This window comes from Microcaecilia unicolor, chromosome 1, assembly GCF_901765095.1.
Source record: "Microcaecilia unicolor chromosome 1, aMicUni1.1, whole genome shotgun sequence".
NCBI lineage: Eukaryota > Metazoa > Chordata > Amphibia > Gymnophiona > Siphonopidae > Microcaecilia > Microcaecilia unicolor.
In genome coordinates this window covers 641,326,620-641,398,708 of record NC_044031.1, presented here as the reverse complement: position 1 = coordinate 641,398,708, position 72,089 = coordinate 641,326,620, and the positions used below count along the sequence as shown (strand labels likewise).

Sequence of the window (72,089 nt, the reverse complement as noted above, 5' to 3'; positions counted from 1 at the left end):
GTTGCAAAAACCACATGATTTTTAAAACAGATTTGTGCTATATTACTAAATCTGTCCATCTCTGCCTCCCCTTGAATGCCATGCTTGGTTTGCATAAAATTGTGTGTATTTGTAACTGTATGTAGGTATACCCTGCAGCAATTTTTAAAATGCAGATTTCTGCCTATATCGTGAAGCACTTGTATGCTAGTAGGTACTGCTTTTAATACTAATTGATAAATGTTTTATTTTGTTTTTTAAATCTAATACACAATTAAGATGTGGAATTTGTTGCTGGAAGATATTGTTAAAAAAAAAAAGCAAATATAGAGTTTTAAAAGGGTTTAGATGAGTTCCTGGAGCTTAAGTCAATAATGTATTACTCATCAGGTAGATTAGTAATGCCACTGCTTATCCCAGGGTGGTGGAGTAACAAGGAAAATATTCATTCTTTGGGATCCCGTTCAAACATGATCCAACAGAAATCATAATGAAATCAAACCTAGCCTCCAAATCATGAATTCATGGGCGGATGCATTTCAATTAAATCTCAATGCAGAAAAAACACAATGTCTCATCCTCTCATCACAATACAACATGAACAAACCCACCACTATAAACACCCCAGGCTACACCCTTCCTGTTCCAGATAGCCTGAAAATTCTCGGCGTTACAATCGACCGAAATCTCACACTAGAAAGCCAAGCGAAAAATACAAAAGAAAATGCTCCATTCAATGTAGAAACTCAAAAGAGTAAAACCTTTCTTCCCAAGGGAACATTCAGCAGCCTGGTACAATCATGGTGCTAAGCCACCCAGATTACTGCAATGCAATCTATGCCGGATACAAAGAACAAATCATTAAGAAACTCCAAACTGCCCAAAACACCGCAGCCAGACTCATATTTAGAAAAACAAAAAACGAAAGCGCCAAACCCCTAAGAGAAAAACTACACTGGCTCCCACTTAAAGAACGTATTGCGTTCAAAATTTGCACCCTGGTTCATAAATTATTCACGGCGAGGCTCTGGTCTACATGACAGACCTCATAGACTTACCAACCAGGAACACAAAAAGATCAGCATGCACATTCCTGAATCTCCACTACCCTAGCTGCAAAGGACTAAAATATAATCAACATATGCATCCAGCTTCTCCTACATAAGCACGCAACTATGGAATGCACTACCAAACGTCATAAAAACCATGCACGACCTAACAAACTTCCGAAAATCACTAAAAACCAACCTGTTAAAAAGACATACCACAATGATCTATCCTAAATACCAGATAACAAACTTATACCAGAACTGGACAAAACCGAACCCTCTATACTTGATTGCTTAACTTACTCTGTCACTAATGAACTTTAATGCAATACCACTCTGTATTCTTATTCCGGTAATGGTGATCGCCATTATTGCATAATGTAAGCCACATTGAGCCTGCAAATAGGTGGGAAAATGTGAGATACAAGTGCAACAAATAAATAAACTGTTGGAAACAGGATGCTGGGCTTGACAGACTCTAGGCTTGATCCGGACGGGAATGTCTAATATCTGTCTCTCTATATTTGTATAGTTCAGACACAGGGAAGTTAATATTAGATTCAAAAATTTCTGGAATTTAAAACTTTTTTTTGGAGGAACTTTGTAAATGTAATCATCATTTAGATTTATTATATTTATGAAATATCAACCTATCAAAAGGAGTTTACTTGTAAATCATATACAGAGATGGTATGCAGGTGTCCCTCTGGATTGATAAATACTGTTAACAAAATGAACCTCAAACCTCCTAGCAGGGAATCATACAAAGTTATTGCTAAACCCCTGCTTAAAATAGGAGTAGAGTACTATCATGGGTTCTATTTAAGAGAGTCAAGAGAGAAAAAATCCCAGCGTAAAAACTCATAAAACATGAGAAAACCACTGTTTTGCTCTATTATACAACAAATAGTACCTTAGCATATCTCAGGGTGTATCCTTGTTTTGAGGGTTCTCTTTAGACAGTCCTTTACTGGCTTTTGTCAGTTTTTCAGGATGGTTAGATGATAGGTGTCCATTTGTAAGATTGATATAGAATTTTTGAGAGAGGGATTGTGTTTTTATCCCATCGGTTTTCTCATGTTTTATGAGTTTTACGCTGGGATTTTTTCTCTTGACTCTCTTAAATAGAACCCATGATAGTACTCTACTCCTTTTTAAGCAGGGGTTTAGCAATAACTTTGTATGATTCCCTGCTAGGAGGTTTGAGGTTCATTTTGTTAACAGTATTTATCAATCCAGAGGGACACCTGCATACCATCTCTGTATATGATTTTACAAGTAAACTCCTTTTGATAGGTTGATATTTCATTTTCGAGTTTATTTTCTCCTATATAATTTAGAAGTATTATATTTATGAACCACCATTCCTAATAAAATGTTCAATGCAATGCACAACAGTTAAAGACATTATGGTGTTTATTTTCAACGCACGTGGATGCCAAAAAAGGGCCTAGGCATTTCTCTGCCAAATTTGTCCAAATCGCCATAACCAAACACATGCAGAAAAAACATCCAACTATACAGGAAAAAGCCTTTTGAAAAGAGGCGTGTCATGGGTGGTATTACCGGATAGACGTTTTTTAGTGATGACAGATAGCAGGGCAACATCCTGTGGTGGAAACGAAAATGACCCAATTAAGACCTGCTATAAATGTGAATAAGTGAAGCCACAACCTGACTTTGGACCAATTCGTGCTTGTGCTGAGATGGAGAGTGGAGAGGTGGATTTGGTGAAAATGTGAAGGAGAGAAAGAGTTGAAGAGTGTTTGTTTGCTGTCGCTGTCTGCGCCAGTCTTAAACCTTTCTCCCCCACATTTCCTGCCACGCTTCTTCTCTATCTCATCTCCTGAACTCCTTCACCATATTGCTAGCCCCCACCTCCACCCATCCTTTCCTATCACTTAGGCTCATTTCTCAAACTTGCCCACCTCCTTTTGTATCCCTTTACCTGCTTCTACTGTTTCTCCTTGTGCCTCTGTGCTGTGCCTCTGTATTTATCCAATCCCAGTTTGTCAGAGCGCTGTGTGCTACTGTTGGATGACTGAGTGCTGTGTACTGTTGCTGGGTGAGTGAATGCTGTGTACTGTTGCTGGTAGTGGGTCAGTGTCTCAGTAGGTGGTTCTGAGCTCTGTGGTAGATGGAGGTGTGCACAATGGTGTTAGTGGGGTTGAACCTGTAGAGGTGGGACACCTGCACAAGAAGTATGGATCTGCTGAATGCTCTTGCACTTGAGACTTTGCTGGATGTACCTGAGAGCTGGAGGGGAGGGCTAGGAGGAAGTACCCCCAGATAGAGAGTGTTTAGGCCCAGGACCCAGTTTCAGGACCTCAATGACCAGGAGTGCCTTATCAGGTACTGCTTTGATAAGGGATGCCATATAGAACCTCTGTCAGCAGTTAGGGCCCCACCTCCAGGCTAAGACACAGAGGAAAAATCCAGTGCCGGTGCCTTTCTTTCCACTGGTAGCTTTCAGTCAGTGCTGGCAGTCACTTCAGGCCTCAACTAGCCCACCATCTCTGTCTGGCCCAGTTCCTTAATGCCTTCCTCACCCACACCTCACAGTACATCTCCTTCCCCATCACTGTCCAGGCCCACCAGAATGACATGACCCACTTTTACTCCATAGATGACTTACCCTTGGTCATAGGGATCATCAACTGCACACACGTGGCCCACAGACCCCCCCCCCTTCCCCCAGGGCACAGGAGAACACGTATAGGAATAAGAAATCCTATTACTCTATGAATATGTGAGGTGATGTGTGATACCCAGGAGGAGACAGTGGACTTATGTGCTTGGTACCTGAGTCCAACCACAATGCATACATACTACAGCACTCAGGAATTTATCAGCACTTTAACCAAGGGGAAATCACTGGAGTCTGGCTCCTAGATAAGCAGCATTAAGATTCCATTCCTAGGTGCCCCCTTCTCCCTCCACCCTCCAAAGGTGACCAGATCTTGCTGTGATCTTTGCTCCCCCCACCTCCAGGTGACAGAGGCTACCCTCATCAAACCTGGCTCACGACCCTCAGTGTACACCCCCAAAATGAGGCAGAGGAGTGCAACAATAGAGCCCATAAGATCACCCATTCCATCATAGATAGGACCTTTGGCCATCTAATGAATCGTTTTTAGTGGAGGATTAGCCTAGTGGTTAGTGCAGTGCCCTGAGAACCTGGGGAACTGGGTTCAATTCCCACTGCAGCTCCTTGTGACTCTGAGCAAGTCACTTAACCCTCCATTGCCCCGGGTACAAAAACATAGATTGTGAGCCCTCTAGGGACAGAGAAAGTACCTGCATATAAAGTGTACAGTGCTGCATACATCTAGTAGCACTATAATGATTATTATTAGTAGTAGTAGTTGATGCCTCAACTGTTTGAGGGGAGGGAAGGTTCTCTACACCTCAGAGAAGGTTGCCAAAATCTTCATGGCATGCTGCAAATTGTACAACTTTGCTTAGAATAGAGGACAGTTCCTGCCATAGCTAACACAGCAGCAGCCACAGCCACAGCAGGCAGAACTGGACCAAGAAGAGCAGTAGCATATCAAGGGCGGGGTGGTGAGGGCGGTCCGCTCCTTGTTTAGGCTGCAAGGGGGTGCGCGGAGCAGGTGCATGAAGCAGGTGCGTGGCTGTCGGCTCTGCCAGTCATGCCCCCTCTGATTTTATTTCAGGTTCTGGGGTTGGGGACCAGCAGAGTTGAAAGCTGTGCACCTGCTCCACACACCCCCTTGCTAGAAGACAAGCTGTTGGGATGATGCACTTCAGAGAGGGTGATGCGCTTTAGAGGGTGTGGTGCACCTCAGGGATGTGACTTGGGGGGGGGGGGGGGGGCTGGCAGCAGCGACCCACCCTGGGTGGCAAACAAGCTAGGTATGCCACTGAAGAGGAAGATGACCTCATCCCTGTCGCCTCTTGCTGGCAGAGCGGACCTGGCATCACACCAGCAAGGGGAGCATGTCCAACCAAGGCTGTTACAGTCACATTTTCAATGACAGTGAATGCTACATTTATTTCCCAGATTGTGATGAACTCACCTGCACCCCCCCTCACCCCTCCCTGGGCCAACCCCACCCCACCACCCCAACACACCTACCCACCCAAACCAAGCCACATCCAACCTACCCTAGCACCCACCCTTTCCACCATCACCACCACAGTGATGTGCCTAACAGCACACTCTCTGGCCCTGATGCCCTCAGCCACCCCTCTCCCACCTATCTCTGTGGCCCCAATGGAAGATCCAGCTCTCTCTGATAGTGATCCATTCTCCAACTCCTGCCCTAAGGAGCCCTCACTAGTGTCAGAGATGTCGAGGCAACCAGCAGCGTCTGCCACAGCAGCAATATTTGGCCAACTGATAGGGCCCCTGCCTCTTCTGCCAGTCATCACACACAGGATTGGACTGTGTGTACCCTGTGTGGGCCCAGCCTTGCTCTGGGACACATTTAGCCTGTCACCTGTGCGGCCAAGGTGGCAACATTTTGGCTGAAGGTCCCATGCTAGTTCTGTTGCAGGATTTTGGAGGCCATATTGAACATCTGCCCTCTGTGGTGAGATGCTCCCCTCCATGACCACTGTGGCTCCTCATGCTCCTCAGCCTCACCAATGCCATCTCAAGCTGTGGGGGGAGGGATAGGTTCCAGGCTAACTCCTGCTACTCTATCTCCACTGCAGAAGTCTTCTGGCCATTCAGCTCCTGTGCCTCTGTGAGTATGGTGGTACCCTCTGCTGCCACAGCCTGCTCCATCACTTGCAAATTAGGATGGCTCTGCTCCTGGGTGCTGGAATCTGCATATGCCTCAGAGTCTGAATCTGGACCTGCAAAGTAAGTAAGAATACATGTCTTTGTTGCTAGAGTCAAAAGATAGGCTGCTACCCCTCATAGGAAACATCCTTCCATGTGCATTCTGCTCTCACAGGTGACGAGGACTGCCGCTGCCTATCAGCACCATATCTATGCCCTCACATCCCACAGTGAAGGAGAATAGGGTATCATGCACTGTCCACCTCAGAACCAGGGAAGAACCACAACCACACAGCCAGGTGGGTAAAGGATACAGGACAGTGGGAGTGATCAGCAATGTCAGGGGTGAGTGCAGGCCTGAAATGCCAAAGAGAGACAAGTGTTCATTTCAAGGATGCCCTTGTTCCTTATATGCCATTCAGAGAGGTGGAGGGGAGGGGCAGAAGAGCTCCACATCAAACGGCAGATAGAGCAGAATTTGAACAGGTGACCTCAGGGCTCCCAGATCTATGCACTAACCATTATGCTACATTGCAGTGTTAAAGCAGGGCCCCTTCAAACCTAGTGCTATGCCTGTAGCATGCTGCATGCCTTCCTCTCTCAGGTAACTGCTAGGGCAGAAAGTTTCCTACCATCCCACCTCCATTGTCCCCCAGCTAGATAGGGAAAGGGAGAGATACAAAAAGCAGCATGCACCATGATCCCTACGTGTGTCCCCAGACTCTTGAAGACATGTTCTGCCATCTCACCCCATGGATGGACTCTGCTGGAATTTTGGTCACCACCACCCTCTCCACTGTTGCTCAGCTGCGTGGTCAGCCTCTCTACACTCCTTTCCAACCTATGCCTTGACATCCTGCTTCAGCTTCCACCACATCTCTATTGGCACAGAAGATTGCATTCAGTTTGTGGACTATTACTAGCCACTCTTTCTGCTTGGTATAGGCTCCAAGTCACTGGCCTTTAGGAGCACCTCCTTCACAAAGAGTTCTACTTCTCCTGGACTAAAGGTTCCCCTCCTAGTGAGGCCATCCTTGCTGCTATCCTGGTTGCCTGCCATAATGACAGTGGGATGCAGAACTTTGAATATACCAAATTAGATGTCTTTATAGGGCAGTTTGTGCGTGTCAAGTGTAGCTGCTTAGACATTTTGAATATGGACATTTTTCATTTGAAATTTATAAGTACATAAGTAATGCCATACTGGGAAAAGACCAAGGGTCCATCGAGCCCAGCATCCTGTCCACGACAGCGGCCAATCCAGGCCAAGGGCACCTGGCAGCTTCCCAAACGTACAAACATTCTATACATGTTATTCCTGGAATTTTGGAGTTTTCCAAGTCCGTTTAGTAGCGGTTTATGGACTTGTCCTTTAGGAAACCGTCCAACCCCTTTTTAAACTCTGCTAAGCTAACTGCCTTCACCACTTTCTCCGGCAACGAATTCCAGAGTTTAATTACCCGTTGGGTGAAGGAAAAATTTTCTCTGATTTGTTTTAAATTTACTACACTGTAGTTTCATCGCATGCCCCCTAGTCCTAGTATTTTTGGAAAGTGTGAACAGACGCTCACATCCACCTGTTCCACTCCACTCATTATTTTATATACCTCTATCATGTCTCCCTCAGCCGTCTCTTCTCCAAGCTGTATAGCCCTAGCCTCCTTAGTCTTTCTTCATAGGGAAGTCGTCCCATCCCCGCTATCATTTTAGTCGCCTTCGCTGCACCCTTTTCCAATTCTACTATATCTTTCTTGAGATGCGGCGACCAGAATTGAACACAATACTCAAGGTGCGGTCGCACCATGGAGCGATACAACGGCATTATAACATCCTCACACCTGTTTTCCATACCTTTCCTGATAATACCCAACATTCTATTCGCTTTCTTAGCCGCAGCAGCCCCACTGAGCAGAAGGTTTCAGTGTGTTATCGACGACGACACCCAGATCCCTTTCTTGGTCCGTAACTCCTAACGTGGAACCTTGCATGACGTAGCTATAATTCGGGTTCTTTTTTTCCCACATGCATCACCTTGCACTTGCTCACATTAAACATCATCTGCCATTTAGCCGCCCAGTCTCCCAGTCTCGTAAGGTCCTCTTGTAATTTTTCACAATCCTGTCGCGATTTTAACACTTTGAATAACTTTGTGTCATCAGCAAATTTAATTACCTCGCTAGTTACTCCCATCTCCTAAATCATTTATAAATATATTAAAAAGCAGCGGTCCTAGCACGGACCCCTGAGGAACCCCACTAACTACCCTTCTCCATTGTGAATACTGCCCATTTAACCCCACTCTCTGTTTCCTATCCTTCAACCAGTTTTTAATCACAATAGGACATTTCCTCCCTATCCATGACCCTCCAATTTCCTCTGTAGCCTTTCATGAGGTACCTTGTCAAACGCCTTTTGAAAATCCAGATACACAATATCAACCGACTCCCTTGTCCACATGTTTGTTCACTCCTTCAAAGAATGAAGTAAATGGGTCAGGCAAGATTTCCCCACACAAAAGCCATGCCGACTTGGTCTCAGTAATCCATGTCCTCGGATGTGCTCTGTACTTTTGTTTTTGATAATAGCCTCTACCATTTTCCCCGGCACCGACGTCAGACTCACCGGTCTATAATTTCCCGGATCTCCCCTGGAGCCTTTTTTAAAAATGGGCGTTACATTTGCCACCCTCCAATCTTCCGGTACCATGCTCGATTTTAAGGATAAGTTGCATATCACTAGCAGTAGCCTCCGCAAGCTCGTTTTTCAATTCTATCAGTACTCTAGGATGAATACCATCCGGTCCAGGAGATTTGCTACTCTTCAGTTTGCCGAACTGCCCCATACGTCCTCCAGGTTTACCGAGAAGTCAGTAGTTTCTCTGACCTCGTCCGCTCTGAATGAATCCATTCCGACACCGGTATCACACCCAAATCTTCCTCGGTGAAGACCGAAGCAAAGAATTCATTCAGTCTCTCCGCTACGTCTTTGTCTTCCTTGATCGCCCCTTTTTACCCCTCGGTCATCCAGCGGCCCAACCGATTCTTTTGCGGCTTCCTGCTTTTAATATACCGAAAAAAATTTTTACTATGTTTTTTTGCCTCTAATGCTATCTTTTTTTCATACTCCCTCTTGGCCTTCTTAATCTGCGCCTGCATTTGCTTTTGACACTCCTTATGCTGTTTCTTGTTATTTTCAGACGGTTCCTTCTTCCATTTTCTGAAGGCGTTTCTTTTAGCCCTAATAGCTTCCTTCACCTCACTTTTCAACCACGGATGTAGGCATTTGGGGTAGAATGACATCTATATTCAGCAATCTGGATGCCATTCTCAAACCTCAATGTTGCCTTAATGTTGCATATTATGATTTTGGAGCTATCAAAACGTGTGAACAACTCATTTGATCTCTATCCTTTCTTCTCAGCACTAGCTAGCAGAATCCAGGAAGCCATGACACAGCTGGATGCCTCCTTTGCAAGTGTCTCCAAGTAAGCTGAGAGTGAGGCCTGACAATAGAGTTTGGAGGAAAGGCCTCACTCCCAGCTGCCCTCCAGCTGTGAGCTGGGAAGGGAACTGGGAGAGGAGACTACAGTGATGTATACCCACCCACATTGTAAAAGCTTGATAGCAGCTCCCATATACCTCACAGTTTTATCAGGTACATCTATGGTGATATGGAGGGGTATAATCGAAAGGGACGGCCAAGTTTTGATGAGGACATTCTCGCAAAACATCCCCATCCAGGGGCGGGGAAGAAAAACTGTATTTTCGAAACAAGATGGACGTCCATCTTTCGTTTCGATAATACGGTCAGGGACGCCTAAATCCTGAAATTGGTCGTCCTTAGAGATGGTCGTCCCTAGACTTGGTCATTTCTGATTTTCGGCAATAATCAAAACCAAGGATGTCTATCACGGATGAGAGTGGTGGTGGATACTTGGAATGCCCTCCCGCGGGAGGTGGTGGAGATGAAAACGGTAACAGAATTCAACATGCGTGGGATAAACATAAAGGAATCCTGTTCAGAAGGAATGTATCCTTGGGAGCTTAGCCAAGTTTAGGTGGCACAGCCGGGTGGTGAGAGGCGGGGCTAGTGGTTGGGAGGCGGGGCTAGTGCTGGGCAGACTTATACGGTCTGTGCCAGAGCCGGTGGGGGAGGCGAGGCTGGTGGTTGGGAAGCGGAGATAGTGCTGGGCAGACTATACGGTCTGTGCCAGAGCTGGTGGAGGGAGGCGGGGCTGGTAGTTGGGAGGCGGGGATAGTGCTGGGCAGACTTATATGGTCTGTGCCAGAGCTGGTGGTGGGAGACGGGGCTGATGGTTGGGAGGCGGGGATAGTGCTGGCCACTACTACTACTATTACTACTATTTAGCATTTCTATAGCACTACAAAGCGTACGCAGCGCTGCACAAACATAGAAGAAAGACAGTCCCTGCCTCAAAGACCTTACAATCTAGTAGACAAAAATAAAGCAAATAAATAAATTAATGTGTAGAGGAAAGAGGAGAGGAGGGTAGGTGGAGGCGAGTGGATACAAGTGGTTACGAGTCAAAAGCAATGTTAAAGAGGTGGCCAGACTTATACGGTCTGTGCCCTGAAGAGGACAGATACAATAAAAAGTAGCACATATGAATTTATCTGTTGGGCAGACTGGGTGGATCGTGCAGGTCTTTTTCTGCAGTCATCTACTAAGTTACTATGTTACCACATGTATCTCAGAAACGACCAAATGAAGCCATTTGGTCGTGGGAGGAGCCAGCATTTGTAGTGCACTGGTCCTCTCACATGCAAGGACAACAACCGGGCACCCTAGGGGCCACTGCAGTGGACTTCAGAAATTGATCCCAGGTACATAGCTCCCTTACCTTGTATGCTGAGCCCCCCAAAATCCACTCCCCACAACTGTACACCACTACCATAGCCCTTATGGGTGAAGGGTTGGCACCTAGATGTGGGTACAGTGGGTTTCGGGTGGGTTTTGAAGGGCTCCCATTTACTACCACAAGTGTAACAGGTGGGGGGGGGGGGGCATGGGCCTGGGTCCGCCTGCCTAAAGTGCACTGCAGTACCCTCTAAAAACTGCTCCAGGGACCTGCATACTGCTGTGATGGAGCTGGGAATGACATTTGAGGCTGGCATAAAGGCTGGCAAAAAAATGTTTTTAATTTTTTTTTTGGGTGGGAGGGGGTTGGTGACCACTGGGGGAGTAAGGGGAGGTGATCCCCGATTCCCTCGGTGGTCATCTGGTGAGTTCGGGCACCTTTTCAAGGCTGGTCGTGAACAAAAAGGACCAAGTAAAGTCGGCCAAATGCTCGTCAGAGCCCGCCTTCTTTTTTCCATTATCGGCCGAGGCCGGCCATCTCTTAATCACGCCCCCTTCCCGCCTTCGGTACACTGCCGACACGCCCCCTTAAACTTTGGCCGGCCCTGCGATGGAAAGCAGTTGAAGCCGGCCAAAATCAGCTTTCGGTTATACCAATTTGACCAGCCTTAGGAGAAGGCCGGCCATCTCCCAATTTGTGTTGGAAGATGGCCGCCCTTCTCCTTCAAAAATAAGCAGGATTGTGACCCATTATTTGTTTTTCTGTCAGGACTCACTATTGGAAGTCATTGTACAAGGAGCCTTTTAGCTATAGGCAGCAACAAGAGATGTAAATGGTGGTATTCTAGTCATTTATGTATATAAGTGCCCTCTTAATCTGAGTAAATGAATCCTTACTGAATTTTAAAGAGAGAAAACTATGTACTATAGGGGGAAATCAGAAAATGGTACCCAAAATTAGACAGTGGGATGATCTATGCTAAGGTAGTATTCTATAAAGCGTGCTCTCTGTCGGCCACCCTTTGCAGAATACTAACTTAGTGTGCATTTTGGGCCAGATTCTATATATGGAGCTTTAAAATTTTGTGCGCTAAAACATTTCCACCTAAGCGTATTCTATAAGATTTAGGCGTGGTATATAGAATACACTTAGTTGATATCCCAGCACCTAAAACTAAGCATCTCTGTTTACACCAGTGAAAACGTGGCGTAAATCCCTGCATGTAGATTTACACAGACTAGGCCATATTCTGTAACAATGCATGTACATTTTGGAAAGCCCACAAAATGCCCGTTTCTCCACCCCTGACCATGACATTTTTCAAATGCGCGCGTTAGAATTTAGGCACAGTTCATTACAGAATACACTTAGTGAGTTGTGCACGTAAATTCTAATTATTGCCAATTAGTGCTCATTATTGATTGTTAGATTCTGTTAACAACGCTGATTAGTTTGTTAAGCCAATTATGCACATTGTTATGGAATACACTTAGATTTCTGCATGGAACACTAGGGTGGCAGCATTTTCGCCTGCCAATACCTAGTGCAAATGCTGGTGCCCAATTTATTCAATAAGTAGGAGAAAAATTCAACATACAGGGATTAATAATTCATAATAACAAAAAAATACCAGCAAACTAATAAGTTTGTCTTGTCACCACTAACAGAACATTTTACATTTAATGTTTTTGTTTTTAAAAATGGATCTTCAGGATAAATTTGATGAAGATGGTTCAGTTTCCCCGCTGGTTATATGTCCTTCAGAGCTTTTTGGTGTGCATGTTAAAAAGAGACCTACACATAGTAAATGGAATGTGGAGTAGATTCGGTTGGGCAGGGAAAATGCCCAAAATTCATTGGGTGGATATGTTGGGACCCTGGAAGCAGGGGGGGGGGGGGGGGGGGTTACCAGATTTAAAAACCTACAATCAAGCATGCTTGTTGAGACACTTGAGTGGTGGAACTGGAAAAATCATTTTATCAGCCATATAATTTTTTCTATTTGTTGCACGGTACGAAGAGGCACTTACGCACCCATTTGAAGGGGAGTGTTGTGCTGGGCCCTCTGAAGGAAGCGTGGAAGGGGTTAGTGACTAAATTGGGTGGAAATGCATTGGTTTCAGACCAACTATCAATCAGGGGAAATGGGGACTTTGAACCAGGCCTGGATAACCCTGTGTTCAGGATTTGGGAACAGAAGGGAATAGTTTTGTTGGAAGATTTGTTAACAGACTAAGGAAAGCTGCTGCCATTTGAAGAGTTATATGAGAAAGTAGGTCACACATGGGGTAATCGGTTTGCATATACACAAACATAGTAAACCTAGTAGATGACGGCAGAAAAAGACCTGCACGGTCCATCCAGTCTGCCCAAGAAGATAAATTCATATGTGCTACTTTTTTATTTGTACTGTCCTCTTCAGTGCACAGACCGTATAAGTCTGGCCAGCCCTATCCCCGCCTCCCAACCACCAGCTCTGGCTCAGACCCTATAAGTCTGCCCAGCACTATCCCCGCCTCCCAACTACCAGTCCCGCCTCCCACCACCAGATCTGGCACAGACCGTATAAGTCTGCCCAGCACTATCCCTGCCTCCCACCACCGGCTCTGGCACAGACCGTATAAGTCTGCCCAGTACTATCCCCTCCGCCCAACCACCAGCCCCGGCATAGACCGTATAAGTCTGCCCAGCACTAGCCCCGCCTCCCAACCACCAGCTCTGCCACCCATTCTAGGCTAAGCTCCTGAGGATCCCTTCCTTCTGCACAGGATTCCTTTATGTTTATACCACGCATGTTTGAATTCAGTTACCGTATCAGGCTAATCTGGATGGTGCAGCATTGGGGCTGAGGTTGGGAACCAGGATACGAGAGATTTTTCAACAGATGTGGGATATGGGGGTCTCGGTGTCAGGGCTTAATAAGACTCTTAACAGTAAGGCCCCGATTAGAGAATTTGCAGAGATTAAAAGAAGGTGGGAGGAAGATCTGGGGAGGCCATTGGGAGATTGGGATGTGGTAGCTTCTATTAAGAATATTGCCCTATTGACGAAAGATGAAAGACTACGGGAGTGCGGAGTAAAGGTGATGCTTAGAGCATATATGACCAAAGTACAATTTGCTCATGTGAAGCCGCAAGAAGGGGTATATTGTAATAAATGCAAACATAGACACACATTTTACCACGTGATATGGGATTGCCCCCGGATTCAGCAGTTCTGGGATCAGGTCCAGAGGTTTCTGACTGGAATATTAAAAGGGGGGATAAGGGGCTCAGTGGAACAATTTGTGTTGGATAAATCTAGAGCATATTACCCGTTGAATAAGGGGGCAATTCTTCTGAGTCGAAAGTTGACATTAGTAGCACGGAAAACTATATTACAATATTGGGTGGAGGAGGAACCCCTGGCATATTGGTACTGGAGGAACCAAGTGCACTTGTTGGCGACTTGGGAAGCAGGAGATGCGAGGGGATCCCCCAGGCGGAGGAGGGATTATTTAGCAATATGGAACCCATACTTGTCCATTCTCAGCCCCAGGGGTAGAAGCCTTATTGTCAACACCTTGTGATTTATGCAAGAGATACCTAATAGGGAAGGGGGAGTTAGAGGGGTAGGTGGTAGGCGAGGGGGAAGGGGGGTAGGGGAACTAAGGGTAGAGAGGGGGGAGGGGAGGGGAAGAGATCAATGTGGAACCACAAGGTGGATAATCGTTGGAAGGGAGAGGGGGATAAGAGGGGGAAAATAAAGTTTGATAATGGACTGTATTTGTTTGATATAAGGGAGGACTATTACATATTTGAATTGCAGTAATTTATATAATTTTGTAGGAAGAGCTCCTCTGAATTGTCATCAATAGAAATGTTGCAATATAAAGTATTCAGTGAAATGTACTGTTCTGGAGTAACATGCTGAAATATCAATAAAATTTTTTCAACATAAATGGATCTTCAAATACCTTGGCAAATGTACTGCATTCAACATGTCTTATGTAGTACTGCCCATTCTTCATTGATCCATTTTTAAGCATTAAAAAAAAATAATCTGCTTTGTAAAAGTGAAAACGTAATTCAGCTACTTAGCTTTTCAAAAACAGAGCCTCTGCCAACATGGCCAGGTTTCAACAACTTCCTCAGGGTTAAGGTCCGCTAAAAAGTCACAAAAATGCAGCAGCATAATATTACCTTGAGCAATACCAACACTCACACTCATTCCATTGCAAATTCACTCTTAATGGCAGTAAAGATGGCAAACAGCATTTTTTTTTCCTCCTCCTCTATTTACAACTCACAGCTGATTGACAACACACACTCTGATTGGTTCAGTCAGAGCCTCAAAAAAAAACCAATCAAATCGAAGACCATCATTCCAGCTCCACATTCAATCCATCAGGTTGCAGCGTTTTCAATTGAAAAATCCAGCATTGTTCTCTCTAATTTAATAGTTGTACAATAATTGTTCTCTGTAATTGGGCACGCAGTTGATAATATTCCATAATATTGAACTTAACTTCTGGGAATGCCACTTGATCCATCCATGCGCCTCCCATAGCCATGCCTCATTGGAGATGCACACTATGAAATTTAGGCATACATGTTTTTGCTTATGGTGCAGGACAGATCTGTGCCTAAATCCTAGGTGATGCCAATCAATGGCAATAATTGATTTTTATCACCTGATTAATTAGTTTAGTCATTGAGCTAGCATCCATGTCCAAAACTGTGTGCCTAGATCTGGGTGACCTATATAGAATTTGGGGGGGGTTGTCTTGCTGGTGTCATCAGCTTCTTTTAGATCAAATTATAGCTGCCTAGAGGAAATCATCAATTTATCATTGTTCTATTGGCAGGTGTTTCCTGGCAGCTGTGTTTGATTATGGCAAGCTTTGGGGTGGTACTTGAGAGCCAGTTAACCATGGGACCATTTGTAAATAAGGAGGTGAGTTCTTGCTTTTATCAGTTGTTTTGTCCTTGTAAAGTATTGCTTGTACTAGACTTGACAGTCAGCTTAAACCCAAATAAGTATATAACTACTACTACTACTTATCATTTCTAAAGCGCTACTAGACGTACGCGTGTTGTACACTTGAACATGAAGAGACAGTCCCTGCTCAATAGAGCTTACAATCTAATTAGGACAAACAGGACAAACAAGAGATAAGGGAATATTAAAGTGAGGGTGATAAAATAAGGGTTCTGAACAAGTGGATAACGGTTAGGAGTTAAAAGCAGCATCACAAAGGTGGGCTTTTAGCCTAGATTTGAAGACGGCCAGAGATGGAGCTTGACGTACCAGCTCAGGAAGTCTATTCCAGGGATATGGTGCAGCAAGATAAAAGGAACAGAGTCTGGAGTTAGCAGTGGAGTAGAAGGGTGCAGATAAGAGAGATTTACCCAGTGAACGGAGTTCCCGGGGAGGAATGTAGGGAGAGATGACAGTGAAGAGGTACTGAGGAGCTGCAGAGTGAATGCACTTATAGGTCAATAAGAGAAGTTTGAACTGTATGCGGAAACAGATAGGAAGCCAGTGAAGTGACTTGAGGAGAGGGCTAATATGAGCATAACGACACTGGCGGAATATTAGTCGTGCAGCAGAATTTTGAACAGATTAAAGAGGAGAGAGATGGCTAAGTGGGAGACCTGTGAGAAGCAAGTTGCAATAGTCTAAGCGAGAGGTGATAAGAGCGTGGATGAGGGTTCTGGTAGTGTGCTCAGAAAGGAAAGGGCGAATTTTACTGATATTATAGAGAAAGAAATGAAAGGTTTTAGCATCACCAGAATAGACTCTCAATTCTTAATCCAACTCTTCTTTAATGTAGTAACCGAAAACATGGAGAAAACAGATTTACAGTTTAGTTGCTTGGAAAGAACTGCAGCCTCTGCTACCAGATTCCAATCTCAACCAGCGCACCCTAGGCACGGGGGGCTAGGAGAGGATTCAGCACATGTGAGTGATAATGCAGTTTATTCTTGTAAAAGGGAAACTTGATGGAATCACAGTAATCTTAAAAAAAATGTGCAGCAAGATCAGTTTACAATTTCTTACAACCCAGAGGGAAGAAAGAGTGGGGGGTAGGGCAGAATTCTTGTCCAGCATACACAGACATAGGGAGCTGGAGCATGTGATCAAAAGGAGCCCATTACAGGAAACTATGACTACAGGGATTTGTAGTCCAAAGGCACAGTGCTATCCAGATAATGCAATCTAGTACAAACAGTGCCTAATATAAACATAGACACTATCACCAGTTCCATGAAACATGTAGGCAGAATATCAGTTAATGCATAATTCCTCATTAAAATCTAATCTTACTTCACCCAATGTTATTCTTGTGATTGGTGCCCTTGTCACCGGCCAAGTGGACTACTGCAACTGCTTACTCTGGCCTTTGAAAGGGACAAAGAGAAACAATCATATTAATTCTTTGCTCATAGAGTTGTATTGTCTGCCTGTAAAAGCTAGGTGTAAATTTATGATCCTGTGCATTGTTTTTCCAGTGCTGTAAAAAGGAAACTCACAATACTTTTATTTATTTTTTATTTTATTTATTGCATTTGTATCCCACATTATCTGACCTCTTTGCAGGCCCAATGTGGCTTACAATACATCATGGATCGTGGAATAGAGAAAAGAGTAGACATTTGATGTTACAGAAGGATTTGGGGTTACATGGTAATTGAATACATGATAGTAATATAACAGAAGGCATTATTAACATTTCTGGGTATATGTGGGAGTTTCACATGTTTTGGTCTTTGTGGTATATCTTGTCGAAGAGATGGGTCTTTAGTAGTTTACGGAAGTTGCAGGCTCCTAAACATGGTTCATATATTTTTCAAAAAGACCTGTTCTTTCTGTCATCATTCTCATAAATTAGGTTGACTTCTACACGAGCATTATCTTTTCTGCCTTTAATGCATTCTTGTGGAATAATCTGCCATCTGATTTGAGAAGTATCTCATCTTTCAGAAATATATTAAGGTGTGTATGTGTGTGTTCTTTTTACCCAGTCTTATTTCCAGTATGTTTTTGTCAAGGTCATCATTCATATATTAGGTAGGCAGTAAATGAATCCTAATAAATAAATTATTTGCTCTATAGATTTCAACATGATCATTTTTTTACATTTTTATGCTCGATTGTACTTTTGTACTTCTTTTATTTTTTTTTATCTATTTTTAAATGAATCCACTGTATATCACTTTATTACCTGCACTGTTTATATCAAATTAATAAAATGGTTTTAATATCTTATTTGTATTGAATTTTCTGAATATAACACAAACATTTTCAAAACAATCCATAACACTTGAGAATTATCTTTTCAATGTGAAATAATCAGTTTCAAAGCTACAGATATTAAAAAATCAAATAATAGTTTATCATCATCTGAAAGAGAAAATGGAATACAAACAGATATCCAAATTATGTATTTCGGTAAAAATATTGCTTTGAAACCAAATATCTCTTTTAACTTTTCCCACACATCCGACCAAAAAAGAACAAGATTAGGACATTCCACCAAGAGATATATAAGAGTTCCTTTGTTTTTTTACATGACCATCAGAGGTCAACTTTTGAAGACCCAGATGGAACAGAATGGCATAGAATCCTCATTGTGAGAAGATACCATGTCACTGAAGAGCAGCTCCTAACTACATGTTCACTTCTTGCTCTCCTTTCAGATAACAATTTTCCTCTAAGACAGAATAAAGGCAACTGTACTGAAGGTTGGATTCTTTTATTATGTCCTTGAAGATCTCTATATATTTCTCTTTATCTGCTTTAACTCTTTCAAGTACACCAGAGTTTGGATTCATTCACTGAGAGCCAAAAGTCACTCATCTTTGTATCACAAGCCCTCCCTCCCCCAAATATAGACCTCTGGGTTACTGTTAGTCCCCATGCTTTCACTATTGGTGAAAGGTAAAATAGTGTTTAAGCATATTATAACAAATCTATTACTATATTATGCTAGTGCCATTGGGAGCAGATTAAAAAGCCTAGTTATACAAATTTACAACACTACTAATGTCTTATTTCTTTCTCTCTTAGCCCAGCAGCACATCTCCAGCTCTTGGTCATGGAGAAAATGAAAGGCAAAAACCAAACCTACGTGACAGAGTTCATCATGTTAGGATTTTCTGACCTCTCCAAGCTGCAGAATTTATTGTTCATTGTGTTTTTGGTCATGTATATTCTCACTCTATTGGGAAACATCAGCATCATCATAGTAATTAGAATCGATCCTCACCTTCACACACCCATGTACTATTTTCTCACTAACTTATCATTTGTAGATATCTGTTACTCCTCAACAATCACTCCGAAGGCTTTAGCTGACTTCAGAGTCAAGAAAAGCACCATCGCCTTGTTTGAATGTGCTGCACAGCTGTACATTTTTGGAATTCTGGCAACTGCTGAGAGTTTCTTGCTGGTAGTGATGGCATATGATCGTTATGTGGCAATATGTAACCCATTGCTTTATACTATCATAATGACTAGGAGAGTTTGTATCCTACTTGTGATCAGTGTGTATATGATAAGTATGGTATATTCATTAATACAAACTGGTAATATATTTTCTATGACCTTCTGTGGATCCAATGAGATCAATCATTTCTATTGTGATATCCCTCCACTTTTGAAACTCTCCTGCTCTGATACCTTTTTTAACGAGATGGTGTTATCTGTTCTTGCTGGCATTGTTTCTGTTGTAATCGTTACGGCACTAGTTCTCTCTTACACTTTTATTATTTCTGCAATCCTGAAAATCCGCTCATCAGAGGGCAGGCGCAAAGCTTTCTCCACCTGTGCATCTCACTGCATCTCAGTGATTTTATTTTTTGGGACTCTAATTTTCATATATGTAATTCCAAGTTCCCATTTCTCTCTGTACATAAATCGTGTGGTTTCTGTAGTATACACAATGGTAATCCCTATGGTTAATCCAATGATCTACAGCCTCAGGAACAATGATGTGAAACAAGCACTAAGAAAAGTCTTGGAGAAAAAATGGTTTTGTTAAGCAGAGAATTTTCTCTCATGTTTATTTTTATGTTTATGTTTAATAAAATTTGATAACCACTTAGCTCAGTCAGATCAAAGCGGTGTACAATAATAAAAATTTTATTTAAAATAATAAAAGATCTCCAGAACTAAATAGGAAAGTATCTCAATCATTCATACAAGAGAGATAATTAGCCGCTCATATGGTGAGCCACAGAAGAGTCCAGCCAATCATGTGGGAGCACATCCCTCCAAAGCAATGTTTAAAAAAATAACTTTTGAATGGAAATTTAAATTTTTTAAAACTACCTTCAGAACATATGAAAACCGGAAGTCAGTTCCAAAGGAAAGGTGCCAACTAAAAGAATGCTGACTCCTAGGTAAAAACCTATATAGCCTTAGAAGGCTAAGGAATCACCATTCTAAAATCAACAATGGACCTTAAAGTCCTCTTAGGTCCATAGGGCAAAGCTATAGATGCCAAATAACCAGGATCCTGATTATAGTAACCTCTATGTGCCCAACAAGTAGTTTAAAATAAATTCTAAATTTAAGAAGTAGCCAATGAAAGTGAATGAAAAGAGGAGTAATGTGGTCACACTGATGCCCCTGCCCCCCCCCCCCCAACCAGATCATTGTATTTTCTGATGTCTGTAAACACTTCAGTTGATGGGTAGATAATCCTGCAAAAAAAACCACAAAAAAGGAAAACAGCGAAGATGACTAACAAAACAAAAATAATCAAAAAATTAAAAACAAGAAAATATCAAATTTGTATTTATACAAATACATAAAAAAGTAAAAAATGAAAAGGACGACACTTGTTCATAAAAAAATAAAAACACTTTATTAGCCAAAGGATAGCAGGGAGAAAGGGACTCGACACAGCTGTGTTTCGGCCATACAGGCCTGCGTCAGGAGTCTATACAAATCAAAACATACAAATAACATCAAATAAATAAAAGCATATAAATATAAAGAGACATTCCAAATATATAAAACATTCAATTATTACAAGACAAGTTGGATGAAAATTGACTGAACTGTTCTATTATATAGTCATCCATACATCATCCATACATTATTCCTACTTCACTTCCATATTATGTATTTTCCCAGAAGTATGACTATTTTTGATATATAATAGAACAGTTCAGTCAATTTTCATCCATTATATTTGGTTTTATGCTCATCTGACAACTTGTTTTGTTAACTAAATTCATTATTTTTAAAAGATAGATTGCATCAGAAGTAAGCAGTCAATAACTGATAAGAGAGGCCTGCCTAATAGAATCATACCCCTATATTTTATATTAATTAGATAGCAGTAGGGATGTGCAAACTTTTGAACATGAAAGATAAAATGAAACAAATGAGGCCATTTTCAGTTCATTTCCTCTACAGAAACTGAATGGACATGGGGCAAGAAGGATTAAAAATCCATTCAATTTGGTACCCCATTGTCTGTGAAGCCAGGAAAATAATATTTACTTATGCCTGGTCATTGTGAGGTTTGCCAGAAATTAAACCTATTAAAAACTTGTAGCTGAAGACTCAGACATTGCACAGTCAAGATATAAACCAGTGAATAGTTATTCTTTCAGCAAGTGGAAAAGCAACTATCAGAGAAGCCCATATGAACAAAATTTCTATAAGACAACCAAGAGGATATCTATTCATTGGTGTCTACCTCGACTAAATGGCCCCTCAAGGTTCATGGGTATGGTCCCTCTGACTCTGGAACCATTTTGGGAAGGGAAATGAAAGAAGGAAGAGTCACTTGACCTAATCTGTTAAAAGTTCTGGACATGCATAGCGTGGTCTCTCTTCTTCTAACTCCCATGACTGCTAATGTCTTCATGAATCTGAAAACAGCTCCATTTCTCTCTTGGATTTCAGAGAGAAAGAGAGAGAGAGAGAGAGAGAGAGAGAGAGAGAGAGAGAGCAGCTTGCATTAGGATAGTGCAGAGTTCAGAGTGGGAAGAGATGAAAGCAGAACACAGACACAGGGCTCAAGCGCAGAGGGACTAGCACTGATTGAGTTCCTTGCTGAGAGAAAAGTCTGTGTGACTAAATGTAGTCGCAGGTAGTTATGCCAAGTAAAACTTGGTGTAAATGCATACACCTAAATTAGGTGTGGACCGGGTGTGCACATAGTTTTTAGAAATGCCCACAACCCACCCATTGCACACCCCTTTTTCAACTTAGAATTTACGTGCATTACTAGAAGAGGGTCAAATTGCATAAACAATGGCAGGAAGAACATAAGAATATAAGAATAGCCATACTGACCAATGGTCCATCTAGTCCAGTATTCTGCTTCCAACAGTGACCAATCAAGGTCACAAGTACATGGCAGATACCCAAATAGTAGCAATTTTCCATGCTATCAATCCCAGGGCAAGCAATGGCTTCCCTATGTCTGTCTCAATAGCTGACTATGGACTTTTCCACCAGGAACGTGTCCAAACCTTTTTTAAACCCAGATATACTAACCGCTGTTACCACATCCTCCGGCAACAAGTTCCAGAGCTTAACTATTTGTTGAGTGAAAAAAAATATTTTCTCCTATTTTTTTAAAAGTAGTTCCACCAGTCAGAAGGGCAAAATGGCACCAGAAGCAGAATGAATACCCCAAGGGAATGAAAGAGCTCAAAGCAACACCAAAATTGGTGAGAAAACACTAAGGCACATTGGTGACAATTCTATGAATGGGCCCTTAGGTGTAGCAACATCGATGCAGTGCAGAGAATGCCTATTCCAGGGTTGCTCAATGACAGTCTTCGAGGTTCGCACCCCAGTCTGGTTTTCAGGATTTCTCCACTCAATATGCATGGGATCTATTTGCATGCTCTGCCTCCATTGTATGCAAATAAATCTCATGTATTTCATTGTAGAAATCCTGAAAACCCAACTGGGTTGCAGACCTCAATGATTGACATTGAGCACCCCTGGCCTCCATAACCACATCTGAGTGCTGAGATTTCATTATAGTATACTTGCTTAAACCCACATCAGTGCAGGCCCAATTGGGAATGCCTAAGTGTGTCAAGCAGGTTCTTGTGACATGGATTGGCCACTGCTAGAAAGAGGATACTGGGCTAGATGGACTATTGGTCTGACCCAGCACACAGCCTTACGTCATCACGTTCGAACATTAAACCTGATGTCCATTTGCTTTGGCGCCATTATTTTTGTTTAAAAGACTGGCAGCAGACTGTCTCACCGCTTTTACAAGTTGTTTAAACAACCAGGATATTACAAGAGCTATATTTTTACATCGCGGCTATATTTCTCGACAGATACGTTGACTTTTGAAAAATCTCCTCATCTATTGAGGCATTGAATTTATACATTTTGTACACTTCTTAACCAAATCCTGACCCCTGAGGCAGGCGTTGTTTAACGCCGAAACACGGCCTGTGTCAGGTCACCTGTTAATAAAGGATTCCTATTGTCTCAGTCTTAAAGGCCCAGTGTTGCTTTTTTTGTCCAGAAAAAACAAAGACCATGTTCAAGTATATAGTGTCATATTCATTGTTGATTTAAATCTTGAATTGATAATGAATGTGACTATTGGGTAGACTGGATAGACCGTTCAGGTCTTTATCTGCTGTCACTTACTAAGTTACTATCCAGCTCATTTTCGAAAGTGATCGCCGGCCATCTTCCGACATAAATCGGGAGATGGCCGGCGATCTCCTGAACCCTACCAAATCGGTATAATCGAAAGCCGATTTTTTTGACACCCTCGCCGCTTTCCCATTGCGGAGCCGGCGAAAGTTCAAGGGGGCGTGTCGGCAGTGTACCGAAGGCGGGACATGGGCGTGTTTAAGAGATGGCCGGCTTCACCCGAAAATGGAAAAAATAAAACCGGCGATGACGAGCATTTCGCCAGTTTCACTTGGTCCCTTTTTATTCACGACCAAGCCTCAAAAAGGTACCCCAACTGACCAGATGACCACCGCAGGGAATCAGAAATGACCTTCCTTTATTCCCCCAGTGGTTACCAACCCCCTCCCACCCTAAAAAAAACCTTTAAATCATTTTTTGCCAGCCTCTATGCCAGCCTCAAATGTCATACCCAGCTCCATGACAGCAGTATGCAAGTCCCTGGAGTAATTTTTAGTGGGTGCAGTGCACTTCAAGCAGGTGGACCCAGGCCCATTCCCCCACACCTGTTAAACTTGTGGTGGTATATGTTGAGCCCTCCAAAAAAAACCCAAACCCACTGTACCCACATGTAGGTGCCCCCCCTGCACCCCTTAGGGCTATGGTAGTGGTGTAAAGTTGTGGGGAGTGGGTTTTGGGGGGATTTGGGGGGGCTCAGCACCCAAGGGAAGGGAGCTATGCACCTGGGAGCTATTTTTATTTTTAGAAATGCCCCCTAGGGTGCCCGGTTGGTGTCCTGGCATGTCAGGGGGGCCAGTGCACTACAAATGCTGGCTCCTCCCATGACCAAATGCCTTGGATTTGGCCAGGTTTGAGATCACCGGCATTAGTTTCCATTATCTGCGAAAACCGATACCGGCCATCTCAAACCCGGCCAGCTCTGACATTTGGCCGGAGACAACCATATTAACGAAGAAAAAGATGGCCTGCCATCTTTTTCGAAAATATGGTTGGCTCCTCCCGCTTGCGGAGTCGGTCCCGGAGATGGCTGGCCAAAGAGATGGCCGGCGCAGTTCGATTATGCCACTCTACATTGCTATTTTTGTTCAATTTCTGTTTTGTTGTAGGACTGTGTTCTTGCCATTACCTTTGCCTGTACTCAGGCTCTGCCCCTTTGGATGATCCCAAGATGATATCATCACATCTATACTTTTCAACTTTTGACTAGCTGTGGCATCGCACTGAAGGAAAACACCCAAGGAGGAGGACTTGAATTTTTGGGTGCTCATTGGGGTGGCTCTTTGGGTGGATCCTTGGGCATACTACAATGTATTTTTTTCTATGGTATAATTTCCTTTTTTATTTTGTGATACTTTGTAGGTGAGTTAAGTGTTTTTCGTTGTTGTTCTTGTTGGAAACGCAAATGGGTATGTTGTCCACTGCTCCAGCGTTATGGAAACAGCAACCTGAGTTGCCATCCTGGGTCAGACCAAAGGTCTCTCTCACACCATATCCTGTTTCCAGTAATGGACAATCCAGGTCACAAGAACCTGGCAGAATCCAAAAAATTGCAGGATTTCATGCTACTAATGTCCAGGTCTACATTATTAGGGATTTATAGAGTTTACCTCTAGGAATTTTCCCAAAACATCTTTATTCCTCACAATCTGTTCTATTTATTTAATTTATTTAATAATTTATTTATTTAATAACAAGATAACATAACAAACAAGGGCCTCAGACATGGATATTGATTGTAATTGTAATCCAGCTGTCCAGGGGGTTTAGAGTTAGTTTTATTTTTGAATATAATAGATTTATCCTGAAGAAGGCAGCTGGAATTCTCAGGCTTATGTACGAAAGTGTAAATGATAATAATGATGAGGTATCACAGCAGGTGTTTGAATTTCTAAAGTAACAGGGGATGGGTCTGACAGGCAAACTTACAGAAGGCTGCTACTTGGGCAGTGGTCCAGGGTAGCATGCCTCAGGACATGTTACATTAACATGGCCCTTTGATACAAGGAGGGACTTTGGGATGCTACCTATGGACAGAAGCAGGCCTATCTTCTGAGATGAGCCCCTTAACAGGTAATCCAAGATAAGGTTAATCTTACTAATAACCCTCTGAATACCATGTTTAGCAACCATCTGCCTGACTTGAAACACACTTTCAGGAATATATGTGGGATTTATTTATTTCATCCCACATTTCCCCATCTATTTGCAGGCTCAATGTGGCTTTTATTGTTCCGTCATCTAATAAAGCTGTGTCTATTTATTAAACACTGAATCAGGATGTCAGTATCTGTTTTATTCCAGAAACAGAGAAGAGGCAGAACCAGGAGAGGAAATGGGAGACTGCTCATGGCTGCCCCAATTGCTGTTTCTTACTAAAATGTAATAATCTTTAGTGCAAAAGCAAGTTCTGAAAACCTTGTTGTGTGATGGTTTTCTACAAATGTATAATAAATGCACTGTGATCTTTTACGCTGAATTTTAAATACAAAATTGCATATTGCAAACTATGCATGACTGGCTGGTGGTTGGGAGGCGGGGATAGTGCTGGACAGACTTATACGGTCTGTGCCCTGAAGAGGACTGGTACAAATCAAAGTAGGGTATACACAAAAAGTAGCACATATGAGTTTGTCTTGTTGGGCAGACTGAATGGACCATGCAGGTCTTTTTCTGCCGTCATTTACTATGTTACTATGTTACTATATTTGTAAAGAAGCTAACATGCAAATGTTAAACAAATGGGAGTTCACACAAGAAACCCATGTACAATATTAATATTTTAGTGCTTTTTGAAATAAATAGTTCATGTAGGTATATCAGTCAGGGTTTCTCAGTCATTGTTCACAGACAAATACAACAGGTTAGCATTACAATATTCTCCAGATATTAATTGAACATTAGAACTTTTTCTTTGTGCACCTGAAACTTTTTTTTTTTTAACTTTGGAATACTTCAGGGATCCAGTCCCTTGTCACAAAACAAAACAAAGAATGTGTATTTACTCCTACCATTATTTTTATTCACACATCATTGAACGGCAAGAAAGATCCACTTCCTCCTACTTGGATAAGTCTCACTGACTGGGTCATACTCTGATCTTCAGCGACATTTACCTGGATTGTGCCACCAACGCATCAGTATCTGGTTAACCTCACGGTGGTTGAGGTTGGCACTGCCAATAATCTTGGAGCCCAAATCACTAACTGGGTAAGTAGAATTGCTCAAGCAGTGTTCCTAGCTATGCCTAGTAAGTTATCTGGATACTGGCACTGAATTTCTGGGTGTTCAGTTGGCCCTAGAAGTTTTCTGGGCACTGCTGGCACAGAATGAATATCGACTGGGACAAAAAGAAACATAAAGGGGCCCTTTTACGAGGGCTTGGTAGGGCTACCACATGGGTAGTGTGCACCAAAACAGCATTACCGCTGGGCACTCCCAGGCTCCTGTTGGTAATTCTGTTTGTGGCGCACATTGTTTCCTGGGGTAGAATATAATTTTCTACTGCAGGGGGTGTTCCCGGTGGTAATCGGCAGTGAGGCCACATTTCCATGTGCTGCCTGATTTCCACCAGGTTAGTGCCTAAGCTTTTACCACCTACTAAATAGGTGGCAGTAAAGGCTCAGGCAGTAAATGGTTGCATGCTAATTTTAATATTAGTGCATGGCCATTTAATGCTCCATTAGAAAAAGGCCCTTTTCCTGCTGCAGTAAAGTGTCCTAGTGAGCAGCACTAGTGTGGGACACTTTACTGAGCCTTAGTAAAAGGACCCCCAAAGTAAGGCTGTCTGTTACTGGACTTTGGCATTTATTTTTACTCTGATGCATTCACTAATCCACACAGTCCTAAAGTTGCTGAAAACATTTCTTCAGTTTTCTCTCTCTCCTGCTGAACCTCTTATTCATGCAACAGTTTAACTCTTCTTGCATGCATTTTTTAAGTTCCTCTTTGATTTTCTTCACATCCTCTTTGATTTTCTTCACATGCTCTGCCACTCAGAACTCTGCTGTTCTCCTGACCTTCCTTTATATTCACACTGATCAAGTCAGTTCTTGCAGTTTTCTAGCTTCCATGGTCCTTACAAGATCCAAGATTCTTAATTTAGCTTTTTCCTAGCTTCTTTCTCTCCCTCCTTCCTAGGGAGAGGGCATTTGATATGTTTTACCTCTTTAGCCCAGGTGTGCCATTCCTTACTATCTCCTCACTCTATTGACAGGTTCCTGTAGCTAATCTCATTCTTCCTACTCTCCTGAAAAAGAAAGAAAGAAAGAAAGAAAGAAAGAAAGAAAGAAAGAAAGAAAGAAAGAAAGAAAGAAAGAAAGAAAGAAAGAAAGAAAGAAAGAAAGAAAGAAAATTATACCTAGCTGGCACAAAAACATATAACACAGGTTGCATAAATTGCACACTTTTATATAATGGAAGATATGTGCATATATGGCTAAATCCACTCACCTCTGCTATCTTTCTCCACAGAATTCCATTTTTTGGTCTTTATAAAATTATGTTTAAATCCTTATCTATATGTACGTGTATGCTTATATACTCCCAAGGCAATTTTGTAAATGTCGATTTCTGTCTACTTTGTGCAGCTCCAGCATACATAAATTACAAGCTTGGCAAAGGAAGGTATATGCATGCATATTAATTTCCACTGAAATATTACAGTATAAAAAGCACGCTCACATATTAATACCCGCTATTTAGAATGACAAAGCTTCTTTAGTTAGTGTACATTCATATGTGCATATTTTATAAATTACTTAAATATGCAAATATTCTTCTTAATCTAGACCATCAAATCATACATCAATGTCCCTAAATCCAAAGATAGCAGCCTCTTTACATATAAAATACTTTCAGACTTATCTGGTGTAAGGAACTCAAGTATCATGTTTTGGTTTTAAAAAGTTATCCCACAATGATTTACATACCAATATCGTCATTGGTCCGTACCTCTGTCCTTCCTAGTTATAATACTTTCGTTTCTGTTAATTAGTAATTTCTTGATAATAACTATTAAATAGTTACTCATCTCAAAACTTGCAGTTATGCACTATAACACGTAGCATCTGATTCATTTATAACTGCTGATTATTGGCACCAATGATGTTTGCAAGGGTTCCATAATTCTAGGAGACCAATAGTCAGACCGAGGGAGTTAGACTGGCTAACTCCTGCAGTCGCGCTAAAAGTGGATATTCAATTCTGTGCCGTTTCCAGTGACCAGCATTAAATATCCGGTTTACTTTTGGGTGGTTTAAAGATAACCGGCTAAGTCGATATTCAGACTTAACCGGTTATCTTTAAACTGGCTACAGATATCCCACTTTTTCACATGGCCAAATATGTTGCTAAATTGGCTTTACAAATCAGTGAATAGCCGGTTTTATCGGGCGATATAACCGGCTATCTGCTACCCGCTAACTGGGGATATTTAGCAGGGGATAACTGGCTATCACCCGCTGAATATCGGTGGATAGCCGATTAAGCACTATTTAACCGGTCAATAGTCATTCTGGCTGGTTAAATAGTGCTGAATATTGAGGGGTAGGTGTCTGTTTATAGTGTAGGCTCCATAGGAACTGATTGTAGATATGCAAGCAAATTAATTAGCTAACAAGCCGTTAACTAGCAATAAATTAATGTAAACAATCAATTATTGCAGTTAATTGGTAGTGATTAGATTTTTTTTAATTTATAAGAAGTCTTTATTAAGTGTATAGTCAAGTGTATAGTGATTAGATTTTACACGTGCATCGTGGTGTGCACTCTTTTATAAACTGATATCTCAAAAAAAACACCGCAGCAGAGTTAAAGTCTATATTAGAAAAGTTTATATTAGAAAAGGGGGAAAATGTCTCAACCAATGCGGCAATTATTATCAAAGAATCTTATTGCACGCACAAAAAGTCATCATAGACTAAAAAACCCCCATGAAAAGAAAAATAATCAATATTTTATTATTATTTTCTTCTTAAATTTAGTGCTTCACACAGGTAGGTTGTAGTGATGTGCACTCTCTTTATATCACATAATGAATTATTTGTAAGTTGCACACAACCACTTATCTTAGAAATGTCTTCTCCAGCTTGCGTATTGATTCCAACGGTCCCGTTTCGAAATCCTTCTTCAGGGACCCATACCACAAGACCTTCAATGGCAAACAGTGCTTTGTGCTGGAGGACACATTTCTAAGATAAGCGGTGGTGTGCATCTTACAAATAATTCATTATGTGATATAAATCCCAATGAGTCAGCCAAGTGCTGTATCAAAAAAAGTTCTCTAGGTATGACCAGAAATGATACAGTCTGATCAAACAATTGTCAGTTGGTATAACTATCAAATTCTACTAGAATATAATTTTCCTTTAGTAAATCTAAATATTCCCAATAATTATAGCAGTTTCATCAATGTAAAATACAAATTTATAACCAGCTGGGAGACTAAGTTTTTGTTTTTGTTTTTGCCTAGGACTGGCAGAACCTTTCCACAAAGTTAGAATGCTACAGGTAACAGGTAACAAGCTTCAGTATATTTGTGCTTATGTTAATAAAAAGTTTGGTTTCATTTTCATGCGCTGGTCTGGATGCATTTGTGAAAGCCTTACTAAAAATATTTTGCTCTGAAAATTAAGAGAGAAGACCCCCACTTAAATCTTATCATTAATTAAATAAATAAGCCTCAACTGCTTGGAGAAAGCAGAAAACTCCAATACGGCGAACCCTCATCAGCTTCTGTAGTGAACTGCAAAAACAGCAGTGGAAAACAACTCTTCAGTGATGAGCAAAAACCACTACTGGAAAAAACAGCTACTCACGGTTTATAAATAGCTAAGCAACTTATGGTGTCTTCTCAACTCAATTTTCTACATGTACAAAAATCAGCTCCACAGGATAGAGCTTCACTTAGCTTTTATAGCAATGTTGTTCCTTTTGAGAAAAACAAATGTTTCAAACTTCATATCCAGGATTGTACTGTTGAGGCTGCCAAAAGCTCAAATACATAACCCTGACAAGGGTCCCCTTTGTTTTACTGAGCTGCTTCAGGAGGAGAAACTTCACAACAACATGTATTTGTGAAAACCCATGCCCAACCCTCACTCACGCTATCACATATTGTTCTGATGGTGGGATCTGAGCTTTCTTTATTTAAAAGAAGTCAAATTTACTAACCTCCAGGTTTCTGGGCCTCATTGCAGCACATGCATGTAGGGTAAAGGGAGCTTTGCACTAGAGAGGTACCGGATGAAGTTTAGTCAGTTTTGAATATTGTAGTGCTGAGGTGTAGTCTGGTAAATCTGGTCTGAAGAGGCCAGAGGAACTGGAGCCACTACATGTCATGGTGAGAGGTTGGGTTTGTATATGGTAGGCCAGAAAGTGTATGAAATTTCAAGATGGTGGCCAGTTATATGAGCTGATCCATTTCTAGCTGTTGTTGGAGCAGTTGGAAACTCTGAATTGGACTGAGAAATTGAGCATTAAAATTCAGAAAGGATCTACGACTTTAGTCATGTTTTCCAATTGCTGGTCACATACGTTGTCATTGGATTACTTTCTGGTTTTGTTTCTCTCTCTTGTCCCAGCAGCACTTATCCAGCTCTCTGTCTTGGGGAAAATGAAAGGCAAAAACCAGACTTCTGTGAATGAGTTCATCCTGTTAGGATTTTCTGACCTTCCTAAGCTGAAGAGTTTACTGTTTGTTGTGTTTTTGGTCATGTATATTCTCACTCTACTGGGAAACTTCAGCATCATCACGATAATTAGAATTGATCCTCACCTTCACACACCCATGTACTATTTTCTCACTAACTTATCATTTGTAGATATTTGTTACTCCTCAACGATCACCCCAAAGGCATTAATTGACTTCAAAGAGGAGGAAAACACCATCTCCCTGTTTGAATGTGCTATGCAACTCTTTATGTTTCTAAACCTGGGATCAGCAGAGTGTTTTCTGTTGGCAGTGATGGCGTATGATCGTTATGTAGCAATATGCAACCCTTTGCATTATACTGTTGTGATGACTAGGAGAGTCTGCACCCAGCTAGTGACTGGTGTGTACACTGTTAGCACAGTATATTCCTTATTGCACACTGTTAATATATTCTCAGTGAATTTCTGTGAATCAAATGAGATCAACCATTTCTATTGTGATGCCCATCCACTGTTAAAGCTCTCCTGCTCTGATACCTCCTCTAATGAGATAGTATTATCTATTCTTGCTGGCGTTTTTGGTTTCCTAGCAGTTATACCAATAGTCCTGTCTTACATTTTAATTATTTCTGCAATCCTGAGAATCCGCTCTTCAGAGGGCAGACGCAAGGCTTTCTCTACTTGTGCATCTCACTTTTTCACTGTGAATTTATTTTTTGGGACTCTAATCTTCATATATGTAATCCCAAGTTCCTATTTCTCTCTGTATACAAACCGCGCACTCTCTGTAATATACACAATGGTAATCCCTATGGTAAATCCCATGATCTACAGCCTCAGAAACAAAGATGTTAAACAAGCACTAAGAAAAATGAAAAGATAATTTTGTTATGCAAAGAATTTCCTGAACAAGGCGCCTCATGTTGTGTTTGACATCATAGAAGTTGAGTCAATGTGCAATAAAATATTTGAAGTGTGGGCACTTGGAGATTGTTGTTTATTTGGAGTGGATTGCATATGAAATTCTTCTACCTTGCATGCACTTTTTACTTACCACCTTTCTCTTGTTCTTCTCTTGCCTCCCTCCCCCCCCCTCATTTCATCTTCCCTTATTCCTTTGACAACTTCAGTATTCTGCTTCCCGCCTGCCATTCACTGCTCCATTACTTGGGCTTCTCTGATTTAGCTTCAGCTGAGTCCAAAGACCTGGTATCATGAAGAACTGCAGGCCAGTGGCGTTCCTAGGGGGGCTGGCACCCGGGGCGGATCGCCGATGCGCCCCGCCCCCCAGGTGCAGCGCCCCCCCTGATGCAGCGCGGACCCCCCCCCCCCCCCGTGAAAGGACACCCCCGTGAAGGAACCCCCTCCGCCGGGTGCACGCCGCCGGGGGGGTGCTGCGCGTGCCTGTCCTCCATTGTTCCATGCTTCTTCTCTGCCCCGGAACAGGACCTGTTCCGGGGCAGAGAAGAAGCATGGAACAACGGAGGACAGGCGCGCGCGGCACCCCCCTGGCGGTGTGCACCCGGGACAGACCGCACCCACCGCCCCCCCTAGGAACGCCACTGCTGCAGGCTGAACTGTGTCTGCTACATCAGCTCCTTTCCTGTGGCTCCTCACATTCTAACACATAGAATGTGTTCTCTAGCCATAGCCATAACCATAACCTTCCTGTTCTTCTCTAAATCTTGTTTGTTGACAGAGAAGATGAGACAAAGCTGACAGAGCAGGGGGGGACCCTGATGTTGGAAGGGGGGCACCAAAATCTGATGCAACTTGCAAGCACTATAACTGTTGTTGCCTGTTGTGCTGGCCACGTACAGCAATATAGGAAGGAACATCAAAACATCTTAAGTACTGGGCTTTTCCCCATCTAATTTGCTGCTACCACCATTGCTGTGCCCGCTGTCACTGCCACATCAGTAGCAGAAGGGAGGGAGATAGGTTTGAGGGGAAATGCTTGACTAATGGAAGGGGAGAGAGAGAAGGGGCAATTTTGGACCAGGGAGAGAGGGAGTGGTGCTAGATGGGCAGGTGAAAGAGAGGAGAGAGAAGGAAGAGATACTGGACTATAGGATGAGAGAAAAAAGGGTATTGCTGGACAGGTGGGCAGGAGGGAGGAAGCAGAGGGGGAAAATATTGGGCTGGGAGGAGAGAGGAGAGAGAGGGAGTAATGTTGGATGCAGGGCTGGCATAACACAATACATGTCCCACCCCTTCTAATAGGAAGTCATCAGAGGGAGTGGGACATGGCAGCATTGAAATGCAGATCTGTAGAGGATGACCTCACATCAGCACTATAGTGGCAGTGGGCCTATGGATGTGTGGAGGCAGCAACAGCAGTAGTAACAGTACCGGGAAATAGCTGCAGAGGAGGTGCTGGCAACCCTAGCTCTGGTCCTGAGAGGATATGAGTCCTGAACAAACACATCAGAACAGAATGCAAATGCTCTCACTCTTTCTCCTTTCATTGCCGATGCAAGGACATTAGGCACTCTTGCTAAACCTTCTTTCTGCACCCTTCCCCTTGTTTAGTGGTGCACATTGAGGTCACGTAAATGTGGCAAGGTCACACGTAACTTACAGTATTCTGTAAGTTGTATGTATGAGTGGCAGTATTGAAGTCCAAAGAGCAAGGAGAAAATCAATACTCCTACACGACAGCGCAATCAAACCTCAGAAGTGGAAGAGATAAAGCACCAAGATGATCCAAGGTGATGAAAAACAATTTCTTTATTGGTTGCTGTATATTCAGTCTTGACCAAAACTGAGTACAGAGACACAATCCCAGACAGACTCATTCAACACAGGCCATGTTTCAGCTTTCTAGCCTTCATCAGGAGTTGATTTATACTGAAGGGCGGTATATCAAATTCAAATAAACTAAACTAATAATAACATACAAAGATAATCAAAATAATAAAGAGAAAACTTCAAAGGTGGATATGGATAAACGTGAATGTATGGGAAAAACAGAACCAAGAATCAAATAAGAACCTCTAAAAAGGTAAAACATGATTGTGCTCTGACATAAATAAAAGTGAATCATATTAATAACATAACATAAGGAATAATAAGAAGAAATTAGTTAAAAAAAAAGGTAAAACAAATATGAAAAATGGATATGATTGTGCCATTATATAGAACTGAAGTGAGAGTGATAAAACATGATTGAATATGGTATAAATGCATAATGCTTGAGCAAGTGAAATGGCAGAGGGTAATTCATACCTGCAGTCGTAGACTGTGATTAACATTCCAGGAGAACTTGAATGACAAAAAAAGAAGCCTAAGAGAATAATTAATTACAATCAATATTACATCAAACGTGCATCAGATAAGAAAGGGGAGAGAGGAAAAGAAAAAAAAATAATTTTCCAAACATACCTCAAGTAGCTCCTGAAGATAGACAGTCTGTGCCCCCAGAATATGGATGTGGGAGAGGCTTACATTTGTGATCAAGGACTCTCTGTATATCTGTCCTTATAAGTGGCAGTACTGCCCATGACTCTCCCATGCTCTGCCCTGTGTTAAAATAGTAGAACATGCAGATATTCCAAGGGGTCCCAATTTTTAAGAGGGAGATTTTATTACATGTCCCCAGTCCCGCCCCACTCTGCCTTGGCTCTGTCTACTCTATGGTTTCAACCCCTGGCACACCTCAATCCCATAGTCATTGCAGAAAATATTTTATTTATACCAGTAACAGCAGGGATGGGATATAATAGAGTTTCAGTTCACTCTATTATACCCCATATCCAACATCTATTCCCCTCAGAGGAATAACTGCAAGGGGGCCTTGCCCCCCCCCCCACCCCAATTTGAGATTAAGCTCACTCCAAAATTGTGGCACTGGTTGAATCGATGGTGGAGATGCCCAAGACCCGCTAGCTGAAGAAGTCCAGTGCATAAGCCTTCTACCATGCTGTTTGAGCAGTGCAGCAGTCGTCAGCATGCTTCAGCTGCAGATCCCAGACCTCCAGCATATGCTCAGTTCAGGCACTTGAAAATGGAAAATAAGATGATACCTTTTTATTGGACTAGCCTAATACCTTTTTCCATTAGCTTCAGAGGACAAAACCTCCTGCCTCAGGTCAGGTCAAGACAATATACTGCTGTTATGGTATCCTCTCATAACGAGGAATGACGTTTTGGTCTCTGAAGGCTAGTCAAAATGTATTAAACTTATCCTAAATTAATAATAAAATTATTTTCTCTACCTTTGTTGTCTGGCCATTTACTTTTTCCAATTGTGTTGGTCCCATTCTCTTGTGTCTGCTTCCCTTCATCTTCTCTTAACTCTCTTGCCAGGGTTTCCTGTCCATTTGTCATTTTTCTCCCTCCAGTTTCTTTCAGTTTTCTTCAATTTATTTTTATGCCTCTCTGTCCAGATTTAATTCATTCTTACTATCCATTTTCTAATTCCTCTCTTTTTACCATGCATTTTCCTTCTTATTCTCCAGTCTTTCACTAACTTTATCCTCCCCCTTTCCATCCAATATCTCCTCTCTTTCTATCCCTTTCTATCCAACATCTTCCTTCTTTCTCTCCCCATCCTTCCCGTGTTTTCCCCTCTTTCTCTCTGCATCCTTCCATCCAGTGTCTCCTCTCTTTCTCTCACTACCCTTCCATCCAGCATCTTCCCTCTTTCTCTCTCTATCCTTTCACCCAACATCTGCCCCCTTTCTGAATCCTTCCATCTCTCTCCTCTTCCTTCCATCCAGTGTCTCTCTCTCTCTCTACACTTTTCCATTCAGCATTTCCCCTCACTATCCCCATTCTTCTAGTGCATCCCCTCTTTCTCTCTGCATCCTTCCATCTAATGTCTCCCCTTTTTCTCTTCCTACTCTTCCATCCAGCATCTTCCCTCTTTCTCTTCCCATCTTTCCATCCAGCAACTTTTCTCTTTCTCTCCCTAAGTTCCCGAGCTTCTCATTTCCCCCCCGAACCCACCTCCCCGCTCCCACCGTTTTCTATTTCTGTTGATGGCTCTCTCATTCTCCCTGTCTCCTCAGCTTGAAACCTTGGGGTCATCTTTGACTCTTCTCTCTCCTTCTCTGCTCATATCCAACAGATTGCCAAGACCTGTCGTTTCTTTCTTTACAACATCCATAAAATCCGCCCCTTTACTACTACTATTTAGCATTTCTATAGCGCTACAAGGCATACGCAGCGCTGCACAAACATAGAAGAAAGACAGTCCCTGCTCAAAGAGCACTCTACCAAAACCCTCATCCACACCCTTGTCACCTCTCGTTTAGACTACTGAAATCTGCTTCTTGCTGGCCTCCCACTTAGTCACCTCTCCCCTCTCCAGTCGGTTCAAAACTCTGCTGCCCGTCTCGTCTTCCGCCAGGATCACTTTACTCATACTACCCCTCTCCTCAAGTCGCTTCACTGGCTCCCTATCCGTTTTCGCATCCTGTTCAAACTTCTTCTACTAACCTATAAATGTACTCACTCTGCTGCTCCCCAGTATCTCTCCACACTCGTCCTTCCCTACACCCCTTCCCGTGCACTCCGCTCCATGGATAAATCCTTCTTATCTGTTCCCTTCTCCACTACTGCCAACTCCAGACTTCGCACCTTCTGTCTCACTGCACCCTACGCCTGGAATAAACTTCCTTAGCCCCTACGTCTTGCCCCATCCTTGGCCACCTTTAAATCTAGACTGAAAGCCCACCTCTTTAACATTGCTTTTGACTCGTAACCACTCGCCTCCACCTACTCTCCTCTCTTCCTTCCCGTACACATTTATTTTTGTCTATTAGATTGTAAGCTCTTTGAGCAGAGACTGTCTTTCTTCTATGTTTGTGCAGCGCTGCGTACGCCTTGTAGCGCTATAGAAATTCTAAATAGTAGTAGTAGTAGTAGCCATCAGAACTGCATACAGAGGCACTGGAAACCAAAGAGGAAAAGCTGGTTTTCCATGTAGCCTGAATTACCATCATTGAAGTTTCTGCCAACCATCCATTCTGCACTGCTGAGACCTACCTGGGGTTCATCTTCATTAAGCTGTTCATCCGGTGCACTCATCTACATTCAGGTTGTATACCAGCTCTGTTGTTGCTAGAAGGGGAATAGGAGGTCTGTTTCTAGGCCAAGGGTTTGATGTGTGTTCACTCTGACCTAATTTTCTGATACAAATATTTGTCTTTTATTTCCTGAGTTATCTCACATTAATCTTTAATAAATTAATTATATCTATCTATCTATCTATCTATCTATCTATCTATCTATCTATCTATCTATCTTCACTTTTTTTTCTCCCATTTGCATGTAAATGGGCAAGATGGTGGAGGCTATTAAGAATAAAATTGCAGAGCATATACAAAAACATGGACTGATGAGACAAAGTCAGCACGGATTTAGTGAAGGGAAGTCTTGCCTCACCAATCTAATGCATTTTTTTGAGGGGGTAAGCAAACATGTGGACAATGGGGAGCCGGTTGATATTGTATATCTGGATTTTCAGAAGGCGTTTGACAAAGTGCCGCACGAAAGACTCCTGAAGAAATTGCAGAGTCATGGAATCGGAGGTAGGGTATTATTATGGATTAAGAACTGGTTGAAAGATAGGAAGCAGAGAGTAGGATTGCGTGGCCAGTATTCTCAGTGGAGGAGGGTAGTTAGTGGGGTCCCGCAGGGGTCTGTGCTGGGTCCGTTGCTTTTTAATGTATTTATAAATGACCTAGAGATGGGAATAACTAGTGAGGTAATTAAATTCGCCGATGACACAAAATTATTCAGGGTCGTCAAGTCGCAGGAGGAATGTGAACGATTACAGGAGGACCTTGCGAGACTGGGAGAATGGGCGTGCCAGTGGCAGATGAAGTTCAATGTTGACAAGTGCAAAGTGATGCATGTGGGTAAGAGGAACCCGAATTATAGCTACGTCTTGCAAGGTTCCGCGTTAGGAGTTACGGATCAAGAAAGGGATCTGGGTGTCGTCGTCGATGATACGCTGAAACCTTCTGCTCAGTGTGCTGCTGCGGCTAGGAAAGCGAATAGAATGTTGGGTGTTATTAGGAAGGGTATGGAGTCCAGGTGTGCGGATGTTATAATGCCGTTGTATCGCTCCATGGTGCGACCGCACCTGGAGTATTGTGTTCAGTACTGGTCTCCGTATCTCAAAAAAGATATAGTAGAATTGGAAAAGGTACAGCGAAGGGCGACGAAAATGATAGTGGGGATGGGACGACTTTCCTATGAAGAGAGGCTGAGAAGGCTAGGGCTTTTCAGCTTGGAGAAGAGACGGCTGAGGGGAGATATGATAGAAGTGTATAAAATAATGAGTGGAATGGATCGGGTGGATGTGAAGCGACTGTTCACGCTATCCAAAAATACTAGGACTAGAGGGCATGAGTTGAAGCTACAGTGTGGTAAATTTAAAACGAATCGGAGAAAATTTTTCTTCACCCAACGTGTAATTAGACTCTGGAATTCGTTGCCGGAGAATGTGGTACGGGCGGTTAGCTTGACGGAGTTTAAAAAGGGGTTAGATAGATTCCTAAAGGACAAGTCCATAGACCGCTATTAAATGGACTTGGAAAAATTCCGCATTTTTAGGTATAACTTGTCTGGAATGTTTTTACGTTTGGGGAGCGTACCAGGTGCCCTTGACCTGGATTGGCCACTGTCGGTGACAGGATGCTGGGCTAGATGGACCTTTGGTCTTTCCCAGTATGGCACTACTTATGTACTTATGTAAACAGCCTTATTTCTATAATAATTGCTTGTCAGTTCCCAGAGTAAAAGAACTTGTGTTTGTATAGTATGAGGGGAGGGGCTTTATTCATACAAATAAGCTCCCATTACACACTGTTACCCCCTCTTCCTCTCATGCTGCACCTAGGGCACTATGCTATAGGTAGCTCCACTCTACAGTTCTCATTCCCCTATTTCATTCCCTAAGAAAAGCGAAATGACAGCTCATGCATGCAGTGAAGCAAACCCACAGATATATCAGTTTTCCCAGAAAATCTGGAGATAGCTAACAACTCTTGTTACAAAATAAATATGAAACCACAAATTAGGAATAGAAAATACAAGAAGCTAAGCACTGCATGTAGCTCTCCATCACAAAAGAAGAAACAGATATATATATTTTTTCCTATTCTGTGCAAAATACAAAGGTATCAAAATGAACATTCCCAAAGATAATATGGTGATTATTTTAGAAGGTCTATTCTTATTTTGGAGGTCTGAAAACATCCAGGATATGAATGCCTAACACTGCGGTATGTCCATATGGCAAGGGGGCATGGTTGGGATGTGTTTGGGCAGGACTAAAGAAGAGCCAAAATATGGGCATCGAACTCCAACCAAAGAAAAGAAAGATACAAACATGTCTAAAAAGGTGGACTTTGTTATTTAGACCAAGTTCTTGGCACATCCGGATTACAGAACAGTTCTATGATTGAGCAGCTGTCCAATGGAAGAATTAGGTATTACATTTCCTTAATCCCCAAGTGCAGTGGAGTAGCTACGTGGGGCCATGGAGACTCAATTTCACTAAAAGGAGGGTGCAGAACATGAGGGGAAGCCAGAGCAGAGCAGGCAACGCGGCAGTGCTGGAGACCGGTGCTGGACAATGCTTCAGCTGGTGGGGATTGGGGACTCTCACCAGTCAAGGTATTTGCAACAGCAGTGGGTGGGAAGTGGCGAGGCTGTGGGGGGGGGGGGGGGGGCAGGCAGCAGCGGTGGCAGGGTGGCAGACCAAAATGTGCCCCCCCAGCTCGGGCTCTAGCCCCCTCCTACCATGAGGTCTGGCTATGCTCCTGCTCCACTGATTGCTGTTTCCATCCTTTCCTGAGAATGTGAAGCTGGCTAAGTGCACGCTCCGGTTAACTGCAAGTATTTCTTTTGTCCCAGACCCTTGCACTTAAGCGGAGTACATCCATGGCATAAATGCTCAGGCAACACGTCTCTTTCAATTGAAATGGTGCACTCGAGTGGAGGGGGGTATAAGATGAAGGTAAAAGGGGATACAGTCAAACTAATCAAAGAAAATCCTTTTTGGAAAGGTGGTAGATGCATGGAGTGGCTTCCCAGTGGAGATGGTGGAGATGAGCACAGTATCTGACTTCAAGAATGCATGGGACAAACATAGAGAATCTCTAGAAATGAGGATGGGATAGTAGATGATATCGATAGGCAGACTGGATAGGCCACATGTTCTTTACCTGCTGTCATTATCTATGTTTCTGCACAATCTCACTTTTCCTCCCACTCCATATGTTTCCCTCAAACTGTCCCTGTTCATCCTGACCCCTACTCCATTTGTATCCTTCCTTTTACTCCATCCTCCATATAGTCTCTTCTCTCAGTACCTCTGTCCCATATAATAAAATTCTTCCTCTTCCTGTCCTCTCCACCATGTGTGTATCCTTCTCTTCTGCTCTCTGCTCTATGTGGAGAACAATTTTACAAGAGGGCATCTATTTTTAGGCACCAAGAATGCACCTCTTTAGAGCCTATCCTATTTAGACAAGTAAGTACCTATTTTTGTCATAGAATGCTAGCATAATAAATATGTGCATATGTTTTTATATATGAACACTTAAACCAGTCATAGAACAGTAGAAGATGTTTGCAGCTAGATCTTGGGATACTCGCATGTTCTTTAAATTACATGTGTAAGTATGTGCTCTGCTCACACTCCACCAATGTCCACTTCAAAGCAGACACCATCAAAGACTTGCAAAGACTTACAGAATAGCTCATAGATTCATTATTGTAAATTGGAGTCACATAGAGGGGCATAATCGAACGGCGCCGGCCATCTCTATGGGTGGCTATCTCCAGGGCCGGCGCTGTAAGTGGGTGGAGCCAACCGTATTTTCAAAAAAGATGGCCGGCCATTTTTTTCTTCGCTAATACGGTTGGGCCCGGCCAAATGTCAGAGCTCGCTGGGTTTGAGATGGCCGGCATCGGTTTTCGGCCATAATGGAAAATAATGCCGGCGATCTCAAACCTGGCGAAATGCAAGGCATTTGGATGTACAGATTGACGTTCATGGTCAGAGTTTTAATACTAAAACATTTGAGAAACTCACTGTCAGAAATACTTTTTAGCTTATTCAAGTTGTCATCCAACTCATTTGAAAAATAGTTTATCATTTTCTTAAATGTTATGCATCAGGGATGAACTGCTTCAATTTGTTGACCATTAAAATGCAAGCAAAGAATTTGATGTAAAAATTGGAACTAAGAGGTTATTCTAAAGCGTTGCTCAAGAAACCTTACAAGAGAGCCAGGTACAACAATAGGGATTTGATCCTTTCTGGAAATAAAGTTCATGTCCAAAATAAAAACATTTACATTTGTGTTAAGACATTCAATGTTTGGATCAATTATTCCATGATTTTTCCTCTGAGAACCAGAATTGCCGAGGTGGTGAAACCTGAATGTATATTGAGCCTTGAGAATTTGCTGGAAGAAGTAGTGAGACCCGAATAAAGCAGCCAGGTAGATTCAGAATTGGCTGAGGTTGATGTACCAGCTGTGAAGGTGGATTGGAAGAGTTTAATTGGAGAACGGGCTTTTGAGTTGAAGACTCTTAATATCAAGATATCAACTGCACCACTCTAGTGACACACCCCATCAATACCAGAGACACAGCTCTGAACGAGCAACCTTATCGTAGAGTGTTCTCATCTATACAGCAATTTTAAAAAGCGTGTGTTTGAACCAGGGTATCTTGAAGAAGGCAAGAGTCCCTGGGCCTCTCCAGCAGTTGTGATCAGGAAAAAAGATGGAACGTTAAGATTCTGTTGTCAGTATAGGAGACTGAATGCCATTACAGTTAAAGATGCTTATCCTCTGTTGATAATTGATGAATCTTTGGATGCATTAAGAAATGGCTCAGGACATTGCCGGTAGCAGATAGAAACCTGAATTGGGGAATTTGAAGTGGCAGCAGTGCTCAGGCCCAGTTCGCTGTGTATGCATGCACATTAGAAGGGGGTAGTGCAGCTTCCATGAGCTTGCAGCGTCTCGTTGCAGAGATGTGTGGTGGTTGCGTGCTGGGACAAAAATAAAGAAAATATTGCCTTCAACCAGCTCACCTTTATCCACATGTTTATTCACGCTTTCAAAGAAATTAAGAAAATTGGTGAGGCAAGACTTCCCTTGGCTGAACCCATGCTGAATATGTCCCATTAAACTATGTTTGTCTATGTGTTCTGTAATTTTATTCTTTATAATAGTTTCCACTATTTTGCCTGGCTCTGATGTCAGGCTTACCAGTCTGTAATTTCCCAGATCACCCCTGGAACCCTTTTGAAAAATCATTGTCATATTGGCCACCCTCCAATCTTCAGGTACTATGGATGATTTTAACGACAGGTTACATATTACTAACAACAGATCTCTGTTTTCTATCCTTTAACCAGTTTTTAATCCACAATAGGAAACTACCTCCTATCCCATGACTCTCCAATTTCCTCTGGAGTCTTTCATGAGGTACTTTGTCAAACGCCTTTTGAAAATCCAGATACACAATATCAACCGGCTCACCTTTATCCACATGTTTGTTCACTCCTTCAAAGAAAAGATTTCCCTTCACTAAATACATGCTGGCTTTGTCTCATAAATCCATGCTTTTGAATATGAACTGTAATTTTGTTCTTTATAATAGTCTCTACCATTTTGCCTGGCACTGACGTCAGGCTCACCAGGAACCTTTTTTTAAATATTGGCATTACATGGGCTACCCTCCAATCTTCTGGTACCATTCTCAATTTTAAAGATAATTTACATATTACTAACAATAGTTCTGCCAGGTCATTTTTCAATTTTATCAGAACTCTGGGATGAATACCATCTGGTCCAGGAGATTTGCTACTCTTCAGTTTGTCAAATTGCCCCATTACATCCTCTAGGTTTACAGAGATTTCATTCAGTTTCTCTGACTCGTCAGCTTCCAATACCATGTCTGGCACCGGTATCACTCCCAAATCTTCCTCGGTGAAGACTGAAACAAAGAATTCATTTAATCTCTCCGCTATGGCTTTTCTTCCCTGATCATCCCTTTTACCCCTCGGTCACCTAGCGGTCCAACCCATTCTTTTGCTGGCTTCTTGCTTTTAATATACGTAAAAAATTTCTTTCTTAATGCTTTGCATCTGACTTGCCAGTGCTTATGTTGCTTCTTATTTTCTTTATTTGGGTCCTTTTCCATTCTTTGAAGGACAATCTGTAGGCTGTAATAGCCTCTTTCACTTTACCTTTTAACCATGCTGGCTGTCATTTTCTCTTCTTTCCATGTTTGCAAATATGTGGAATACATCTGGTCTGGACTTCCAAGATGGTATTTTTGAATAACATCCATTTCTGATTTAGTGTTCTAACCTTTTAGCTTCTTTTTAAGCATTTTCCTTATTCTATTATAGTCGCCCTTTTGAAAATTAAATGTAGCTACAGTCGGGTTCATCCCAGATAGTAGCTCAAACTTGATAATGTTATGAATCATTGTTTCCCAGGGGGCCCAACACTCTTGCACTATCCCTGCTTGCCACCAAGGACCAGATCCAAAATGGCTCCCTCTCTTATCAGTTCGTGGACAAATTGCTTCAAGAAGCAGTCGTTTATTACATCTAGAAATTTTATCTCCCTCTTGTAGCATTTATCCCGTCAATACTGGGGTAATTGAAATCACCCATTATTAGAGCATTGCCCAATTTGCCAGCTCTCGAACAGATAATGGGATACCAATGTATGCTCATAATTTTTGATGACCAGTGAGACTTGGATATTCAATGCTGGTGCACGGACATGGCCTGACATTGAATATCAACTACTAATCATTTCTGTAGCACTATTAGATACAGTCAGAACTGTACTCATTATATGCAGGTACTTTCTTTGTCCCTAGAGGGCTCATAATCTAAATATTATTTGTACTTGGGGCAATGGAGAGTTAAGTGATTTCCCATGGTCACCAGGAGCTGCAGTAGGAATTGAACCCAGGTGACCAAGATCAAAGCCCACTGCACTAACCATTAGGTTACTACTACTACTACTACTGAGGTGGGCTTTGAGCAAGGCTTTGAAGATGGGCAGGGAGGGGGCCTGGCGTATGGGCTCAGGGAGTTTATTCCAGGCATGGGGTGAGGCGAGGCAGAAAGGGCGGAGCCTGGAGTTGGTGCTGGTGGAGAAGGGTGCTGACAGGAGGGATTTGTCTTGAGAATGGAGGTTACGGGTAGGAATGTAAAGGGAGATGAGGGTAGAGAGGTAGGGAGGGGCTGTAGATCGAGTGCATTTGTAGGTTAAAAGGAGAAGCTTAAACTGTATGCGGTACCTGATCGGAAGCCAGTGAAGTGACTTGAGGAGAGGGGTGATATGAGTGTACTGGTTCAGGCGGAAGATAAGACGTGCAGCAGAGTTTTGAATGGACTGAAGGGGGGGATAGGTGCCAAATTGGGAGGCCAGTGAGGAGTAGGTTGCAGTAGTCAAGGCGAGAGGTAATGAGAGAATGGATGAGAATTTGGGTGGTGTGCTCAGACAGGAAGGGGCAAATTTTGCTGATGTTGTAGAGGAAGAAGCGACAGGTCTTGGCTATCTGCTGGATATGCGCAGAGAAGGAGAGGGAGGAGTCAAAGATGACACCGAGGTTGCGGGCAAATGAGACAGGGACGATGAGGGTGTTATCAACAGAGATAGAGAGTGGAGGGAGAGGAGAAGTGGGTTTGGGAGGGAAGACAATAAGCTCGGTCTTGGCCATGTTCAGTTTCAAGTGGCGGTTGGACATCCAGGTCGCAATGTCGGCTAAGCAGGCCGATACTTTAGCCTGGGTTTCTGCAGTGATGTCTGGTGTGGAGAGATAAAACTGGGTGTCATTGGCATAAAGATGATATTGGAACCCATGGGAGGAGATTAGGGAACCCAGGGAGGAGGTGTAGATTGAGAAAAGAAGGGGTCCAAGGACAGATCCCTGAGGAACTCCAACAGAGAGTGGGATGGGGGTGGAGGAAGAACCCTGAGAATGTACTCTGAAGGTATGGTGGGAGAGATAAGAGGAGAACCAGGAGAGGACAGAGCACCGGAATCCAAGTGAGGACAGTGTGGCGAGAAGTAAGTTATGATTGACAGTGTCAAAAGCGGCGGATAGGTCAAGGAGGATGAGGATGGAGTAGTGACCTTTGGTTTTGGCAAGGAACAGGTCATTGCAGACTTTAGATAGTGCCGTTTCCGTCGAGTGTAGAGGGCAAAAGCCGGATTGAAGTGGATTGAGGATGGCGTGAGAGGATAGAAAATCAAGGCAGCGGCTGTGAACGGCGCGTTCAAGTATCTTGGAGAGGAAGGGTAGGAGGGAAATGGGGCGGTAGTTGGAGGGACAGGTAGGGTCAAGTGATGGGTTTTTTGAGGAGTGGTGTGACTACAGCATGCTTGAAAGTGTCAGGGATAGTTGCAGTGGAGAAAGAGTGGTTGAGGATATGACAGATGGGGGGGTGACAGTAGGAGTGATGGTGTTAAGTAAGTTGGTGGGGATGGGGTCTGAGGAATAGGTGGTGCATTTCGAAGAGGAGAGAAGATAGGCGGTTTTCTCTTCGGTGATATCGGGAAAAGAGGAGAAGGAGGCCTGGGTTGGTTGGTTGAGAGAGTGTGTTATAGGGTGAGGAGGAGGAGAAGATGGTTTGGAGGTGAATTCGAGGTTGATTTTCTGCACCTTGTCGCGAAAGTAGTCCACCAGTGCTTGAGGAGAGAGTGAGGGGGGGGGGGTGGCAGCAGAGGGCACTTTGAGGAGGGAGTTAAGGGTGGCGAAGAGATGACGGGGGTTAGAACTGAGGGAGTTAGTCAATTGGGTGTAATAGTCCTGTTTGGCGAGGAATAGGGAGGACTGGAAGGAGGATAACATGAATTTATAATGAATGAAATCGGTGTGGGTGCGAGATTTCCTCCAGAGGCGTTCAGCCGATCGGGCGCAAGAGCGAAGGTATCGGGTGCAAGGGGTCAGCCAGGGCTGGGCATTAGTACGCCTCATGGGACGGGAGATGGATGGTGCAAGGGCGTCGAGAGCAGAGGAGAGAGTGGCATTTTATGTGGAGACAGCCTTGTCGACAGTCTCGGAGGACATGATAGAAGGGAGGAGATCAGAGATAGTAGAGGATAAGGTGGGAGGGTCGATCGCCTGGAGATTCCTAGAAGTAGTGGTTAGTATTGGGCGGGACTGAGGGGGAGGGTGATGAAGTGTGAAGGTGATCAGGTGATGGTTAGAGAGAGGAAGAGCTGAGGCGCAGAAATTGGAGGGTGAGCAGGTAGAAGAAAGGACGAGGTCAAGACAGTGGCCAGATTGGTGAGTGGGGGTAGTGGAGCTCAGTAGGAGGTTGAAGGAGGAGGTTAGAGTGAGGAATTGAGAAGCTCTTCCATTCCAGGGTAAACTTAACCAGTGATGGTCAGCACTTAAAAATTGTTGGTTGCTGCTGGCTGAATATTGCCCAGTTGATATTTTAATGCACCCCCCCCCCCCCCCCCCAAAAAAAAAAAAAAAGTTCATGTATGCTATATATATTACTCTGGATCTATCAGTCATTCTTCAGATAAAAATACCACAGCATAACATTGTAATATTCCCCAGATGTTAAATGTTTTAATTGTTTCTTTGTACACCTGAACCATATTTTGCTTTGGAATACTTCAGGGATCCAGTCCTTCTTATCACAAAACAAGGAGTGTATATTTACTCATATCATTAGTTTTATCGGCCAGCACAGAGGCAAGAAAAGATCCAATTCATCTGGCATAGGTAAGAAAAAGCAATGAAAATGATCTGTATATGTGAACGTCCTGCAAATGTACTGTCTGTGATGTATCTTGACACAGCTCCTTGTGATCTTGAGCAAGTCACTAAACCCTCCATTGCCAAGTTATCCAGGAACCGCCATATAAACACAGGGTAACTATTGATATGAAAAAAAGGCTCCCTGCACCTGAACTTTGATTTATTTTTACTCTGATCTATTCATTGATCCATATATTCCTAAAGTTGCTGAAAACATCAGTGTTTACAAATTATTACTGCAATTTCTGCAGTTGTCTCTCTTGCTGAACGTCTTATTCATGGAATATTTTTTGCATGCAATTTTAAGTTTTTTGATTTTTTTTCACATTCTCTTCCACTTAGAACTCTGCTGCTCACCTGCCATTCCATTGTCTCCATATTGGTCAAGTCACTTCCTACAGTTTATAGGGTTCTATGGTCCATATAAAATACAGGCTACTTCCTTTTGCTTCTATTCTGCTTCCTTCTCTCCCTCCCTCCTACAGAATGGATATTCTTATTTATTTGGATTTGGCTCATGTCTTCTTCACTTATAGCATAAGGTGAGTTACATTCAGTGATATTATGTGTGGGTGGCAATTGTGTCATTTTGTCTGTGTGAGAAGACGCTGTGTCTCGCCAGTCATGGTGCAGATTATGGATTAAAATTTATCATAGTTCATATCATATGTGCATTTACTATGGTTCAACAGCTGCTGTTGTTAGATAGATTGATATCTCGCTGGTTCAGAGGACCTCTTATGAAGGCCTGCATGCTGAAACACAGCACATGTTGGGTATAACCTATATTCTGCATCTGAAAAACAATCCAATCTATACTACCCAATATTACTTTGTATTTGTTTTTTTCACCGGATTTGTCTTTCTTACCAGACACTACTTTGTATTTGTTTTCTTACCAGAATTGGCAATCGCCTTTCCGATAATATGTAAGCCACATTGAGCCTGCAAATAGGTGGGAAAATGTGGGATACAAATGTAACAAATAAATAAAAATAAATATTATTACTGCTCACTGTATTTGAAGATTACAATTTTTTGGACACCTTTAATAGTTGTTTTGGGACTTTTTTTATGGTGATTTGCACTCTTGCGTTGGTTTCTTGACATTTTGTGGAAGGTCTGTTTTCCTTCTTTTTGTTTGATTCTTGAAACAAGGCACTTGTATTATGTAGCTTGTAGTTCTTCCTGCCCAGGTTTGTCATTCCTTACCATGCTTTCACTCTATTACCCTGTCCCTCTAGTTCATCTCACTGTTCTTAATTTAATAAATAGAAATAAACCAACAGAAATAAAATAATATCATACCTATTTATTTTTTACTTTTAAATTGGCCTAACACTGCAATGGCACTAGTTTGTCTTCTGAAGTTAAATTGCATGTCACATGGAGAATAATTTTGTAACAGGCCACATAAGTGCCAGAGGCAGGTATGTTCACAAATTACGCCTATTCTATATCAGAAAGTACATGTCTAATGTTAATTACAAAATACATCTATAGCTAAATCCACTCGGCACCTACCCTCCCCACAATTCCATAATTGGTCTATGTACAATTATATTTAAACAGGCATCCACATATAAATGTAAGCATATATACTCCCAAGGCTCTTTTGTAAATGCAGATTTCTGTCTACACAATGCAAGACCAGCACACATAAATTACAAGCTTGGCAAAGGAAGCTACATGCATGCGGAGTAAATTCCATTCGAATAATATCCCATAGAAAGTATGCTCACACATTTGTATCCACAATTTAGAATGGTGAAGCTTCCTCATTTAATTTACATGCATTCATGCATATTTTATAAATTCTGCATGGTAAAGCTATCCTCTCCCTACCTCCACCTCCAGGAACACCTCCACCCAGGTCAGGCAAAAACGTTGAATACACATAATTTTATTCACATGTAAAGGTTGTTTTACGTTTGGAAACATTAGTACATATGTAAGTATGCCCTGTCTTGTTACCACATGTACTTATGTATACATATGCCCCTGGAAAATTTTCTGAAAGGTCTTCACCACATGCAAAATAATCTTTATATGTGAGTAAAATTATGTGCATACAACATGTTTGCCTGAACTGAGTGGAGGCACTCCTGGAGGTGGGGATGGAAAGAGGATAGAGATACAAAAAAATATTACATAAAAGTTAACATTTTTATAGTCAACAAAAACATATTTTGTTGAGTGATCCAATATTTTACATGATAAACCTTGAGTAGATTCATATATTTCCACTGACAGTATATCCGAAGAATATAAAGTTGATGAAAGGGGTGTAACCGCTCCCCAATGGAGAAAGGCTAAAGAGGTTAGAGCTCTTTAGTTTGGAGAGGAAAGGGCTGAGAGAGGATCTAAAAGAAGTCTATAAAATTATGATTCAGGTAGAGTAGGTAAAAAGGGAATGATTGTTTTCCTGTCAAATAATACCAATATTAGGGGATGCTCCATGAAGATCATAGGTACTGTTTTAAGAAATACATGGAGAAACCCAATACATAGTTGTAAAAGCATTTTTAAAAAGTCAATAAATGATTACTATCCAGGTAGACTTTAGAAAGCTCTTGCTTGTCCCTGGGTGTAAGTAATATGAAAAGTACTGATTCTTTGCGATCCTGAACTAGCTACTGTTGGAAGAAAGATGCTGGGCTTGATGGACTCTTAATCGGATCCAGATTGGCTTTTTGTATGTTCTTATGGGCTTAGCTTTTTGAAATTCATCATTCAGCTAATCATACCAGATTGAGATGTTTCTGGAGTATAATGTTTTTCTATTGAGGAGATATGTAATTTCTACCATTACGTATTTACTATCTCATATGTATGAATCACTATCCCTAATACAATGCTTATAGCAGTGCACTGTAGTTTCAAGCATAAAATCATACAACAAATAACACTAATATACAAAGCTTCTGAAACCTGACTTTAAAAGTCAAATTTAAACCTTTGTCTGGTTTCATACAGATATTTTTCCAGCAGGAGTCTGAATTACATGAGAACTCTTTTCAAACACTATAAACCTACAGTAAATCTCTTAATTTAACAGAACATGAAAACATTGCATTCTACAGTTTTGCAGGAACAAGGCCTAAATTTATCTTGCAGCAAATATATTCAGCTTCTATCTGAATAACTGAGGGAGTCTTTTACTAAGGCGCACTCACATGTTTAGCGCGCGCTAAAATTATGAGCGCACTAAATGTTAGAGAAGCCCATAGGAATGCATTGGCGTCTCTAACGTTTAGTGAGCCCACAATTTTAGCGCACGCCAAAAACATGAGCGCACCTTAGTGAAAGACCCTCTGAATCTTTTAAAGTGGATCGCACAAAACAGCAGTCTTTAAGGGGCCCTTTTACAAAGGAGTGTAAGGGCTTATGCGTGTCCCGTGTGCCAAATCATCATTACCACAAGGCTACCGCGTTCCTCGGGCAATAATCCTGAATTTGGCACATGATGAAAATACGTGGTAGAAAATATTTTTTATTTTTGTCCCACGTGGCACTTACCCAGCGGAAAACAGCAGTGGACACGTGCTGCATGCCCACCACCCGGGTAGCGCATGAGACCTTACCGCTAAGTAAATGGGTGGTGGTAAGGTCTCGGGCTGAAAATAGACACGCGCTGGTTTTTATTTTGCTGCACGCCCATTTTCCAGGCCTTTAAAAAAAGGCCCTTTTTTCCAGGACGCGGTAAAAACTGTCCTGACACGTGCTCAAAAGACATGCTCGCACTGCTGCAGGCCACGTTTTGCCACTGCTTAGTAAAAGGGCCCCTTAATGAGTGAGTTATCTGTTTAGGTTTAATCACTGGCTATTGTTAATCATCCACTTATCTTTATGCAGTGTCCATGTCTTTAAATATTGATGGTCCCCCACTGAGCATTCTAGTGGTATTTTATAAAATGTTTCCAAGTGTAAACCATATTTTACTTGGTTGAATATGCATATATATACTGCTTGCATTTACAAGATGATATGTGTTTCATGTTTAGTGATTTCCAGAGGCATAGTCTGAGTGGAACAGGGGTGGAGCTGTGATATATACATATACTTTATAAAATCTGTGAGTATATGCCTAGAGTACACTTAGCACATTTACACCTCCTGTGGAGCAGGTGGAAAATTATACAGGGGTGTATTATTGGGGAGTCTATTTTATAAAGGCACAGAGGCAGCCGAGGAATAATTCTATGACTGAGTGTCTCATAGAAACCTATTCAATAAGGGAATGTGCCTATTTTCTTTTATAGAATAGTGGCTTAACAGGTGGCGTACATGCATATTTTTATTTTATTTATTATTTATATTTATAAAACTGTCTCATAGACTCCAGATAAAAGATGGAACACAGAATATGAAACTTAAATATGATCCAAGCACAATGTAGTAAAAACAACGAAGAACAGTAAGACCAAGAAGATAAAATTTAAGATCAGCAAAACCCATGTTACAGATACTAGAATAAAACTTAACAAAAAAGAAACATTTTGAAACTGATTCAACAGAAACAATAAATATGAATTCTTTACAGGTGAAGGCAGATGAGAATAATCAAGTTTTATCAAAGGGCCCTTTCATTAAAGTGCGGTAAGATTTTGCACTTACCGCGCCTTAACAGCAAATATTAACATGTGGAAAGAGCAAAGGCTCTGTGGTAACTGTTGGGGGTGTGCCCCACATGTCATTTGCAGTTATCATACTGCAAAGTTCTTTACCACACATTACTATTATTTGCAATTAGTGCAGATGCACCATGTCTCCTCTTGAGGATGCAGTGAGTACTCTTGAACTAGGGAAAGGGGGTGAAATTTTCTGTGGTTACAATCAACGTGATTTACATGTTATACCCTGGTATTCATTTTGTGCCTGGGGCAATGGAGGTTTTAGTAATTGGTCCAGTCACAAGGAGCTGCAATGATGATGATCTTAAAGTGGACAAACAGATAGAAAACGTGACAGTCAAAAGTCAGAAGGATGATGTAATGGAAAGATTTTTAAAGATTGCTTTTCTTTTTTTTTTTTTAAATCATTTATTTATAATTTTTCATTTTACAAGGGTCACTTGCAAACAGTAATACAGAGATGACTGTACATTAATACAATATTAGAGGAAAATAATCTCAACTAGATAAATGGATTATATACAATCTTTCTCTTTCTTAGACCACAAAATAAATAGGGAGAGTGAAACAAGACAAAGAGATCAATTAAACAATAGTAAACACAGAAAACGTGGTATTAACCTGATTATCCCCAGTTATTATTTATCTGAATCATTATTCCACATTGATCATCTGGTTGGCTTCTTCAAACCCAAGACGGTGTATAGTCAATTAATTTCGTTGGAAACATACTTATTGTCCAGTATTAGTGGAAATAATACACCTGATTTTATTTTTTTCTCTTTTAAAACCAGAAATTATTTAACAATACAAACACTTACAATACAAACAATACAAACTGGGATTACCTTAATCAGTGGGAATTGGATTAGAGATTCAACACTTGAATCTCTAATCCAATTCCCACTGATTAAGGTAATCCCAGTTTCACATTAAAGATTGCTTTTCAACTCTGCTTTGACCGACAGTGCACACTGAAGTTTCTGTATTTGACCAAAAGTAACTTTTTCTTGTAAATGCACAAACAATTTGGAATGTGGAAGATAAGGCACGTCTCAGATTAATTTGGTATGTGCAGGAGGGAGGTGGAGCATGTTTAAGGTTCAAGAGATAAGCCATCTGGCCAATGGTTTGTTTTCCTGAACCAAGAGCATGTGACTACATTCTCACGCACATTCTTGTAATTTTCCTTGGCTCTGAAAATGAGTTTTAGCTTAATAAAAAGGGAAGCTTTGAAAAGCGAAATCAGAAGCTCACCTATGAGCAGACTTGCTCATAGGAAGAGCGCTTGGTCACGAAACTTCAGGTTTTTGCTGAATTGGCTTCCCAGTTGATGACAAGAGCCTGAATGTGGTGATACATGACCAGTGATACATGTACATATATATTATACTTCTTTATTATTGTTTCTCTTCAGTTATATAACTTGATCATTGTGTATTTATCTTAATCATTGTGTATCTTAGACAATAATGACTTATACACTCTCCGTTTGAAGTGAACCTCTAATAAAAAGTCTCATTTATCCAATACAAATCCAAAAGAATTGCAGTAGTGATTGAGTCAGCAGGCTGTACTGTTAGAGCAGAACAGATGCTCGGTTGCATAGGGAGAGAAATTTGCAGCAGGAAAAAAAAGAGGTAATAGTGCCCTTGTATAAGTCTCTGATGAGGACCCCTTTAGAATACTGGGTGCAATTCTGGAGACTGCACCTACAAAAAGATATAAACAGGATGGAGTCGGACCAGAGGGCGGCTACAAAATTGGTCAGTGGTCTCTGTCATAAAGCGTATGGGGATAGACATATAACTCAATATGTATACTCTGAAAAAAAGGCGGGAAAGCGGATATATGATAGAGATATTTAAATATCTCCATGGCATTAATGTACAGGTGGTGAACCTTTTCAAATGAAGAAAAACTCTGGAATGAAAGGGGCATAGGATGAAGTTAAGAGGTTATAGTCTCAGGAGTAATCTATGGAAATACTTTTTTTTATGGAAAGTGTGGTGGATGCATGGAATAGCTTCTCAGTGGAGGTGGTAGAGACAAAGACTGTGTCTGAATTCAAGAAAGAATGGGATAAGCATGTGGGATCACTTAGGGAGAGGAAGAGATAGTGGATACTGCGGATGGGCAAACTGGATAGGCAATTTGGCCTTTATCTGCTTCTATAACTCAGATGCGAGCATTTAGCCTAGACATAGGGCTGAGCCTAGGTTCTGGATATACACGCAAAATATTGCATGAAAGTCTGTGTCCCACCCATTTTCTCCCGTTACTCTATCTATATATAACCTATCCTCCAATTATTCACTATAGTAACATAGTAACATAGCAGATGACGGCAGAAAAAGACCTGCATGGTCCATCCAGTCTGCCCAACAAGATAAACTCATATGTGCTACTTTTTGTGTATACCTTACCTTGATTTGTACCTGTCCTACTATGTAAGATACGCACATATCTATAGAACAATGCTTGCATCTGGTAACTAATTATAGGTGTCCCCTTTATAGAATTGCCGTTATAAAAGTTGATGTGTAATAGGAGCCTTTTTGGACTTTTCACATACTGTAGGCTCCCTGATATAAATTAACCCCCACATACAAACATTTTCAGATGATTAGTTATGAATACTGACCTTTTCTAAGTCATGCAAACAAAACCTACTGCATGATCTCAATCCCAAGCATGTGCAATATGATAATATTGTGGAGCGGAGGAGGATATATCTACCAACAAATATCTCTTTTTACGTACAATCTAGTTGCACCATATGAGATTAGTAAGTGATTTTATTTGTAGCTGATGAGAGTCATTTTTCCAACGGGATATGGTCATCTTACTATGGAGTTAGGTTTTTCGCCCTATCAACAGCTAGGATTGGCCTAGTGGTTAGGGTGGTGGACTTTGGTCCTGAGGAACTGAGTTCAATTCCCACTTCAGGCACAGGCAGCTCCTTGTGACTCTGGGCAAGTCACTTAACCCTCCATTGCCCCAGGTACAAATAAGTACCTGTATACAATATGTAAGCTGTATTGAGCCTGCCTGCCATGAGTGGGAAAGCGCGGGGTACAAATATAACAAAAAAATAGGAGCCTTTTGACAAAAGTGTGGTAAGTGTTTGCACTGCAAACAACACCAAAGAAATACACCTCCTACAGGATGATACAGCAACTCTCACCTGATCAAGTGTGTCAGTGTGAGACTTGCTGCAACAGCTCAGGCAGAAAGTGAGTAAGGCTGTACTGAATAATTGAAAGGAGGAATTGCTGCACAGTGCTAGTCAACCATGGTTTGTCACCAAAGTGTATGCTTATTGATGTTCTAGTGTCCTCTGCAGTGTTTCTGGTGCTATTTTTTCCTAGGATTATTTTTAGCAGTTTTACCCTTCATGGTTTCTTTCTCGGTTTCTTCAAATTGCCACCACACCACCTCGAGTAGCATCTGTATTGCTATGCAGTGTATTGTGACCCTTGAAGCAGGCAGCACCCCCACCGAAACATGGCCCTATGTTGGGTCAGCGTATAGTTGTGGTGCTCAATAAAGACTGCTTTTTAATCCCATTTGGCTGCAAGGTTGTTTTTGGTTCACCCCCCTACTCTGTTGTGTTTTATTTTTATTTATGTATTTATGTTATTTAATTATTTGGGGTTTCTAGACTGCTTGTACCAATAATATTCTAAGTGATTTAATCACTTAGAATATTATTGGTATAAGCGGTCTAGAAATCAATTAAAGGATTAAAGAGATACCGAGACAGTCCCTCAGGATTTACATCATGGTTCGATCTGCCGTCGGATCCAGTACATCAGCGCAGAACAACATTAGCATAGGAATTTTTTGAAGAGGGTCATTTTTACTTGTTTTCTGTGTAGTTGTATAGGTTGTCTAGACTTAGCCCCAAGCCCTTCCAGATTTGGGGAGCTTGGTAAGCCACCAATTGTGCATAGACACTGGCTCATTTTACTCATTTTAGGGAGCAGAATGTGAAGGGAGAGTTGCTTTTGGATCTTCTCATTCTATTATTATTGGTAAAGTTTGCGAGCATGATCAGATAGCTAGGACAGTCTCCCAAAAGGATTTTGAATAGTGTGCATGCTAACCTGAAGTGAATTCTTGCCTCCACATGGAGTCAGTGTAGTTCTAGGTAAAGATGGCAGATGTGGTAGTGTTTTTTCAGTGAATAGATTAGCTGGACTGCTATGTTTTGAACCAATTGTAGTTTACGTAGTTGGTTTTTATGGGTTCCGAGTAGTAGGAGATTGCAGTAATCTAGTTTGACAGTAATAGTGATTGTACTAACAGTTTGAATTGTAATCTCCCTAAAAATTTCCTTATTCATCTTAGGTTTCTCATCAAGTAGAAGGAAAGACTACTTTATCATTCTTTCAGTTTTGAGATGCAAAAGTTAAATGATAAACATTGATCCAAGTGTACTCCCAGCAGTTTAGTTGTTTGCTGCAGAGGATATCAAGTTCCTGATCGTGATCTGTTTTAATTGTGGGTCTGGGTTATAGTCCATTAATAGCAATTTTTGTTCTGTGTTCAGCTTTAGTTTGAATCTCTCCATCCATGAGCTGATGTTCTGTAGGCATTTGCCTATCAATTGTTTTGTCTGGGATAAGGTGAATGGAATTGGGTTGACAACTGATATATCATCTGCATGACTATATATTGTGAAGCCTTTTTGAGTGAGTTTGTGACCTAGAGTGTGCAGAAAAAAATGTTGAATAATGTGGGGGGAAATGGGGATCCTTGGGGGACTCTACAGGGGTTGCTCCATGATCCTGATAGTGTTCTGTGTTGTTTTACTCTATATGATTTTGTTGTTAGAAGCCTTTAAACCTTATCTTTCAAGTCCTAAATGGCGCAGCTCCAGACTATATGGTACCATTAATAAACTTACCTCAAAGAAATGCTAAACATAAGGCAAGAAACTATCTCAGACTACACCTCCCAAATTGCAAAAAAGTGATCTACAAAACTGTCCACTCTGCAGACTTCACTTACCTAGGAACCAAATGGTGGAACTCCTTACCACCCAAAATAAGAAATATACAGGAATATACTAGATTCCGCAAAATCCTCAAATCATTCCTATTCAAACAAACCCTCACAAAAACAACCATATCTCAAACAACTAATTATTACCTGAATTGGTTATTACTCTATTTACCATTAACTTTCTCTTTGCTTCATGTACAATTTCTCATTCATAATAGATTTTCTTAATGTTAAACATCCATAGCTATCCCAGTATATTTATGATATTGTATTGTAAAATTGGATTCTTACAACAAATTACTTTCTTATGCATTATTGTTTGTTATGTATCCTATACTTTTTATTGTAAGCCAAATTGAACTCAAACGTGTTTGGAGTAATGTGGGATATATCACAAATAAATAAATAAATCTCCAGTTCTGATGTTGCTTAGTTCTGAGAGTAGGATATCATGCTCCACCAGATTGAAGGCTGAGGTCAAACTGTAATAATAGTGCTTGGCCTTTGTTGCTTAGAATGGTTCTGACTTTGTCTACAATGGATATGAGTACTGTTTCTGTGTTATGATGGGTTCTGAAGCCTGATTGCAAGAAATGTAGGATGTTATGTTAAAGAAGGTAGTGATTTAGTTGAAGATTGACTAGGCCCTCAGCCAGTTTTCCGAACAGTGAAATTGAGGCCACTAGTCTATAGTTGAAAGTTAGTTCACTGGATCTTTTGATATCTTTGATTAATGGAGTGATAATAATTCCACCCTTAGCTGATACGAATCGGCCAACAGAAAGTTGGTTTTAGATAGATCTAAATAGATCTACGTCAAATCTACCCCTTGTGGCGTATTTTGTGGATTGTTTACTTATACTTTCCTTTTCTCAGTCCCAGTTCAGGTTGAAGTTGAGCATAAAGTGGTCTGACCATATGATTGGTTCCCAATCGACATTGGAGATGCTAATGAAGTGGGTTGAAGTGGTTCCATTTGAGCAGGCTAGCATGTCTAGTTGGGGGCCCTTTCTGTGAATCACTATGGATTGAGTTGTAGAGTAGTTCATGGCTGTCATGTAGTAAAGTTCACTCACTCTTTGGTCATTCCTATCTTCTAAGTGGATGTTGGTGTCTCCCAGTAGTATGTTGAACTGGGAGTCTAGTGTGCTTTTTAGGAAAAAAGTCATAGAGCATCTCCTTTGTGGAAGAGTAGCCTAGTGGTTAGTGCAGTGGATTTTGATCCTGGGGAACTGAGTTCGATTCCCACTGCAGCTCCTTGTGACTATGGGCAAGTCAGTTAACCTTCCATTGCCCCTGGTACAAAAAAAAGTACCTGAATATATGTAAACTGCTTTGAATGCAGTTGCAAAAACCTCAGAAAAGCAGTATATCAAGTCCCATTTCCTCCTTTGTCTGGGCCCAGCATCCAGGAGGACAGTATACAGGTTATCTTTTCTGTTAGTGATGTTGCTGATTTGGCATGCCATGATTTCCTGATTAGGTGAGAGGAATGAATCAGCTAAGGTGACTCTGAATTTGCTGTTGTGAATCAGTGCCACTCCACCTCCTCTTTTTCCCTCTCTGGACAGAGACAGAGTTTTGAACCCTTGAGGGCATAGGTCATTTACTATAGGGTACGATACAGAGTGGATCCATGTTTCCACTAGAAAGACACACCTTGGTTGAGATTTGGTCATCTAATCATTCAGGATTTGTGCCTTATTGTAGATAGAGTGGGCATTGACATAGTAGCATGAGATGGGAGTTTTGTCTTTCTTCTGCGTGCAGTGTGTTTTGATTTTTACCAGGTTGTGTTTGCATTTTAGGTCCTCATGAATCAGGATGTTAGAAACGTTTTGCTGTAAAGATTTGCACCTCTATGCTTTAACAGTCATAATGTGCTGTGTGGTAATTGTTTGGGGTGTGTTCAGCATATTCTCTGCAGTTACTGTACTGAATTGTTCTTATGTCTTGTTAAGACTCTATGCAATTCGCACAAAGGAATTAATAGGGTACATCTGTAACATAGGTGTTAATTTATACATATGTATAATTACAGAAGCCAATGAGCCCAGTCTTCCAAGTAAATTTTTGGTTGGATTCTCATTTTTAGTGTTAGTCGCGACTCCTAGGAAGGAGGATAAAGGGTTCTGTGTGCCCCTTCTGCTTATAACTGCTGTATCATGTTTATATTTATTTTGAAAGTCAACCTCTCCTTCCCATTCAAGAGCTGATTATTTTTATTGTAACAAAGGAAGAAAAAAGGGTTGGAAAAGTCTCCACCATACCACGATTACAGAGTGGCTGGAATTCTATAAATGTATATATTTATTTATTCATTTTTGACATTTATCTCCCACATTATCCCAAACAAGCTTGACTATAATGTGTCTTATAATGAACAATAAATGATAAATGTCAAGAAATAATACATGAGGCGAGAGTGGTCTGGTTGAGAATTCAAGAGTACAATATGGTAAGCATATATGAAATCTATAGAGACTCATCATTCGAGCACCTATCAAAAAGAGATTATACATATATCAGTTGAAAAGATAAGGGCTGATTACCATTTCAGGAGACAGTCAAAAAACTTGAAATGAAATTAATCTTTGTGAGGAACTGCTTAAAAAGGAATGATTTTAGGACCTTGTGGAATCTGGTGTACTCCTGTGTCTTTCTTATTTTGGAAGGTAGGGAGTTCCTACATTTGGTTCCTAAATATGTTAAGTCAGTAGAGCGAACTGATTTATAGATCACTTTTTTTTACAGTAAGGGAAATATAGTCTTAGGTAGTCTCTCGCTTTGTATTCGTATTGTGAAGGGGGAGATTTATTAATGGTTGCATAAAATCTTGCACTGTACCATTCAAGAACTGAAAGATGAAGACACATCATTTGAAAGAGATTCTCACTCTGATGGGAAGCCAGTGTAATTTAAGTAATAGAGGGGAGGCACTTTCAAAGTGAGAAACTCTGTATATAAAATTTGGCTGCAGTGTTTTGAGCTGTCTGGAATTTTTTTAAAATAGGTGCACCTTATAGCCGGCATATATGGCATTACAATAATCGAATTGGGTTAACATTAGAGATTGAACCAATAGTCTGAAGGTTTCTGATGAGAAATAGGATCTAATCCTTTTCAGTTTCCAAAGAGACCTGAAGGACTTTGTGATTACTGAGGATATTTGAGAATCAAAGCTTAAATGTTTGTCTATCACTACACCCACAGTTAGAAATCAGGAAGATCTGCGCAGACCATCTTTTGGGGAAAACTAGCTTAGTGGACATCTCACACCTAACTTTGGGTACTTACACTGCAGAAAACTGCTGTAAATATCGGTCCTCAACCAATGGTGGTTAGACATGTAAATGATATTATTCTATAACATCATATATATATATATATAGGTCCTTTTAATAAAGGGTTGGCACATGACAATGAGTTTGCCATGTGCCAATCTGGAACTACCGCAGGAGCCTGGTGGTAGTTCCCATCCCCAGCATGTGCCATTTCTGATGCTACAAAATATCTTTCTATTTTTGTACCACCAGGTTAGCATGGGAACCCCTACCGCAATCTCAATGGGTGGGGTGTAAGGGCTCACCCCCGAAATGGCTGTGCGATAAGCCACTGCAACTGAATTAAATTTGAATATTCAGTGCTGGTATCTGGACAGTGGCTCACACTCAATATGCAGATTTAGTGATGACCACCAGTGCTATCCAGAAGGTGGTGATAGCCCACTGTTTGAATAGTTAGGATGACATTTTTGTTGTTTTGATTTATCTGGATAGTTATCTGGTTAGTGGTCCTGTTTCAACGAGGGATCACCCTAGCTCTTCCTATACACCAGCCCTGTACCATCTACTGAAAGTTAAGAGAAAGTCCTGCTACTCAGATAAGTGGTTTTGAATATAGGACTGATTGTACCTAGATTAGCTGACCTTGAAGAAGAAATGAACTCTTAAATTTACTGTGAGGTCATCTTGTTTATGAACAAAAAAACAGTTGGCCCAATATTCAAAGTGATTTAACTAGGCAGGAGAGACTTCTGCCTGATTAAATCATTTGTGCCTGCTTTTCCGCTGGTATTCAGGGGCACTTAACTGAACAGAGTCACTAAGTATTAACATTATCCACCACTGTACTTTCCAAGTAAAGTAAAGAGTCTAAAGCAGGACAGCAAAAAGGCTATCCTAACTTTAGCCACTGAGCTAACCAGGCACTGCTCTGAATATTAGCCAGTGTCCGGTTAACTTCATAGGAACACCATGAGAGGTTTCTGGTACCCCTCCCTCCCCCTGATCCCAATTAACCCTCTCTCCCTCCCGAACACTAGTAGAATTCCCAACAGGCCTCAGCCATACCTTTGATATCTCTAGTGGAATAGCAAGTACTGCTGGTAGAGGTTGCAATGGCCATTTTGAGGCCAGAGTTTCAATAGGCTCGAGCAAGAGGCATTACTCCTGCACTTAGGACACCCTAAACCACAGGGCTAACAAAGGTAGGCCTGGGGAGCCTACAAGCGGTAAGGGGTAGGGGCCTGCTCAAGGGTCTTCTTGTCTTCGAAGGAAGGAGGGAGATGGAGATTGGGATTGGGGGGGGAGGGAGGGAGGAGGGACTCAGAAGGGGTGAGGGCACCTGCTTTCCTTATGCAGGTCCCAGCTGAACATTGACTGAGACCTGCATAAGATCTGGTGTCAAGAACCTGCTGGTATGGCCCTGGATATTCAATAATGGTTCTCAAAATGGCCTGGCATTGAATATCAGAGCCTAATTCTGTCCTTGGTGGACAGCATTTAAACCACAGAAATGTAGATAGTGTAGATACGTCTCTGTGGTTGGATTGGAAGACTGCTCGTGCATCTCTATAATTACCTGTTTGGCCTCTATATAAAGAGTGACTTTTCCTTTATTGCTGGGTCAGCATTTTAAAAATAGTGTAGACCACAAGCAATTAAATATTGATCCCAGTGTATTCTTTCAAAGTAGCACTGTCAGGGCTCAATGTAGTCCAGAAATCACTGCTTCAGAGACTCTATGTTAATTTGGTTCATGAAGCTTTCAGCTAAGGGAAAGATGGCACAGGCTGGATTTACTACAGTTCTACCCAGATGAGTGGAAACACATAAATAAGTGTCCTAACTTAAATGAATAACTTATCTGTGCATGTTTAGAACCTGTGATTTCAGTGCATCTACCTAAATGGATAGGTTAGTTAAAAATCTGCATAAAAATAATTGCATATGGATCCACTCAACGACTTAATTTTGACCTCTGTGTTACAATGAATCCCAATGCTATTGTAGGCACAGATGAATGGGACAGAAGTGTTCATATATTTTATAATGAATAAAGGAATGTGAGTACTACGCACATGTATGTAACTATTGGTAAAGAGTGTACATTCTGCAAATAGTGGGGACATGCTCATGGTTGGCAACCATGGAATGCTTATTGTATGATTCTTTTGTGTGTATGTTGATCTATCCTATTTAATTATGGTGTTCTTTTTCTGGCTTTTTATTACTATTTTAACGTACCTCGCCTTGATTTGCTTCAGTGATATAGGTGAGATTAGCAAATTTTAATAAACGATAATAATCTTTGCAGAGTTTACACTCTTTCGAAAGAGTGCTGCCATGATGATGAAATGGCTGAAACCCCTCAAATATATTACTATGCTAGTTACACCAGGGAATTGATTAAAAAGTCTTCCTAAAGGAATTTGCAAGATCCTTAAAAGATATTTAGTCCTTCATGTCTTTTTTATTTTATTTTATTTTTTTGCTGTATGTGGGATTACTTTCTGATTTTCTTTCTCTTTTATCCTAGCAGCGCATATCCAGCTCTCTGCCCTGGGGACAATGAAGGGCAAAAACCAAACTTCTGTGACTGAGTTCATCCTGTTAGGATTTTCTGACCTTCCCAAGCTACAGAGTTTACTGTTTGTTGTGTTTTTGATCATGTATATTCTCACTCTACTGGGAAACATCAGCATAACCACTATAGTAAGAGTTGATCCTCAACTTCACAAACCCATGTACTATTTTCTCACTAACTTATCATTTGTAGATATCTGTTACTCCTCAACAATCACCCCAAAGGCATTAGTTGACTTCAAAGTGGAGGAAAACACCATCTCCCTGCTTGAATGCGCTACACAACTCTTTATGTTTATAAACATGGCAGCTGCAGAGTGTCTCTTGTTGGCAGTGATGGCCTATGATCGTTATGTGGCAATTTGCAATCCCTTACATTATCCTGTTGTGATGACTAGAAGAGTTTGTGGTCAGATGATGATTGGTGTCTACATTATTAGCACAGTATGTTCCTGTATGCATACTGTTAATATATTCTCAGTGAATTTCTGTGGATCCAACAAAATTAATCATTTCTATTGTGATGCTCATCCACTGTTAAAGCTCTCCTGCTCTGATACCTTCTTTAATGAGATGGTATTATCTATTCTTGCTGGCATTGTTGGGTTTCTATCAGTTATAACAGTAGTCCTGTCTTACATTTTAATTATTTCTGCTATCCTAAGAATCCGCTCTTCAGAGGGCAGACACAAAGCTTTCTCTACTTGTGCATCTCACTTTTTTACTGTGATTTTATTTTTTGGGACTCTAATCTTTATATACGTAATCCCAAGTTCCCAATTCTCTCTGTACATAAACCGTGTGCTTTCTGTAATATACACAATGGTAATCCCTATGGTAAATCCCATGATCTACAGTCTTAGAAACAAAGATGTTAAGCAAGCACTAAGAAAGATTTTGGAGAAAAAATGGTTTTGACATGCAAAGAAGTTCCTCTCTTGATTTCTAGGGATGAATTGCCATTTGCTATCACATGGGAAATGTCAATGACTTTATCTTATGTCATTGCATGTCATTAACATATTTAAATGTGGAGAAAAAACATTTTTGTGGTTTTTCATCTGCCGATAATAGTATGCATTCTTTCGAACTAGAGCTTACTGTTTTTCAAAATGTGTGCACTGTTTGTAAAAAGTGTGCTTTGTTTGAAACAGCACACACTCTTAACAACATTGCTCCTATAATGAGAAAATGGCCCAAACCCCCTGAATAAAATGAAAATTCCCATAAACAACACAGGAAATAATAATGAAATAATTTTTTCCAGCTGCCTATCCCTAATACTTATATAAAAAAAGAGGTGTAAATGCTACTCAGAAGATACAGTTGTGTACATTTGACCAAGGTGCCTCATGGTATATTTGAAATAATAGAAGTTGAGTTAATGTGCAATAAAATATTCAAAGTGTGGTCACTTGGAGATTGTTGTTTATTGGGAGTGGAGTGAATATCAGTTTCCTTCTTCTATCTTCTATGCATTGTTAACCCAACTCTTCTTTCTTGTTCTTCCCTTGTCCCCTCCTACATTTCATCTTTCCTCATTCCTGTGATAACTTCAGTATTCTGCTTCCTGCCTGCCATTCACTGCTCCATTACTTGCGCTTCCCTGATTTCGCTTCAACTGAGTCCAGAGTTCTGATATCATCCAGAACTACAGGCTGAGCTGTGTCTGCTACATCAGCTCCCTTCCCATTGATCCTCACATGCTGCCTCTTGAGACAGGAAAACTGACACTGTTACCTTCTCTAGCCATAACTTCCTGCTTCTCTCCAAATCCTATTGACAGAAGAGAGGAGACAAGGCCAGCACAAACCATCAAGCACAGTATTCACAACAAAGGGCCCTGAAATTGGCACCCAAATCTCATGCAACTCACAAGCACCATGGCAGCTGTAACCTGTTAGGCTGGCTCTGTGCTATGGGGGCAATATAAGGAGGGGCACTGGAATATCATAGAACCCAAGGTGATCCCCCTACATTTTGCTGTTATCACCATTGTCATTGCCACTGTTGTCACTGCCACTGTCATACCTCTGGGTCCATAGCAGCAATCAATGAAGCACCAGTAAAAAGCACTGGGAAGCTTTTGCAAGCCTGGAGCTATGGCAGTGGTGGCAGAAGGGAGAGAGGTTTGAGAGAAAATGCTATACTGGTGGGAAGGGAGAGAGGAGGTGATGCTGGACTGGTGGGCAGGATGTTGGGAAGAGAGAAGAAAGTGTTGCCAGACTGGTAGAACTGGGAAAGGAAGGGCTAATGCTGGATGCAGGGCCGACAGGACATGGTAAGCATAGTGAGGACTGGAGCATTAGTGTTTGGTGATGGCAACCCTTCTTTTCTTATAAATGTGCCAGGTTCATGTTCCAGCACTGTGTGTCTTATCCTCTCTAACAGGATATCAGAGGGGGGAGGACTCAGAAGAACTAGAGTGCAGGCCTGTGGAGGAAGGCGTAGCATGAACACTGGGGTTAAGGAGGGACTAGTAGCATTGGTGGCAGCAGGTCCAGGGTGCACCGACCAATAGCTGCAGGCAGCTGCTGGTCTGAAACAGACACATTAGCACAGAAAACAATTACACTGCCTTCTTTTCCTCTCATGGCCAATGCACCCTTCCCCTCATTCCTGAACCCTATGCTTGGAATAAACTTCCTGAGCCCTTACGCCAAGCCCCCTCCCTACCCATCTTCAAATCCTTGCTCAAAGCCCACCTCTTCAATGTTGCTTTCGGTACCTAACCTTTATACCTTTCAGGAAATCTAGACTGCCCCTATTTGACTGACTGAACATTTGTCCTTTAGATTGTAAGCTCCTTTGAGCAGGGACTGTCCTTCTATGTTAAATTGTACAGCGCTGCGTAACCCTAGTAGCGCTTTAGAAATGTCAAGTAGTAGTAGTAGTATTTAGTGATGTGCATTCATGAGCACACATCCAGTTCACTTGAGCACCTAAAAATTTAAAGTGCTTATAAATCACTCGTACATAAATATATCTATGAATTAATGTATGTGCACTCAATTTTGCACATGAATCTATTGCATGCACATAATCGCCTGGATTCCATATATGGTGCCTAATTTTTGCATGCAATTTAATTGAGTAATGAGCCAATTAGCACCAATTAGTGGGTGCTAAGAATAAATTATTGGCATTGATTGGCAACAATTTAGATTTGCACATTCATCTTGCTCAGTGCTATTTTATAAAGATGCACGCGCAAATCATTTATTGTCGTTAATTAAAATCTAGTGGGGAAAAAGTCTGGCAAACCATGTCAGTTGCTATATTTATCAGAACCAATAACCTACTGTATATCAAACTTATAGATCAATAGAACTCAAGGAAGAGCTGTCCAAGTGTAAGCAGACACTATTGGACATTCTGATGGTATTAGCTCAAATCAAAATGGCTACATTCCTCACAAAACGGTGTGATGCGTTTATTTTCTTTAAGTAACATTAACAAGATTGACACCAGAAACAGGGCATTTTCTTATGCTGGTGCATTTTTATGGAATTCATTACCTTCTGAATCGAGTAGCCTTTCAAGTTATTTGTCTTTTCGAAAAGCCCTGGAAACCTGGCTGTTTGAGAAGAATCCTGATTTAAACCTGTTTTGATTGTATTAGATTGATTAGCACCATAATAGGGTGTCTTTTTATGCTGGTGCATTTTTAATGGAATTTATTGCTATTTAAATTCAGTATTGTTATTTGTTATTTTGTAAGACTTTATTAATGTGGCCGTTTTAGAGAAACATCATAATTTAATTTGTATTTTTGCTCTTTTTTTTTTGGCCGTTGTTCAATGTTTTGGCTGTACTGTTATATTGAATTTGCTTGTAATTTTCATGTCAGTTTTTATTATGTAAACCATGTAAAAGCAAATTTTGTGTTAAATGGAATATCAATAAATCAAAGTGTTAAATGGTATATCAAGTCAATAAACCAAATCAAATTATTAATATTTTGAAATGTTGAAAATGTGCAGCCCAGATGGGTTATAATGCCTGGTGGAATACAATTATGTGTAACTGCCAAATATGAACATGAGAAGATATGGGCTGTGGTCCAAGAGTTTTGTCAAGAGAATCCATAGGAGTATGATGTATATTGATACAGATCATGGTAGAACAGGTTCTGCATTGTGGAACTGTAATTTGTTATGTATATTTATGTTTTCTGTTGTTGATGTTGTGCTGAATATGAATTGATGTAGGTTAATAAAAATACTTGAACTAAAAAAAATGTGATGTAGATTTAAGATCAAAGTTCCTTCCTCATGCAACAAATCTTAGAGATAGGGTAGAGTCAACAGCTAGCTGTTGAGATACTGAAGAACGTGAGAAAGTGATGTTTCAGAAACCAAAGATTGCTTCTACTAACCTTAAAGTGGATTTTCAATTCAGCTACCCTCAATTATTGAAGAAATTGGTCAGAAAATTTTGAATATTAGAATGATGGATAGGATATTGCAGGTATACAGTGGTTGTAACTAGGAGAATGGCATGAAGATCCAATGGCACTGGAAGAGGAGCAAAGCAGTTTAAACAAAGGCATGAACTCTAAAGATGGGCAGCAAGAAAATGTTCATGTTTTTTTTATTTCCAGTTTTTATTTGTTCTGGAACAAATGTTAAGAGTATGTACTCTTTACAAAAAAAGTGCACATTTCCTTGGATTCTATATAGGTCACCAAAATTTGGGCATGAAGGGCAGATGTGTGCACAAAGTAATTAATTAGCAGGTGGTAACAATATATAATTGATAATAATTGGCACAAATTTGCACTTGTGCATGCATTTGCCCTAGCTGCTATTCTATAACATCAGTGCCAATACTTTCTAGCATGCAACTGAAAAGGGTCATGGCCATGGGAAGAGTGTGGGCAGATCCAGAAGAGGCCCAACCATTAAGCCACCTGAGGCGGGTTGCTCAGGTGACACTCTTTTAGAAGCGGCATCTCCCCCTTACTTCCTCCACCCCGTTCCCTGAGTTTACATTCTTTCTTAATTTTCTAAAAGCTGGCAGCATGCAACCCAAAAGGGGGTATGACCATGGAAGGTGTATGGGCAGGCCGGGCCATTCCTAAAATTTGTGCACAGTGTTATAAATACCGGAAATGTGCGCTCAGATTGGGTGCCAGGAATTACACCTGGTTTCAACAAGTCTAAGTCCTGGTGCCCAAATGTGGGTACAAAAACCAGCACTCAAGGCTATTCTATCAAACTACTACTACTACTTATCATTTCTAAAGCGCTACTAGACGTACGCAGCGCTGTACACCTGAACATGAAGAGACACTCCCTGTTTGACAGAGTTTACAATGTAATTAGGACAGACAGGACAAACAAGAGATAAGTAAATAAGTAATGCCACACTGGGAAAAGACCAAGGGAATATTAAAGTGAGGATGATAAAATAAGGGTTCCGAACAAGTGAATAAGGGTTAGGAGTTAAAAGCAGCATCAAAAAGGTGGGCTTTTAGCTTAGATTTGAAGACGGTCAGAGATGGAGCTTGACGTACCGGCTCAGGAAGTCTATTCTAGGCATATGGTGCAGCAAGATAAAAGGAACGGAGTCTAGAGTTAGCGGTGGAGGAGAAGGGTGCAGATAAGAGAGATTTACCCAGTGAGCGGAGTTCCTGGGGAGGAATGTAGGGAGAGATGAGAGTGGAGAGGTACTAAGGAGCTGCAGAGTGAATGCACTTATAGGTCAATAAGAAGACTTTGAACTGTATGCGGAAATGGATAGGAAGCCAGTGAAGTGACTGGTACTGATCTGTGACTTCCCGTTTTAGAATAGCAGTGAGCGCCGATTTTTTTCAGCGCTAATTTTTGAGTGCGATTTACTGAATCTAGTCCACTATCAGGCTTATTTTCGAAAGTGATCGCCAGCCATTTCCCGACATAAATCAGGAGATGGCCGGCGATCTCTCAAAAGCGGCGAAATCGGTTTAATTGAAAGAGGCTTTTTTGACAGCATCGCTGCTTTCCTGTCGCCTCACTGGCAAAAGTTCAAGGGGGCGTGTTGGTGGCTTAGCGAAGGCAGGACATGGGCAGGCATGGGCATGGCTACCAGATGGCCAGCTTTCGCAGATAATGGAAAAAAAAGCGGCGTTAATCAGTATTTCACCGGGTTTACTTGGTCATTTTATTTTCACGACCAAGCCTCAAAAAGGTGCCCCAACTGACCAGATGGCCACTGGAGGGAATGGGGGATGACCTCCCCGCAGTCCCCCAGTGGTCACCAACCCCCTCCCACACTAAAAAAATAAAAATAAAAATTTTTTTTGCCAGCCTGTATGCCAGCCTCAAATGTCATACCCAGCTCCCTGACAGCAGTATGCAAGTCCCTGGAGCAGTTTTTAATGGGTGCAGTGCACTTCAGGCAGGCAGACCCAGGTCCATTCCCCCCACTACCTGTTACACTTGTGGTGCTAAGTGTTGAGCCCTCCAAACCCGCCAAAACCCACTGTACCCACATGTAGGTGCCCCCCTTCACCCATAAGGGCTATGGTAATGGTGTAGAGTTGTGGGGAGTGGGTTTGGGGGGATTTGGGGGATTCAGCACCCAAGGGAAGGGAGCTATGCACCTGGGAGCTATTTGTATATTTTTTAAACATTTTTAGAAGTGCCCCCTAGGGTGTCCGGTTGGTGTCCTGGCATGTCAGGGGGACCAGTGCACTACAAATGCTGGGTCCTCCTATGACCAAATGCCTTGGATTTCGCGGGGTTTGAGATGGCCGGCATTTTTTTCCATTATCACTAAAAAACAAAACCGGCAATCTCAAACCTGGTGAACTCTGGCATTTGGCCGGGCTAAATCGTATTATCGAAAAAAAGATGGCCGGCCATCTTTTTCGATAATATGGTTCCGGCCAGCTGTTGCACCGCCGCCAAAATATAGTTCACTGGCGACGTTCGATTATGCCCCTCCACGTGCACAGAGGACACATTTTCCTTAGAATGCACACTACTGCGAAAAGCGTGCATTATTCATATAGAGCTTCCACTCTTTTCCTGATAGAGCACGCCAAGTGTGAATCATCATACTTGTGAACACATGCGCCCACTATTGGGAAGAGAGTTCCCTCTTTGAGAAGAATGCTCTTTCTTTCCACATAGTGCACACTCTTTCTGCATACTGAGCACTCTCAGTAAAGAGTGCAGACTAGTATCCTCGAATTGATATTTGTTTGCAAAGGGCAGCGCATCCCTAATGAATACCTAACAGCAGTGTGAGAGGGGCAGAGCAGCTCACAGACTGACTGGAATTTGGGAGTATGCAATAAATCTGTGAGCAGGAAGGGATACCAGGTACTTGGGCTGTGGGATGAAGATGAATGCCAAACCTCTATATTCCCTGAGACTCAGCTCCCTTGGAAAAGAGTCTCCACACAATAGTGATTCTCCTGATAATGAGGCAGGAAGGTAGTCATTTTATAATGGAGATGATAAATCTCATATCTACACAGGCACCAGCACTTTCTCAGGGAAAATATGGATTTTATTCAATTTTTATGGTACTCTGAGTATCATTCTTTAGCCAGCCTGGAAATGAGAGATTCAGACCCAGGTTTACTATCTCCAATCTCTGGGTAGATTGTGAAAAGTGAAAGGATTTTATAGATTCTTGTTAAAAATGTTAAAAGAAAAAAATGTTAAACTCTTTATCCCTGTAGGTTAACATGCCAGCCATTAACACATGCATGTATTTGATGAGATTGTAAGAGAATCACGTGTACCATCTCATCTAATATTAGTCCCTGCTGCAACAGAGTATTCTTCAGCAGTTCCTAAGGATCCCTAGAGATAAAGACCCAAAGGTACTAAGAATGTATAGCAGAAGGAGAAGAAGTCTGACACCCTTCCCCTGTTCCCATCACTAAAATGGCATTGATCATAGAGGAATGCAGCAAGAGTATTATCAACACTATAAGACATTTTTCTATGACTATGGGGATCATATGCCTCCATATATCCTACAAAACTGACTCCTAGGGAGAAGGAGACTGAGATCAAAGTTAATCATACTTCCTGCACTAGTGTACATTGTATAGTGCAATCTAAAGTTTTGAACAATACTATAAAAATAGATAGAACTGCAGGAGACAAACTAAAGTAATAATACTAACCATAATATTGAATCCTGTTGATGTGACAAAGTAACTGATAGTATAAATGATATAAAAATTATTCACAAATAAAGATCATTTGAATATTACTAATTCAAGGGAAAGACCTCAGTGCTCTCATAGCTACTACTACTACTACTTAACATTTCTAGAGCGCTACTAGGGTTACGCAGCGCTGTACAGCTTAACAAAGAAGGACAGTCCCTGCTCAAAGAAGCTTACAATCTAAAGGACGCAATGTCAAGTTGGGGCAGTCTAGATTTCCTGAATAGAGGTATAGTGGTTAGGTGCCGAAGGCGACATTGAAGAGGTGGGCCTTGAGCAAGGATTTGAAGATGGGCAGGGAGGGGGCCTGGCGTATGGGCTCAGGGAGGTTATGCCAGGCATGGGGTGAGACGAGGCAGAAAGGGCGGAGCCTGGAGTTGGTGGTGGTGGAGAAGGGTACTGAAAGGAGGGATTCGTCTTGAGAGCGGAGGTTACGTGTAGGAACGTAAGGGGAGATGAGGGTAGAGAGGTAAGGAGGGGCTGCAGATCGAGTGCATTTGTAGGTTAGTAGCTCTGACAAGGAGCATATAGAGGAGCCTTACAACAGCAGCACCATCATCAGACTAAAACCCCTCATTTTACTTATCCAAATATAATGTCATATAATGGTGGGGGAGGGCTGAAAGAAATGGCTGCTTGAGTTGAGCTCCACGAATCCTTTGTCACAAATAATAACTTAATCGGATCAGGTGCATGTAATTTCATTATATAAGATATTAAAAGCAAGAAGCCGGCAAATGAACTGGTTGGACAGCTAGATGACCAAGGGGTAAAAGGCGCACTCAGGGAAGACAAAGCCATAGCAGAGAGATTAAATGAATTCCCAAGAAGATGTGGGAGAGATACCAGTGCCAGAAATGGTATTCAATGCTGACGAGTCAGAGAAACTGAATCAAATCTCTGTAAACCTGGAAGATGTAATGGATGGTATACAACCCAGAGTATTGATAGAATTGAAAAAATGAACTTGTGGACCTATTGTTAGTAATATGTAATTTATCTTTAAAATCAAGCATGGTACCGGAAGATTGGAGAGTGGCCAATGTAATGCCGATTTTTAAAAAGGGTTCTAGAGGTGATCCAGGAAACTACAGACCAGTGGGCCTGATGTCGACGCCAGGCAAAATGGTAGAGACTATTATAAAGAACAAAATTACAGAGCATGTTCAAAAGCATGGATTAATGAGACAGAGTCAACATGGATTTAGTGAAGTGAAATCTTGCCTCACCAATCTACTACATTTCTATGAAGGGGTGAATGAACATGTGGATAAAGGTGACCCGGTTGATATTGGGTATCTGGATTTTCAAAAGACGTTAAACAAAGTACCTCATGAAAGACTCCAGAAGAAACTGGAGAGTAATGGGATAGGAGGTAGTGTCCTATTGTGGATTAAAAACTGGTTAAAAGATAGAAAACAGAGAGTAGGGTTAAATGGTCAGTAGTCTCAATGGAGAAGGGTAGATAGTGGGGTTCCCCAGGGGTCTGTACTGGGACCGTTGCTTTTTAACATATTTATAAATGATCTAAAGATGGGAATAACTAGGGAGGTAATTAAATTTGCAGACCACACAAAGTTATTCAAAGTTGTTAAATCACAAGAGGATTTTGAAAAATCACAAGTGGACCTTACGAGACTGAGAGACTGGGCGTCTAAATGGCAGATGACATTTCATGTGAGGAAGTGCAAATTGACGCATGTGGGAAAAATGAACCTGAATTATAGCTATGTAATGCA

General features: G+C 41.6%; 2 protein-coding genes across 2 annotated transcripts; both read left to right on the top strand.

The window, feature by feature from the left end:
• Positions 1-18,686: 18,686 nt before the first annotated feature.
• On the top strand, positions 18,687-19,622 carry LOC115460523 (olfactory receptor 1052-like). The gene has a single exon (XM_030190292.1). The coding sequence runs from the start codon at positions 18,687-18,689 to the stop codon at positions 19,620-19,622; it is 936 nt and encodes a 311-aa protein (XP_030046152.1).
• An 11,226-nt stretch (positions 19,623-30,848) lies between these two features.
• LOC115461163 (olfactory receptor 2M2-like) lies at positions 30,849-63,095 on the top strand. The gene is made up of 2 exons (XM_030190782.1): positions 30,849-31,764; positions 62,131-63,095. The coding sequence occupies exons 1-2, from the start codon at positions 30,849-30,851 to the stop codon at positions 63,093-63,095; spliced, it is 1,881 nt and encodes a 626-aa protein (XP_030046642.1).
• The last annotated feature ends 8,994 nt before the right edge of the window (positions 63,096-72,089 follow it).

Bases quoted from the DNA above. Each gene is read 5' to 3' on its own strand.
- LOC115460523 (XM_030190292.1), top strand. From the start codon at position 18,687: ATGAAAGGCAAAAACCAAACCTACGTGACAGAGTTCATCATGTTAGGA.
- LOC115461163 (XM_030190782.1), top strand. From the start codon at position 30,849: ATGAAAGGCAAAAACCAGACTTCTGTGAATGAGTTCATCCTGTTAGGA. The intron at 31,765-62,130 runs GATAATTTTGTT...CTTTTATCCTAG, and splicing joins AGCACTAAGAAAAATGAAAA to CAGCGCATATCCAGCTCTCT.